Genomic DNA, 59640 nt, shown 5'->3' on the forward strand with positions numbered 1-59640 from the left:
TTAGTGATTACTCTAGTTTTTCCACTAGAATATAGTTTGTTGTTTTAGTGAACTTTGTTTCTCACAATTGAATACCGATATGCAACGGTAAACTTTGTTACTCACAGTTGCATTTCTAGTATATCATTGTGCATCATCAAAACTTTGTATAATATTAAGTCAATGAACTTATGAAAGACTTACGGAATTGCTGGGAGAAATACATGTACACGTACACGATCATATGTAAAAAATTAGCAAACTTTAACATGTATTCAAGTGATCTGAAATTTTGGCTAATAGAGCACCAGAGCAATAATAATTGGCAAAAACCAGGAAGGTAAATGTCACTGAGGCCTATAAATAAGAGTACTGTACAGCATATTACACTAATAACTTCACAACTACCTATATACAGCTTCACAACTTCAAAATTATGTCCAATGGCCCCCTCATTAATCGACTAATATACATCAACTTAATGAAGTATGAACCACCAACTCGAGAAGTTCAAATACATCACCCCTCAACCTGGTAGCACCTTTGACAGTGGAATGCATGCTACTGTATAACCCAGACATAAAGAACAGATTCAGTTATGGGTTACAAATGGAACCAGTCTCTTGTAATCCCTTCTCCTCCCTAGGGCACAGCTATCAAGAACCCGCCCAAGAATAAGCCGGGTGTTGTGCAAAGCCAGTTCTCTAGGTGAAACTCCAGTTTCCGTTGAGCTCCCTTGTGCTGGTGTTGAGCTTGCTCCATACGGTGAAGTCAAACCAAACTGTAGCGGCCCACTACGAGCCTTAAATGACGTCTGAGGAGCTAGCATCTTATCATCGCTGCCGCCAATCCCATTCTCAAACGACCCAGGTTCATGAGGGTGAGAACCTGGCAATGAGCTACAGCTTTGCAAAAGAGCCTCCAACACACTAAGTGCCTCCCAGCACAATGTGCTCTCCACCAACTGGGACACAATTGCATACATGTGTGGGCTTTGGGCAGCATCCATTGGTGTATGCTGGAGCAATGCCTTGAGCATGAGCAATATCACACGCTGATACTCAACAGGCCCTTTCTCTAGTAGCCGTAATAAGTGCCCAAAAGCCAAAGCTGAATGCTTTGGGAACCACTCATTGCATAATAGTGGCGAGACACAAGCAAGGAGGTTGTTGATGCTTTTGATCTCACCACGAGAGTAAATCATAAATACAGTTCCTAATTCGTCTAATGATTTTGCTCTACACCAAACAGAGATGTTAGCCGCAACAGAGCAAGCTTTCTGGTACTGCTGTTGGAGAGGTGAAGCAGGCCCCATCACTGGATCCTTGCTAAGCTGCAAGCAGAGCCAGGGAAGTAAGCCTGTTATGTGCATCAAAAGTCGTGTCTCTGCATTTCCAAATATTGAGTCGCATGAGTGAACAGTGATCCGTGAGAGAACTTCAATGGAAACGCCATGACTCACTGTTGACATAAGTCCTTTAAGAACAAGAGGTTGCACCCCTTCAAATGTTGGCAGATTTCCTCCAGACGGGGACTGCTCATAACCCATCCTGGATTCCATGCGTTGGAAGTCCCCTATGTCATTACTGGTATCAAGCTCATCCCTAGGCATGCTTGAAAGGAGCACATTTTCTGTTGTTCTGTCTCGGAATGATAGCCGGTCAATCACACGTGAAAAGAGCTCAAGGACTTGGCAGTAGACATGAACAAAATCTGTGTGCATCATAGCCACACACCCCCAAAACAGTTGGGGATAAAGTATCACTTTTTCTGGCTCCATATTCTCCACCATCACTTGCAATGTCAACAGAATTTCCATTATGAAACCCAAAACTGGAGGTACTGGATTTCCTAGGCATCTATGAAGGCACCGGAGAAGCAACACACATGTATCACTTGTTACACTAGGCCGCAATGCACGGTAAATCTGATGCGAGCGGCAGGCAAGGTGTCTCGACGTGCACTCCATGGCCCATTTCAGCGCCTCAGCACCCCAAGTTTCTCGAAGATCTCCTTGGAAGAAGATAGCATCAACCATGCTCTGAACTAGTGCAGATAATAGTGCTGCACTTGGAAGTTCAGATCTCACAACTGTGGGGTCTTCATTTTCCCACATCATGCTTCCTCGCTTTGACTGGACATATTTGATCAGGCTCACAACCTGCTGCTTGTTCTCTCCATCACAATTATCAACTTCATACAATTCCAAGTGCCTTCCTGCAAGGGAGTATAGAAGATTAACAAGGAGATGTTGACAGTGTTCGAGCACAATGTCCTCTGAACTATCCATCGAAACAAATATGACATGAAAAAGCAGAGGCAAGTGCTCCCGAAAATCTTCATCATTTTCATATGCGATTTCTGCAAGTAAAATCAATGCTATATCTGCATGAGTAAGTGAATGTTGCTGATGCCCCTGCAAGGCTGACTGCAGTTCTTTAGCACTGATGCCATGTGAGGCAACCCCAGAGTGCAACCCATCTTCACCTGAGTTTGGAGTATCAATAAGGTAGTCTCCACTGTCACGGGACACATGGCGACTTCGTAGGCTTCCGGTTGAACTTCTCACCCCCATTAAAGGCCCCGACATATTTACCAATGCTGGAAGGAGCTGGCCTGATCTGCCTGCATTTGCAGGAACAATGTTCAACTCAGGAGGCATTGGACCTATAGGGCCTGAGATACTTCGGCCTGTCACACCTGATGTCCGCCAGCTGAGGCTTCCACTAGTATTCCTTAACGGACCATCAAGAGAACCCCGCACAAGTAACGGTGACATGTGCGACTGGATGTCCACAAGAGATGCAATTTGGGGCACCGCAGGCCCTTGAGAGAATTCCAAGACAAAGTTTCCACCAGCATCACTCTTATTTGCAGTTGGCCCAATCAGATCTATGCTATCCTCCAGCATCCGCTGAGCCAACTGGTAGACCAAGTGATCAATTGTACGCTGAGGACATACCCGTGCTAAATATAAACTTACTCGCTTTGCAACAGAGAAATATGTCGCAAATGCACCACTAATTTCAGCAGATGCATTTGAATCACAGTCCTCTATCCCTTTAGTGATTAAGAAATCCAAAACAGGGCTAATGTTCCTCGGTTTGCTAGCAATAGTGCTCCAAAGTTTCTCAATTTCATCAGGGAAGTGATCACCATGCCGCCAGGTAACGTAGTAAAGGCTTTTCAGTAATCTTTCACTCCAACCTGAGTCCTTAAGTTTCCAGAAATTTAGATTCTCAATCCAAGGAGCCATGCAAGTTAATACCTGATGTTGTGCAATTATATCAACAGCATCAAGTTGCCTTTGCATAATCTCCTCACAAAGGAGCTGGCTCAACTCAGGATGATCTTTGGCTAGTTTGCATGATAGCTTGTATTGGAATTGTTGGTACGAATCAGGAAGGTTACCCACAACAGCCGCCCGATAATTTCCTGAGCCCTCGAGGCCATCCTCAGCCCACTCACGAACAGAAAGTGTCTCAAGCATCTGAAGTGCATCATCTCGGATTTGTCTTGATGGATCCACCACCTTGTAGAGAATCAGGCTCAAAAGTCTCTGAATTTCACATTTTGGTATCTCTTGGCGCATGTAAACTTCAGCCAGCACACTGAAGTAACCATCAGCTATGGCAGCATCGGAGTAATAGCACTGAAACAAACATATCAATTTGATTATAAGACCGAAAAAGAAATAAAATAATGAAATAGACCCGCAGATTAACACAGTATGGCAACCTTACTAAGAGCTATCGCAGATACAAACCCCTTTTTCAATAAATTTGAACTACTAACTGAAGACAAGAGAGTCGGAATATGAACTTAATTAGAACAAATGGTCCATGCAATATAGTGAATAAACCAGATAATTACTTTGACAATTTCACTGAAAGCATTCTCAGGTCCGGGTTTAAGAAGTCTAAACACACACTGGGAATGTAAATCCTTCATCTAAAAATATGATGAATATACCAATGAACAAACAGCCCATCAATTCATTATGTAGTCCAGGACGATGAAGATTGTAATAGAAGGAAATGATCCAGTATAAAATAGTAGACTAATTTGCCTTCATCGGTGCAGGACCTACTCTGCATGCATTAGTTGCAGTTACTAAATTCAGTGTTAACATATCTAAAATATAGCAAAGTACATACATAATGATCAGAGGAGGCTCATACCTGATCAATACAAGCAGGAAACAGGTCCAAGTTTGTCTGTAATAAATTCTTCAGAGCCAGTTTTGCTAAAGATATGCGATGATGGCCACCCCTATGCCTATCACGGCCAGCAGTTCCACGGCCACCTTCTCCTGTGTACTTTGAATAAGATGGAGTTCTAGGATCAGCCGGTGAGTATCCAAATGGAGCCCTAGGTGCAGGCTCAATGAACAAACTATTGATCCAAGATATAACCCGGCCACTCATCTTTCTTGCATTATCATCAAAGCAAGGCCCATATAAGAGTGAAGCCATAGCATTCATGGAGGCCCACTGGATTGCCTCCACTTGTTCACTGAGTTCTTTATCAAATGATATTTTGTCCACGGAATCTTTTGACCGAGCATGCTGAGAGGACTTGTAACGTTCTACTTCACGCCGGTAATCACTAACACCGTCTTGACCATAATTGGTGCCTGTTTCATCACACCAGGAGAGAAGATGATCAAATAACTTTTTTCTAGTCCTAACATCAAATTTCTCCGACTTTGACTCGACAAATTCAGGTGCTAGTGATCTTAGAACAGAAGCAAGTGCATAGCGGAGTGGCTGCATATCTTGGAAATTTTCAGAAGGAGCTGTCAAGATCTGTCTGGTTGTCTCATCAATGAACTTCAGATAATGCAGTCGGAACACTGGTTTACGGGCCAACATGCCAGGCCAAATATTCTCAGCAACAGCACGAAATATATTTGCAATATGGACACGAAGCTCTTCACGGCGTGACTTTTGAATCTGAAGTGAAGAGATTTGCATACTCTGGGTCAGCCATTGCACCAGAAAAAGAAATATATTAATAATGAAGCACTCCAAGCAACAGTTAAAGCAATAAATGAGGACATTACACATACTAGATGCTCTATCATATAATTGGGCAAAGAAACCTCTCCAAACATGAAACCACTCAAAAACGATGTACGGATGAAAAAAACACTTGGAAAAGGATAAACTGAATAATTACATTCACCATCTTCCTATGTCATCAATGACTCAACGTAATTTTTAATTCAGGAAAATCCGATTTAGATACTATGAATTGTGACTCGACCAATCAAATGGGCATTAGTAACAGCTGAGTCCTCTTTGAACCACAGGAGATACTGCCCGGGCACGACAGAGATAGAACTTATGGATCAAGAATGTGGATGATTATTTTGGAGGTTGGGAACATGATTTCGTCACAATATGTAAAGTACGCATATTGATGTACTTTCCAAGAGGACCGGGACTAAACATAGTCTTAGATGACCAAACATTATACTTAATTCTAGCATATTCCCAAAATACATCTATCTTTGGACGAGACATAAGAAGTTCAACCATACAGTACCTTCCACTTTGGTTTTGCTTCCGTCTCTGAAGACAGCTCATCCATGAAATTTGCAAGCTCCGTAAACATGATTTCACATGATTCAAGATGTGAATGGCCAAGAGTCATTGTGGCTGCATGCTAAATAAATAAGGGTGAAATTTAGTCCCCAACAGTAAAAAAAATACAACAGCAGGGATAGTAGTAGTGGTAGGTTTAACAGGACTCATTTACAAGGCCTGGACTTGGAAGAAGATGATGAATAATATGTCATGATTAACAAATCCAGTAGACCATTGACATTTAGCACATTTTATTTAACAAAAGTAGTAATGTCTAGAATACAACCTACCTTCCCTGTCCTTGAAGATCCAATACTTTTACTTATAAATAGAAACATAGTGGTGTAACTCGATGCATGATAAACTATCAGGAAACTCAGAATATTAAATTCCTTCAACAAGTACTCACAATCTGCGCCTCTGATCCTGATTTCAGAGATGGGAAAATTAGATGGTAAAGATCCTTGGTGGCAGCTATACTACCAGCCTCTCTACCAATTGGGGGACATGAACATACGAACATTGCGTACATGAGCCACTGATCCAATTTGCTGTCAGCATCTTGTGACTGATGAGCCTTTCCACCCAACTCAACAGGTGTTATATGAGCCAGACGTTGCATAACCTCTGCCCTGAAAATATAGATTATGTCATGAAAATTCCAGGACTTTGAATCTTGAATTAGATCAATTTGGAGACATCATTAGAAAGATGAAAAAGATAGGAGCAAGTGAACAGTATAAACATAATTTTGTTTTCAGCACAAAATAATCTTTTTTTACTAGATAAGATCTATATAGAAAAAATCAACTTAAAAGTCTATAGATTTGTAAAGATGAAGAATTAACATGTAGCTGTGGGGGTGGAACACACAATATTGAATTCACCACAGGCAATTTCAAAATTCAGCCTTTCTTAAATTATGAGTAGTTCAGACTAATGATTACTTGACTGAGAAAATGTTGGAAGAGTCATGTCTAAACATAAATAAATGTAAGATAAGTAGGCTTACTTTGCTTCATGGACAGATCTTGGGCAAAGTTCGGCAGCATATTTGACAAGCTCACTAAGACACCGAGTCCACCTGTTCTTATCAGGGCTCTCAAATATTATAGATTGAAGTGTCACATCAGGAGGAATTGCATCAGATTCACGTCTCAAATCGAATGGACGACCAGAATCCCAATAGCAGCTCTGGACGATGTCATCCTGAATCGATAACAAAATTCACAGACAAAAGTTATATTATACACAATAACAAAACTGCACCTAAAATAAAAATGGTGCAAAATGTTTGATATAGGAAACAATTAAAGAGAGAAAGATCTCATACCCCATGCTCTTCCAAGACATCGATTATAAATATTGGTTCAGCTTCATATTTTAGACTGTGATCAGGCTGTGCACATAAAGTGAGGTATCGTATATCATTTCTTAGAGCACGAACACAACGCAATAATTCAAGTGCAGTATGTCTAATCTGGCTATCCACAGAACTAAGGAAGATAAGTCCAACAGCATCTATCTCTGATGCACGGAATTCATTTAAGTCTCCGGATAGGCGGAAAGTAGGTTTTCGAATTCCTAGATTTTCCCGCATCACCTGTTTTGCATCTTCAGTATCACATTCCAGCCTATCATCAATTAGACAAGCTCTCCAGCAACGCATGAGTTCCAATAGACGACCAAGTGATGTTTGAATGAGAAGAGGGAACTCATCAGGAAGTCGAAGGATGAAGTTTGCCATCCCTCTTGCCACTGCAAACCGACGGTGGGGAAGGCATCTGACAATCCGGTTCAATACCTGCGCTGCCTCCTCACGAACACCAGGATCAATGCTTATCCCATGTTGAGGTATAATCTCAGTAATTTTATCACTTCGTCCAACTTCTTCTATTAGATATGGTATACATTTCAGCACAGACCGGAAGAGATATCCTTGAGACTTTTCCCTGGTTACAGAATCTGGAAACCAAAATATTCATTCATTATTGTTATTGCAGAAATAAGAGCATTAACTCAAAGTTGGGAATATTCTACAGTACACAATGTATATGATACCCTTATTTACACATTTGACAACAAATTTGTCATCATTGTGGTATATAGAGTGATTATTTGGGTAATTTTAGGTTTGTTAGTTGTAATAAATCACATAGGACATTTATAAAGTCTATGTTGGCAATATGGTAAATTAGTTTAATCATTTGTATGTATATATATACAGGCCGTTTTAGGTGCGCACGGCCATGCGAACGTCCCGATTTCGGCGACAGCAGGTCGCAACGGCGCAGCGGACCAACACAGCCGCACTACCCACCTCCCAGTGATCCCGTCTGTGCCGGCCGGAGCTCCATCGGCGAGCCACGTCAGTTGAAATCTGCAAAAATCAAGTTTCTGGGCAGATTCCAGCGATTTCGCGATTCCGGCCGCTGTGAGTCGCCGATGGAGCTCCGACCGGCACAGACGGGACCGCCGGGAGGTGGGGAGTACAGCTGTCGTGGTCCGCCCCGCCATTGCGGCTTGCCGTCGCCGGAATCGGCGAATCCGTACCTTACGTAAGGTTAGAACGTCCGCACCTAAAAAATCCTCATATATATATATATATATATATATATAACATATGTTGTAACTTTGTTGTCAATGTTTTAATTTAGTTTAGATAAATTGTAATTTTCGTTCAATTAGTTTAGTTGTAAACTAAGGGTACAGTATAGTAGTATACATCAATGTATGGTAAACAACCCCAATAAGTTGCAATGGATATTTGATAGTTAAGGATCTTATATTGGCTGGTGGAATGGTTGAGAACATTTGCACAATGATAAAAGTTTGTCTGCCTAATAAGGTAACAAAGAAAAATTACTGACAAGGCTGTCAGCATAGGCAGATAGAGATAGAAGAGAGAAGAGCGAGTCATTTAGTAGATCAAAACCAGACTGATCCAACCAGTATTACATGTTCAACCTCCAGCATCTTAATTAAAATAATAATAAAAATAAACTTCTTAATCATAATCCTGGACTATAAAGACAAATAATATTTTTTGAGAATTTATTTGGATATCAATCAAAATGAGGAAAACTAAAGAGAAAGAAGAGTGTTGTAATTAAATTTCCAAAATATTGTTACCTCCTTTTGCAATTTTTAAGTGAGTGAAGGAATAAAAAAAATCAATTAGCAGTGTTGATTGACACTATGCAAGGTTTAATACAACCTCCCAACAGATATCATCATATAAAAACATTGTCCCTACATTATTCTCTTGTTTTGGTTTAATAATTGACATATATTTAAGAAATATATTCTACCTACATTATTTTCTTCACTTGGTTTTACAATTGATATATATATATATATATAACATATATATATAAATATAACAAGGAAAATACCTGTGGTAGTCTTTGGAGATGTGAGAAGAGCCTGACTATAGGTACGATGGCAAGTCCTTAAGATGGACTCAATTGCAGTCTTCACTTTGGGGATATAGTGGCCAATATCATGACCTGGTGATGCAAGCAGAATTAATGAAGAGCCATTGGAAAATAATATGTTCCCAAGCACCTAAGCATGGCGTTTAAGTTAAAATGATTTATAAAAATTAAATGTTATAATATATTTTCTAATTAAATATTTCTGGCATATGAAAGAACCTATGAATATTTCCAGACCAACATGCGGGCTTGTAGGTGACATGACTATATTCTGTAAAGCACGAAGACCAATGACCTTGGCTTCACTAGGACTGTCTTGCTTCAGCAATTCCAGTATCATATGATTCATGGCAAAATCAAGGTTATGACCCGCTATTGTCACACAAAACTCCACAAGTTTATCGTGTTGGACATCCTGAGTAAGCATGCCTTTCCTCAAAACTGTTAAGAGCTGAGAGGTTATACTGTCCAAGCAGTCCCATATACGATTAGGGGCCTGGTTTGCTGCATGGACACTAAGGTAAAACCTCAAAACTCGGTGAAGACAGTCTAGTGCCATGAAACGATGGGTCTTGTCCTGAATGATCAAACCACAGGATGTTATACATCTTGAATCCAAATGGAAAGCCATAAGAATATGGTTTACCCCCTTCAATAAACCGACATTATAAGGCTACATAACCTGATGAAATAATGTATTAACTAGATACAAAGCTTTATACACCAAATTTCGTTTCTTGTACTTACTCTAAGAAGCTTGTAGAGTTGTTCCATGTGAGAGCTTAAGTTGTTCTGAAAAATTTGGGGGTCACCAAGACAGAGGAGAAGAGTCACAAGAGGATATCCAACCTGACACCACGAGAAATTGTTCGTATCAAAAATGAAAACTTCAATACTGCAAGGGCAGGGAGGGAGTAGAAGGTCTAAGATTTATTAGAAAATACATACTAAACAACAGTGAGAGAGGGAGGATAACAACTAATATGACCTTGTAAAAGGAAATAAATCAAACCTCAAACCTCGTATTACCAAAAATAATAATAACAAGAATCCTCGTAAAAATAAAAGATGAACCCTTCTCAATAAAACAAACTGGTAATAAAGGAATCACAATTCTTATAAATATCCTACCAAATATATCCGAGGCAATAGGAAAAGCATAAAGGGATATATTTTCTTCATGATAAGTGAAAGTAGTATGATTATTAATATTTACATTTTAAATGTCAGAAAACTGTCACATCACTTACAGATATATGTTTGCTCTGTTTATCCATCCAATGCATGAGTTGTCCTCTAATGCGCCCAACAGCTTCAAACCAGAGTGTAAGTGCAGGCTCTACACCTGAAGGTGGCCACTGGTTTTTTCCACCTTCTGCCAAAGGTGCTAGGATATTTGATAGCATGTTACACAAAGCATGGTGAAGTTCACTTTTGCGTTTATGGGGTGCACGATTAAGGGGATTTGCTTTTGCCACAAAGGATGCAGATGCATTCAGTCCACCCTCAGTTTTGACCTGACAATTACTGAATTGTTATAGAAATGTCTAAAACTCATATTTCCATGATGAAGGTTATTTTCTACATACCCCTAACTTTAAGTAGCGCATTCCATTGATGATACTAAGTGTTTCGCTCCGGGCAACACTAGTGTCAATGCGACGAATACTGAGTTCCATGAAAAACCGCTCAGTGACAGAACTAAACCTGTTAACCATAACAGCAGAATATACATTAACTCAACTCAGACAGCTTGATTATATTACAAGGTAAACCTAAGATGGGATGTACACTAGAGTAGGCAAATCATTCTCAAGATAGACCCAACTTCATCAAGGATAGGTAATAATAGCATTAATGTGGGGAAAACGAAAAGAGGTATTAAAGAGACAGAACAATACAATTTGATTCAGAACCACCTTTTTAATGACCTATCTGAATTTTGTTTTTATATATATATATTTTTTTTTTGGGTTGGGGGGGGATTAATATTTTTATTTCAATAACTTGATAATCCAATCACCTGATGCGAGATAAGGCACCTAATAGCTGAGCAACTAAGTCCAGAAGAAGTCCTCGCAGATCAACCAATGAGGGATATTCAACCTGGCTGACAACCCTGCAATGAGAGTAGATAAAGAAAATATACTTATGTATGCTAATCAATGTAAATTATACATATGAAGTGGTCTGTTTTTATGTAAGTAAATATGACTAGCACAAGTCGGCACACATAGATTACCACAAACATTAGAATTCTTAATTACCTGTCAGCATTAATCAGCCAGTCAAACACAAAATTTTCAAGCCCAGACCAAAGTTTCTCTGCAACAAGCACAAGAACAAAAACCAAATTTACTTTACTAGATAACGAAACATCATAAGCCTCAGCGTGAAGTATCACATCATGGAATCAAACTAACCAGTAAGTCCCTCCTGCGGACAGCACTCAACAAAGCGAATGCATGCTGAACAAAATATACACTCGACTGCAAGCTGAGGTTCACATAAACAATGCTTGGAATTCATTACAACATACACAGAGAGACATAGATATACAATGAGATCAATACTAGAACTCATACAAACCTTCCTTTGGAATGTAGACGCATCATTCGCGCCTTTGGGGGATTCACTGCAACAATAAAAAAAAAAGGAATGATTAACTCAGATCAACAATGCCAGTATCCAATAAATACAAAACGCATCAAGCATGGATTCTGGAGCTAAATGACTAACATATCTCCTAGAAAAAGGGGAAAAGCCCACCTTTCTCTCCATCGTAAAAGAGCTTCTAGAAGAGGTATGGGTGTATGCCGCGCTACCATAGCCAACGAGTCCAGCACTTGGTCATACGCCGGGTCAGAAGCTCTGAGGAGCAGCCCATCCTGTATACATTTCCCACACAAACCATATCGAAAAATGAGCACTAGAATGCATGTATTGATGTAACTGCTGAGCCACAACCACTGCGCGGTTGGGGCAATGAGAGTGAAAACAAGTAGCACAGAGATCTGTGTGTATTGAAATTGGGGGTAATGAAAGCAGAGAAACAAGACCTGAGCTTGGGAGGTCTCGATACGACGCCGTGCGAGAGGAAGGAAGCGCTGGAGGAGGGCGTCGACGATGAGCTTCGCGGCGCCTCCGGCCTTCATTTTGGTGGCTCTCTTAGCTCGGCCTCGCTGGCATCCGAAACCCTAGAAAAGAAGGGGATGGGAATTCGGGGGATTAGGGATTTTGGGTGGGCGTGGTTTTGGAGTGGAATGTGAAATTGGATCGGTACACAGAGCTGCAACAAGAAGAAGAAGAAGAAGAAGAAGCATGTTTGGGATTTTTGGTACTTTTTGCAATAACAGACTGTTCTTCTCTGTTTCATTATTTCGCACGTGTGAAGCACATCTCTGTTTCGGCTTTAATATTTTTTTTCTTCTCTTATTTGAGCTTAAAATGTAAAAAGTAAATTAAAATGGAAATAATGCCAACTCAATTCTTCAAAGAGAAAATACAGGTAGTTGATTGATGTCTGGTTTGACTATTTGAATTATGCCGATAATAATGACTCGTGTTCTTCAAGAGCATTAAAACTCTTACCTTTCTTACACTTTGATGTTGGTTGTTTTGGCTCCAACATCTTTCATTATAATAACTATAATGGATATTGATGGTGAAAGTATCAGGCAAATTTGATTGTTTTGCTCCTAGGGGTGGATTTCGGTCCATTCGGTTTGGTTTTGGACTTGAACCGGAAACTGAACTGAATTTGAATCTCGATTCGGTTAGATTCGGTTCACGATTTTTTTATTTTTGAAAAAAAAATTGGCATATTGAATGTTTTGGGGTTTTCTCCCTTTTTTTACTTATTTGAAAAAATTATAAATATGAATATATAACTATAATACGACTGAAAAAATAAGGGCTTAAATTTAATTTTATAGGCAACATACAACTCTCAATCTTTTATGTATACAACATCTTGAAATTTTATAGATGTATATATATATATATAACTATGTATATAAATATATTTATATATGTATATTTATATATATGCATATATATTCTTATATATATATATGTTAAAAACATATATTCTTATATTATATTGAGGTGGATTTAGTAATTACACATCTGTTTATATATATATATATGTATATATGCATATAAAAGAATATGTATGTTTGTTTTAGCAAATTTATTTAAAACATACGTATATGGGCCTACATATATATACATAGATGATTATATATACATATATACCACTGCAAAAGAGAAACATATAATTATATACGATATAAAACCTAAAATCACATTAATCAAATCAAATATTCGGTAAGATAAACATAAAACGACATCATTTTGTGAATAATTCGGTTCGGTTTCTTATGTGCCCAAACTGAAAACCAAACCAAATTGATTCGGTTTGGTTTTCTAAATTGTGGTTTCGATTTGTGTTCGGTTCAATTTTTTTAGCTTTGGGTCAGTTTTCTAAATTTCAGTTTGGTTTGTATTCGGTTCTTTTTTTTTTTTTAACTTCGGTTCGGTTTTCAGTTTTCAGTTTGAAAGTGCCACCCCTATTTGCTCCAACATCTTTCCTCATAAAGTCATAACTATAATGAATAGTGATGATGAAAGTATCATGTGTTCACGACTATCACCAAAATTTCAAGGAAAGATATAAAGAAAATCTTGCCGTTGTATCAACAACAAATTAGTGATCGTTCTTCCACTCAAACACGGCTACCTATTCAGCGTCAGAGTCTCTTGCCCTGAAAGCCCACAGTATTGTCACTAATCCTTCATGATTCATCACATTCATCACTAAAGAACAATCTCCAAAGAAACAAAAGAGTAAGAAATGGCACCCCAACTATAACAGAACATTATGTTCACTTCAAAGCTCACTTCATTCATTCTGTTACCAAAAATAACAGAGTTCAATGTCAGAAACAACTTAATACAACACACATGCGAGAGCGCAAAGAATTACAATGCCCTCTCCTTACACAAGGCAAAGTTGCAAACACACCATTTTACATTAGCCCAAGTGTCTTTTTTATTTATTCAACCCTCTTAGAAAACCCTGGTTTTCCTGTCTAGTAAAGTTCATATGATCCCGCCAGACGATGGTTTCACTAAAACATGAGAACAACCTGTCATCGAAGATCATTCGCGAGGTGATGGAGTCTTGGCATTCTTGAACAAGGCATAGGCATCGCTATATATCGCCACCACATTTGAGAATACAGCAAGGACAATCATAACAATACTCAAGATCTTATCCTTCTGAGTTGCTATGTTGTGTCGATCCCTGAAACACGAAGGATAAGAAAACTCAATGTTAATTTGAAATAATAGTAATATGAGTTTCAAATATGTTCACACAAAAGAAGCAGCCACTACAAAGCTAATATATTCCATATTCTCTCATGCTAACAATGATAAAAGCTGCTAATTGTTTTATGAATGATGTTCATAGTTCTAAGCTATAAATGGTTTCTTTTCTCAAAATATCAGGCATCAATTATTGGGGAAAGCTAAATGAACAATAAACATATAATTCCTAAGTAAATTGAAACTTGAAGTATAAAGATCATTCTTGGGATCAAGTCAAAAACTCACTTGAGAGTAATTGCAGCAGGGAAGATGAAACCAATGCAAACTGCAGCAGTTGCTCCAGTGAACTGGAAAGCGTCCCAGATGCTGGGTATAAAGTTTGCACCCAAGAAGATAATACCAATCAGCCCAACTGTGACCAGTGCAAATCTCATGTTGCTGAGAACCAAAGGCCTGGAAGAGGGAAAGAGGAGGCCATCCAAGTTGAGCCGCAACGGGAAGAAGACGACAGGAAATACAAGCATAAGGTGGGCAGCATAACTGACTCGAACAGCATCATTAAGGAAGGTACCGTAAGGAATGCCAAGGTCAGCATCAAAGTTGGCAAGCACATCATCAAGAGTTCCATCCCCAAATAGGAGGAACCCAAAAAGGCTTGTCATTATGTATACGGATGAGCACAGAGCAAGTGACGTTTGCACAACCCCTCTAATCTGTGTGGAGTCTTCAAGTTCATTGTCAATGCTATGAACTGCAGATGAATGATTCATGAGGATCATTACTCAATATATAGACACTTGAAATCAAAAGGTGAAAAACACATAAATTATGACATCTCCTAGACCCATTTTCTCATAGTTCTCCAAGTCGCGTACAATTTAGCTTAATCATCATGTGCATATTACCCCCACGATGTTTCAATTTTGACTATCAACATCTGCTCCTATGGGAAATACGTGCCAGTATCATTAAAGATCAAGATGTGGAATCAGTTTGACATTCTGAAAATATGAACTCAGTTTCTATAATGGTTTTAAGTGGCAATCAATCAAACCAGCACCAGATAAATAATTATGTTCAAGTAAACAGGTTTCATACCATTGTAGTGACAGATGTAAGCAGTAACTAGAACAGGCACTACAGTGAAGCATTTGATGAATGATGAAACATCACTAACATCGGGCAGCAACCTGGGCATCCCAATACTTCCATCAATCAACTTGATAACTGTGATTCCAACAGTAATAACAAGAAACACAACTGCTAGGCCAACGGATAAGGCAGATGTGAAGCTCAATGAATCTGCAAAATAAGAAATCCAACACATCCAAATTCCAGATGAGAAAAGAAAAAAAATTACTTTCACCAGAAAATAGGCAGAAATTCAATAAACTGAAAATTTACATAGTACCTTACAGCTCCAATATCAAAAGCTACAGTAAGGAACATGAATCGGAAGGGCAAAAATTTCCAATCTCTAACGAAATGACAACACACTGCCTATATTCTGATGTCAAACCACATATCATAATAACTAAGACTCACCAATTCGTTTAAAGCTTGCCAATGGAGCAAATATTCCAAGTGTTGTTACAAGAAGAACAATGCCACGCCCGGTCCACCAATGTACTCCAAACCATCCTTCAAGCACACCCGCATGGTGGCCTTCACTAGAAGATGTTCCGGAGAGCACGTCACCTTCACATAAGCAGTACAAGATTGTTACACGACTTCAGAGCTTTTACAGACCATTATAAGCTAAGTTAACACAAATCCACAAGTCAAATACCAAATGAAAACTCTGTAACAGAGTAAATACAATACAATGATTACTATAAGTAACAGAGAGTAGAATTCATACCGATAATAATCATGTACACAATGAGCACGCCAAGATTGTTGATCAGCACAGCTACCTGCAACAATATTTTCCCATATTTTCCAAAGGCATCCCCCATCAGGCCTCCATAGGAAGAGGACTTTCCAGCTCGGCTGAACCTCAGTATCAGCTCAATTGAAGCCTCAGTCAAGAAGGCCATAAGTATGATCATAGTAATCCCAAGACCAAGACCCAACACTTTCATGGTTGCAGGCAAAGCCATGATTCCAGCACCAACAATTGTGGTTGATAAGTTGAAAACAGCCCCAGTAAATGAAGCTCCATTAAACTCATCAAACCCACCATCTTCCCCACATTTGGGCAGCAAAGGAGCATTTTCATCAACAATTGCTTTGTTCTTTCTTGACTTCCTCTCCTTCTTCGGTGCAATAGTCCCAATTGTCATCTTTTCAAATCTCAAAACTTTTCACAACAATGGTCCCAAAGCTAATAAAAATGTGATCCCCCCAACACTCAAATGATCAGGACTTCCAGATGCAAATGCTAACAACAACAGATATCATACAATTCCAGCTATGAATATAAAGGTTGAAACTTTTCCACAGAAACTAAGAAACAATATATCACAGTTCCAAATCAGCTACCAATTAACTATGAAACATACAAATACAAAGCCTTTTTGGGTAGAAATTAAAACCCAGAAGCCAAAGTATGACAATTTGATTGAAAATCGAATTGAATCTTCAATATAAATAGGGGAGAAATCCCAAGAGAGCAAACTTTGAGAACCCAATTTCTCCCCCTATGCAATAAACAAAGCACCCAAAACCAAAAACCAATCAGAACCCAAAATTGAGAAGCCAATAATTCAGCAGACCCAGTAAGCAAAGAAACGTGTCTTCCCAAAGCTTTGATTTTTATAAGAGCCAGAAAATTTCAAAGAAAGAGAAAAACACACGGAAGAAAGGGTGATGATACTAATTATCAATAATGGGGGAGCCGACAAATTTAGACTACAAATTTTTCTTTGGATTTATTGTGGATTTGTATATGGAAAATTGTAAACCCTCAATCCCTAAGGTTCTTTGTATTCTAGAGTAAAAAATGAAACATGTATAGACGACGACCAATGGTGTCAACGTCAAAAAAGGGTGCTGCATCTCAAACTACAGTAGTACTTATCTCCTGGAAACCGTAATAACGTCATAAATCAGTCAAGTAACTGCTCCCATTTTCACTCATTTGTGAATACAATCTTAGGTGAATGAAAGTGTTTCTAAATTCTTGGAAATTTATTCGGAGAAAACTCTTAGATTGTGTGGTTGTAACATCACTTACCTTCAAACGCAAGAAAAGAAAATGCTAATTTTTTTTTCTTTTGTTGGTAAAAGTATGACCATGTGAATGATGAAAATGCTACTTCTTTTTCCTCATTCCTCAGCCAATGAGGATTGAAATGTTTCATTTCCTAGTCTGAAACTATACTTGTTACTAGAAGAATCGAAGCTACTGTTATTGAGTTTATATACATTCATGATGCTCAAAATAAACTGAAACCAGAACTTCAAACATATCTGTATTTGGTTCTTCTTTAACATTAGAATTCTATTACTAATTCCTGTGTGAAACAGAACATTGGTCTGATATTAAAGACCGGACATCATCAAGGACAAGACCCCAGAAGATTCTCGATCTCAAATCCTATTCCATAGGCATAAGCTGCTCCCTTAGGACAAGGACAATTCAATTATGGATGAATTCTCCAGCAATTCAATGTCGGCTACTACGTACTTGGCTCCCAATAACCCACCTTTAGTCAATTTCCGATACAAGAAGTGAATTATAGAGTAAGATAATGATGACATTGCTAATAGTAAAAGCTTGAGTTTCACTGTGATAATGAAATGGAGAAAATGACTAATGGGTTGGCTAAGTGATTATAAAACATTAAACACAAGGCTGTGGTTGCAACAACTATCTTAATTTGCTGATGCAGCAAGTAGAAGGACCTTAATCAAGCAGCTAATTGAGTGTCATCAATCTGATTGTGGACAACATTAATATTTGGTACAAGATTAAAAAACTTCAATGCTAGTTTATTAATCTAATGACCCCTAAATGAATCTAGATCACATGTTTTATATTTAGCTTTTGGTTATGACATGACTTATGAGTCACACGTTTCTCTCTCCGTCCACATTGCATTACGAGAGTGATGATGTCCCAAAGCATTATGATGAATTAGTAATACACTAAAATGCGGTGGCGCGACAATTAAAAGAAAGATATGAAGTCGTCAGAGTAAAAATTTCTTTAGATTAGCACGATTCACATATTAGTGTGCGTAAAGAAGTTTAAAACATGTGAGAGACTTTTTAATAACCACACGGTTTTTCCTATTTTTCCATTTTCTATTGTGTTAACATATAATTTATATATACTAAAATAGAATGAAATAGAGATTAGAGAGCGGCTCTCACGGCAGAGAATAGTGTTTGTCCCATGTCCGGCGGCGAGCCATATCACCGTCATCGGACGGGATTTTGTTGGCCTTGTGTGGATCTAATGTGTGCTATCTACTTGATTGAGATTGAATCAAGATCGTGTGTGGGGGCTGTAAGAGAAAGGAGAAGCGATTCGGTCGAGATTTGGTTTGCGCTTCGCATGTTAAATCATCGGGAGGTGATTGGGTGGCTAGTGCGAGGGTGGTTCAGTGGTGATGAGCCCGTGGTGACACTAATCGGGTCGAATCATTTTCAATTCGATACGGGCAGTGTTATCTAGGTTCGATCGAAGGAGAAGTGGATTTGTTGGGGGCGATGCTTGTTGCTGGAGCGACAGAGGTGGTGTGACTTTGATGGTGACTGAAGGGGTGATCTTCCCACGGCAGTTGTCGGGAGGCTAGTTCAAGGCTGGTTGATGGCTCTTTCTCACTCTCTCTCTCCAAATAAGATTTGGGCTTCGGTTCACCTATTAGGCCAACCCTAGTAAGTTGGTTATTTATGTTTGTTTTTTATTTTTGTTTAATAACTGTGTTTTTGCATGTAATAAGCCCACATTTAGGGCGAGTAGGGCTTTGTGTCTATGTGTGCACTCAATGTGTCTTGTCTACTCTAGGTATGAGGTGAGTTCCTTGCTTCGTTAAATTGTCGTTGCCACCTAGTGGCAAGGCGAGACTAAGTGTTATTGGATTTATTTTCCAACGGTAGCATAGTTAGAGAGCTGTTTTATTAGACATTATAATATGTAATTGTTGCTTCCTTGTTGATTGGATTACGAATCTAGTGATCTCTCCATCATGTTACTGTTGTTTGAAAGCAAATAGAGTCGTCATTAGTGTATTATTATTTACTAGTTAGTATTTTGTTCGGTACTTGTTTGTAAATATATTTGATATTATGTCAGGTCATTGTAATCAGGAGTTTACGTTTCACATCCCCGTTTTGTATTCGACAGTTTCATTAATGAAAATTTAGGACTGCCGCACTAGTCCTTAAATAAATAAATAAATAAACATATTATTTATATATATTGATAACATTAGCTTAGATGTTCATCAAATACTGATAGTATACAACTATATATTACTGTGTTAGTGCTTTAATAGCTAAATACAATGAAAAGATTAGCTCCACACATTACTAAAATGGCTTCTTGTACAGTAGATGGTAAACTACTTCGACCTCTTTGATCTTCTTTTCTCCAAACGAAAAATGTAAGTAATAAAAAACAGCCTCCCGCAGATTTAACTCCAAATTTATAGTATTTTAAAAAATGGGCAAATTATAAAATAGGGCCACAACCACTACATCTCCAACCTTGCCTTCTCCTCCGACAACCGCCTCGGTGAGGCGTGCTGGTGAATCCTTGAAGCGTCGAGTCGTCGACGAGAAAACTACAATGAAGGCCCATATCGAATAGTGATATGATCCGGTCAAATTAAGAGGCACAAATTGTAATTTGTGAGAAATATATGTGCAACATTTTAAGCTTTTTTATCGTCTGACTTTTTTATAATTTTAAAAACTTGCTTGAGTTTTTTTTATAAATTAGGGTGTTCAAATGAACTTTTTTTATAAGAAGTCTAAAAAAATAAAGCTTTTCCTTTAAAGTAAAATATTAATTGGGCTTTATCGGGTTGGGTGAAAGCCCCATCAAATTTCTGATGTATAGAACCGAGAACCTTCTGTTTGTTCATAGTTGGAGAACTCAGCTGGAGACGGTTTCGTGTTTCCAAGGTCCCGTCTTTTTCATCCAAACACTTGACACAACAAACCCAACCGAATCAGGTTTCGTCTTCTTCTTCCTTCTTTCTCTTTCGTAATGTCATTTCTCATATTCGGTTCTATCACTGTAAAGGTTGCATCTTTCATGTTGATTTCACCTGAAAATTGTATGAGATCCTTGCCCACTTCCTAGTTGCTTCGTTTATGATCCCAGAACAATCACTCTGATATGATTATGAATCAAAGTTTCATACTTTATAGCTCTGTTTACATCTGTCACAAACAACATAGAAGCTTTATGTTTTGGATTATCTTAATGAGAGCTTTATCACACTGTTGTTCATACAATAATTGCTTTAGGGCTCATGTTTCTGTTTTACTTTCGTAAACCGAATTGAACATGGCATGTTCTGGCTTTCTATTACTGTAGGAATAAGGCTTTGTTTCGTTTTGTAGATAATCATAAACTAGAACTGAGATTATGTTTAGTGTGTTTCATTAAATTGTGAATGTTGAGATGGATAAAGTTATGCTTGTCTTTTTTTTTTTTTAATATGTTGATGTTCAGGTCTCGGAACGATTTGAGTTTTTGCGCGGTTAAAATGGATTATGAGGGTGGTCAGGAAGCAAGTGTTTCTGGCAATGATGTTAATGTTGATGTCTCGGTGGTGGAGTTGGACAGGGTGGAGGGTGTTGAAAAGTTCTCGTCTGGTGTGGTTAAGGGGGAATTAGATGATGTGCGCGAGGTTATAGTTGGGGTTGAAAGGGATCTAGAATGTATTTCTGAAAAGTTGCTTAATTTGAGTGGTTTTACAATGCATGTGGCTAGCAAGGAGAGTGACTTTGACGCTTTTATATCTAAGGAAGAGGAGACGCCAGTTGATTCTGCTGAGAAGGCACTAGAGTTCACTTTCTTATGTGGAATTTTAGACTCTGAGGTGACTGAATTGGATAAGCTCTTGGCTATGCTTCAAATGGAGATCACGGCTTCCCAGGACCTACTATCTCCGTACGCATACTTGGGGGACACATTTGCTGTAATGGAAAAAGAGCTGCAGGATTCTGAGCAGCACTTAAAGCAGTTGCAAGAACATGTCTCTGAAATCAGGATGCAATCTCTGAAGTTCAAGAGCACCTTTCCATGCTCTGATGGAGAAGAGAATTGTAAGCTACCAGTCTCATTCTGAATGTTTCCGGTGGTAGTATTTCAATATTAGTAGCTTCTCATTCTTATTGTGTATATGGTGGTCGGGGTTGGCGGGGGTTTATAATGTAGGCTAATGCAGGTGTTATAACCACCTCTGGTGTATTAGGGATCACTAAGGTTACATTCATTTGTTCTAATGCATGCATATTATGGGGTTGCCAGGAATATTATAGTGGTAGTAGGCCAGGCAGGTTTCTCTAATCACCTTGACTACATATGTTGATAGAGTAGCGACTTTAACTACTGATTTTAGTTCATTCTAATGCTTGCATATTGACAGGGAATAGCGACAAAGGAGTGCGCCATTTTGAAGATGATATAATTTCAAGCAAAAATGTGCAAACTGCTGAACAGCAGAGACATATTTTGCAGATGTTAGAGAAATCTTTGGCTATAGAAATGAACCTTGAAAGAAAATTGACAGAATCAAAACACATTGAAGAGGATCTAAATCTGAGGTTGCTCTCTTCAGAAAGAGAGGCAAATTGCATGGAGAATGAAGCAGCAGATGTTTGGGAGAGGTGGTTAGAGGCAGATAATGCATCTGCGGTCATGACGGCTATATCAAAGGAACTGCTAGGTAGACTCCAGGCTCTCCAGCTTAAATTAAATGGTTCAGTTCATCGAGAAAGTGAGCTACAATTGAAGGTGGATGAGCTCCTTAAAGCCAAGGAAAACTCCTTGCAGAAGCTTGAAAGTAGCAATGCAAGAGTTAATGACTTCTTTCACGCACAGACGGAGAGCTTGAAAGACAGCTTGAAGGAAGCTGAAGATAAGTTAATTATTGCTAATTCTGATGCCTTTACTCTGAGCGAAAAAGTGAGTTCGCTTGAAGATGAAATCAGTGAAATGGGAAATGTTATTACAGATTTGAAAGAGAAACAATCAAAAGCTGAAGGTAGGGCTCAGAAAGCAGAAGCCCAGTGCAAATTGTTGACAGAGACTAACACTGAACTTAATGAAGAGTTTGCACTTCTTAAGACGCAATTAACAGAACCTGACATTCGGTTGCAGCATGCAGTGGCAACTGCTGAAGCTAGCCAGGAAAAACAAAACATGTTGAATTCAACTATTAGGGATATGGAAAATGTGATAAAGGATCTAAAGCAGAATGTTTTAAAAGCCGAATGTCGGGCCGATAGTGTAGAGGACAAGTGTATAATAATATCTGAAACCAATGCAGCATTAAATGAGGAAGTAAGCTTTCTGACGGGTAGATTGAAATGCATGGAGGCAACTTTGCATCAAGCTCAGGAAGCAAAAATAGCTACTGCAACTGATATTGGAGTCCGGACAAAAGTTATTACAAACTTGATTGTGCAACTTGCTTTTGAAAGAGAACGCCTTCATAAACAGGTCTTTACTATATCTTATATGAGTTATATCTTATAAAAATTCAGTTAGGGTTAAAATTTGACTATTAATTGGGAAACGTATCCTTTTTTGCTGCCTATCACACGAATGAGCAGCGTATTATTTTTTTCTTTTAGTAGTAATGTTTAGGTCAGAAATGCAAATCTCAACTTTATTATGCTTAATTGGAAGGAAATGTTACATCCAGGTGTCATCTGGTTACATTAAACCACGGGCCTTCTTATAGCTAGAGGATTGAATAACAAATCATGATATGTGCATGTGCATCCATAGTCATGTGCATATATGTTTTCATAGCATGTGTTTGTATTCATATTCATATGAAAGTATAACCTGCTTGGAGACTAAAGGTGACAGGCAGTGGGGTGGAGGTTTGCCGGGTAGGTCAGTTGTAATTAGTTTGAGTTAGCCCATGCTAGAAAATCTACAATGATAATCTGAAAACCAATAACCGGATTTTTTTTTCTAGTTGAAATGCTTACTTTACTTTTTGGTCATTGCATAACCGATGTCAGTTTGATTTAAAATTGATAAATTTAGCTAAAAAAAAAGGATGATGATTTTCTGTTGTAGCATACGTGAGGGTCAGTCAGCCTGCTTTATTATGATGTGTCTTTCTCAACTCATATTTATCTTCTGGTGCTCGGATGTGCAGATGTCTTCTTTATCAATGGAGAACAAGACTCTAAAGTTGCAAATAAACAATAGTCCATCTGTGGTAATGCAAAATGATGGAAGAGGAAATGATGAAAACTTCATGCTCTCAAAGCACGATTTTGCTGCTGGTTCAAAAGATAGTTGGGAGGAAGCTGATAAGTTGTCTGCTGTCAGTTCTAAGGTACGCTGTCACAAGCTTGGCTTCTTGTAATGTTAGCCATGTTTTCCTCTTTGATTGTTAGCTTCATTATCTTATATATAAGTTTCCTTTTGGTGAATGACACTAAGGTTTAGGTTCTCTTGATGATATGTACCATTGTACCTCTTGTTTGGTCTGAATGGTCTGATGCACTATAATACTGCATGCTTCAGAAATGTTGTTTCTATGTCATAGCATCTAATGTCATTGTTTCTGCATTTTCTGCATGTGCTGTGTACTTGTTAGATCAGTGGCGTAGCTCAGCAACTACAATAGTCACTAAAATTTGCCTCCTTGTTCGTATTTCTCAGCTGGATAGGACTCAGAAAAATGCTTCTATAGATACTGAAGTGGGACGGGCTGATACTGTGAGGAGAGTTGATGCAGGAGTTCTAAATTTTAAGCATGTACTTGTGGCGATGCTCATTGTACTGATTTCAGCTGCAGCTTGTTTCTTTACTCAACAAGACCCAATTTGATGCTCCTGCAGGTGATTTTTTTTGTTATGATTGAGCTCTGCAGTAGCTTTTCCGTCAACAAACCAGTGTTATAGAGCTCTGCAGATCTTGAGATTTGAAATGGAAAAGTGAATAGCGAGAACGAAAGGTAGAGATAATCGTTGTGCCTAGATTCCCTTCAACATTACTACACTTGTATTGTAAGATAGAATTTCATGAGATAGATGGCACAGCCGACGGTCCTGATCTTCAGAGGGATCCTTCATCTCCAGAGGTCGACGGAAGTTTTTTTTTTCTTTTTTTTCCTTCTGAATTTAGAGAATAGGAACTCGAAGTTAAAGAAATTTCAAGGGACAGGAATATAAAGAATCAGTTTTGTTTTTGGATAGAAGAATCAGTCACTTTACTAGACCATGTTAACGTAATCTGAATGGATATAGCTTTATATGATATTCTTCCTTTTTCATATTCTTGCAAGTGTTTGTGTGAGCACTAAGAAAGACTTTGAACTTTAAATGGATGTATGATCTTGAGTTTTAGAAGATCAGACAGTGGCGGCCACCCTAAATTGTTTTGAGATTGTTTGATATGCAAGGCATACGAAGCCGATGAAGAAATCTACTGTTTAACTACAATTAAACTGATCAATATCATTCGAAGTTTTGCACAGGCAATTTTTTGGGGTAGATGAGGCCAAATTCTTCTTCTGCTAACTTTCTGCCAACTAATCATGAAATGAAATTTTGTTCGAGATCAAAATGCTAGCTAGTCGTCACCCCTTCTCAAACTATGTCTAATACTTGTTTGTATTTGAATCTAATTCGTCAAAGTTTTGGCTGTGCTTGGTTATTATATCAAATTTTGTTTTGTTTTTGCGTGTTTACATCAACTGAAGTTTCGGCGATTCGTTGATACATATGGTCAATCAAACAAACACAAAAGAAACGTATGATTTCATCTAGAACAGTACGGATCGATCTAACTCATATTATATTTTGATTACGTACTTCGATTCTACCCTTTCTGCTTCGCCTTTGCATTTCTAACGCGCATTTGTATCTGCAAATTACTCGTTACATTATCCATGTATGTTGAAGTTCGAAACCGTGTACAGCAAACCCTTAATTTTGAAGTGAAATCCTTGTTTCGTTAAGATATGGCTTCTGAAAGCAAACAGAACGACTCCGATGAGAGAGCCCCCTTGTTACGAAAGACTCAACCTGAAGGTGAAGATGTCGTCAGGACTGAGAACTACTCTGGTGCATCTTATTATGGTTCTGTGTTCAATCTGACATGCACCATTGTCGGGTCAGGAATCATGAGCCTGCCTGCAACCCTCAAACTGTTGGGACTCATTCCGGGGATCGTGTTGATCATCCTAGTATCATTCATAATTGAGGCATCAGTTGAGTTGTTGTTGAGGTTCAGCAAGGAAGGGTCTGCAGTTTCCTATGGCGATGTCATGGCTCATGCATATGGATGGATTGGGAAGACTGTACTTCAGATCACCATTGTTATCTACAGCATTGGTACTCTCATTGTGTATATGATCATAATCGGTATGCCCTACTTCCTAATGCTTTTGGTCTTAATTTGTTAATTTGTGTGTATTTCAAATGAAGGCCTGGTATTGTTTGTATATTAATGCTCAAATGATGTTTTTCTCATCTAGAGGATGTGCTTTCTGGATCAACCAGCTTGCATGGAGTTCACCACACCGGCATTTTGGAAGGGTGGTTTGGAGAGCATTGGTGGACTGGCCGCGCCTTCGTTCTTGTTGCTGTAACTATCATCATATTCTTGCCATTGATGTTCGTTGAGCGCATCGGTTGGTAATTGTTCCAGTGATGTTTCAATACTACATACAAGCTAGTTAGTAATGACCGTTTTTACTGCATAATGTGGAGCTAGCTTCTTATAATTGCTTTCATATTTGGTTGCAGATTCGGCGAAATATGTCTCTCTTATATCAGTTGGATTGGCTCTTGTGTTTCTTTTTGTTGTGGTTGGTGTCACAGTTTACAAATTAGTGGATGGAAGCATAGAGAGGCCAAAAATGTTTCCAAATGTAACAGATTCGGTGTCATTCTTCAAGATCTTCACCGCTGTTCCTGTGATTGTTTTTGCATACGTTTGCCACTACAATGGTACTCAAGCATGTCCCTCTTCTCTTTCCATTGAAGTCCTTAAATGCTATATAATCTGTTCTGCTTCTTTACTTGGTTAATGGTTTTTAGGAGTTATCTAGCAAAGCATTCATGGCATTACTCAATCAGATTGCATTACATGTTACGATTATTTTCATTCCAAGGATATAAATTGATGAGTTGTTTATTTTCAGTACACGCAATACAGAATGAGCTTGAAGATTCTTCCCAAATGCAAGCTGTGGTACACAGTTCACTTTCTCTTTGTGCAGTGGTCTATGTCATGACAGGACTTTTCGGGTTCCTCCTTTTCGGTGAATCAACTATCTCCGACTTACTGTCTAACTTTGACACCGATCTTGGCATTCCCTATAGCTGGTTGTTCAATGACATTATTCGCATCAGCTACGCCGCGCATGTCATACTAGTTTTCCCCATCATATTCTTACCTCTGCGGCTCAACTTGGATGGCCTCCTGTTCCCCACTGCAAGACCTCTGAATTTAGACAAGAAGAGATTTGTGTCGGAAAGTATAGTGCTTGTGTTTGTTTCCCTTGTGGGTGCTATATTCATACCCAACATTTGGGTGGCTTTCGAGTTCTCTGGAGCAACCCTTGGAGGTTTACTTGCATTTGTGTTTCCAGCTTCCATTACTCTCAAGTGAGATCCCCTTTCGCTTGATCTCTGTTAGAATCGATCTCTCTAAGCTTTGTTTCCTTAATAGCATGACATCTTCTTCTAATTTGGTGTTTCAGGGACCCTCATTGTATAGCAACTACCAAGGACAAGATTGTGTCAGTTTCCATGATCATTCTTGCAGTATTTGCGAACCTGATGGCTATATATAGCAATCTGAGCTCTTTGTTGTCATAAAAGAAGAAAGAGCGATGAGTTGATTCATCATGTACAAACGCAGCAAAAGAAGCTCTTACATTGCCATATGGAACCATTTCTTCCTGAAGTAAATTAACCATTCTTATGTGCCTCGTATGAAGATATCAATATGATTTTGTATTTCGAGCTATTGAGCAAAGACGACAATAGTTATAAGTTACTTGCCTACTCTTTACTCAATCCAAATATAAATCCAAGCAAATTCAAGCACAAAAGATCCAAGCAGAGAACCTTGATCCATAACATAGCACATGATATATTCAGTTTAAGGATAATTTTTTATATGTTATCGTAGTACACGTGGCAATGACTAGTAGTACTATTTACTTATTATATTTCGACACGTGACAATACTTAGTAGTACTCTTTACCTATTATATTTCGACATGTAGATTTATTATACTAAAATTATAATTTAACATATTTTTATTATTTGTGAAATGACATTTATGAGTATTGATGATTTTAAACTATGATTTCGGGTTTAGAGTTTAGAGTTTAGGATTTAAAAAAAAACCTTATATAGTCTTTGACAAAATAGCTGAAATATAATTTTTCTGATTAAATCTTACATATCAAATTATAATTGGAATAGTAGACCGCTAGACATTGTCACGTAGTGCTACGTTAGCACTAAAAAATTTCTCCAGTTTAAGTCGCCCCAAATTTGTAATATACCGAGAGTTATGGAGCTTGCGCAATACTAATATAATCTTAATAACTAATAATAAAAACGTTCTAACATGATCATCCGGTACGAAATAGTCTACCACGAAATAATATTTATCAGGAAACATAATAGGATACTATAATAATAATCAGCTTTCGGGTCGGACCCGAACCCAAAACTGCAATGGCTGCGAAAGACGAGCTCGCCGAGTCTCTCAACGACCTCTTCGCCAGCGTCTCCACCATGATCCAATCCGAGCTCCAGGTTCCCTTCTCTCTCTCTCTCTCTAATCTCGATTTGAAACTCTACGATTCAATCCGAGGATACGAGAATGATGACCCTTCTCTCATCAGGGAACAACCAACCAGGTGGAGCTGTTAGAGAAGATGAATCTGAGAGTGGCCGAGGAATACAAAGGCTACGGCGACGTGGCCGCCGGTCTCAGCGTCTTCGTGGAGCAGCTCAAGTCCAAAAGCGGCAGCTTCGACGAGTATGTCAAGCAGATTGATGTCATCGACCAGCAGGTCACCGAGTTCGAAGCTACGGTTTCAGTGCTCGATCGATATGTGGCCATGTTAGAGTCCAAAGTTCAATCTGTTTACCACAGTCCGTCTTCTTCCTAGTTCCAATTATTCACAGTTGTTGTTCAGTGTCTTTGAAACTTATGTTCTGTTTCCGAGTACTATGTTCATCTTCAATCAAATATAGTGTTGTTCGATCAAACTTGAACGATGCTTGAGCTTTTCGAGCTGTATCAGATTCAATGCATCAATGGTTGACATTCTGAACTCGAGTGCTACTGTATGTATAGTGGTCAAATGAACCAGGGAGTGTTTCTGCTATAAATTACAAGTGTACAACCAGTGTGGTTCAAGTCTTCCTACAGATGAACAACACTATCTAATTTTGCCGGGTTTGTATCTGTGAGGTTAGTAGCGGCGTTTAGGGGAATGCTTGCTCCTGCTTGTTCTGTAACGGGAAGGCTGCTTCTCTTCGCAAGTTTTGCAGCATAACAGCGCATGTTTTCCCATCTGGTTGCAGGCCAATCTTTCGCATATTCGTGTAAAGCTTTTTGGCTAACTCGGTCTTGCCTTGAAAGCTCATTCCTTGACTGGTAGCATTATAAAGAGATGCATCAGGTGCAGCGTGCTGCAAAACAAATGATCATCAGTGTCAATATAAATGCAAACCAACAGCAAACTCAATAATCAATGTTCAACATTCAATAAACAAAAAACATGTAGATAGAAGTATGCATTACTAAAAAAGAGGTTTTGTGACAACTAAATATGATAGTTCTTTGTTCCATACATAAATTCTGATTCCAAAAGAAGTGGTATGATGAGATAAAATGAAACAGAAAAGCGACAGAACTGAGAAAACTCTCGAGAGAAAGAACTTACATTCAGGATTTCCTCCACTTCCTCCCAGAAAGAACCCCAAATGATGAGTAAATGTGTCTGGGGGGCACTTCTGGTGAACCATGTGCTCATACACTTGCAATGCCACTTCAGGCTTCCTTGCCATCTCACAAGCACTGATTACAAGGTTATACGACGCTGTCGAAACTGACAACTCAGAAGCTTCTAATTGCCACAAAATCTGCAGACTTATCCCATAGCCCAAGCTTTGAGCAAGACATTAAAGCCATATTGTACAAGTGTGAATTCAATCGAGACATCTGTCTTCTGTTGATGTTCTCAAACAGCTTAATAGCATCATCATGTCAATTTCCCCTGTAGAGTGCGCCGAGTAACGCCTTCCATGTGTACGGATCGGGCGAATGACCAATAGATTTCATGATGTTATATAATTTAAAAGCTAGTTCAACCTCTGCAGCCTCTCCTTGCGAATTTATCAATGCATTGAATGCAATTGTATTTGGCTTGAATCCAATGTCCAACATACTCTGAAATATGTTTAGTGCCAAATCCCACTTTCCATCCTTCGAGCAAGCACCAATCATAGCTTGCATTGTATCATCTCCTGGTTCAAACTTATTTTCAATCATCTCATTGTAAGCATCAAGAGCTAGCTCGTGCTCACCACACCGAACAAAAATGCTAACTAAGAGGCAATACGTAACCTGGGTTCCAGAAAGGCCATTCTCCTTGATCTCTCTCCACAATCTCTCAGTTTCACGCCAATTATTCACTTTACCGCAAACCGATATCACTGTGTTATAGACAATAGTATCAAAACCCTCCCTCACTCCACTCTCCCCTTCCATTTCCCTAAACATTTCAACAGCAGCGTCATAAACTCCCGCAAACCGATATCCGAAACTGCTTTGAGTATCACCCCGTCGCTAACTTCCTCCTCTTCATAAACTCAAACACTCTCAGTCCATTGTCAAGAAACCCGTTTCTCAACAGACAAGACAACAGTGAATTACAAGCATGTAAACTAGGAACAAGACCTGATAAGTCCATGGAAGTAAACAGCTCCAACGCACTCCGAAATCTATTAGTTCTACTAAGCACCAACATCCTCTTGGACAATGTCTCCTCATCCGCCTCCTCTAAAAAACTCACCCTATCTACTTTCAACAGAGCCTTCCTACTCATCACCTCCGGCCCCATAGCAGCCTCCGGTTCGATATCCGGGTGGGCCGGGTCCTTGTCATTGCCAATGGTTAAATCTCCCCATGGAGGCAATATTGGCTCAACCAAAGAAGCTTCATAACATTGTTTATCTTCTTGTGTCTCACAAACCAACCCAGGTTGGGCACTAAGCACTAAATTTGGCTTTGCTTTCATTCTAATTGTATTGGGTACCCACATGGAAACCAAGCTAAGATTATTATGCATACTTGTACATGCCCTGCTCACATCGTATAAAGACTGATGATTAGAATGCCGACACCGAAACCCAGAACTAGTTGAGATTATCATAAGTGAAGGTTTCATTAATGAACCCAGAACACAGAGATGAGAGATAAACACAAAAGCTAGGGAATTTTTACTTGCTCAGCCTTGGAAAGTGTTTTAATGATAGAACTAACCATTGACAGCATCACCCAATTTCTTGAGATGAAGAAGATGAAGCAAAAGGAAGAACATACCTTTTCTCAATCTGTATGAACAAAGAAAAATGGGAAGCATAAATAAGAGCCCTCAAAACGACGACGTATCATGTCTCTGCACAACGCACCTGTTTTCGTAATTTTCAACCAAAACTCTAAACCTTGTTTAAGACTCTACTTTCGTAAACAAGGACATTAAACACACCTACTTTCGTAATTTTCTAAGAACCGGGTTGAACCCGGAGACCCGGCCCAATAGATTTGGCCGTGGGCACCTATAAATAAAGCTCCGCGTCTATTTCGCACCTAGAGGCTAGAACCCAAATCTCCATCTGCCACTCTCTCTCTCTCTCTAACCAAAACGAACCCGAAAAACCTCCGCAACATTCTCCGATACAATGACGACGGCGATGGGTCCTCCGCCGCCGCCTCCTCAGCTCTCCGAAATCTCCACCGACTCCGAAGCCCTAGAAAACGTCCCGATGGAGACCACTCCCCATTCCTCAACTGAAATGAAGCCCCCGATGGGCCCTCCACCTCCCAAAAACCCTAGTCCTCCTCCTCCTCCCGAAAACCCTAACCCCGCGGAAGACTCCGAAACCGCGCCGCCGGAGAAATCGAAGCAGCAATCGCAAGGCCTCGCCGTCCCTTACTCGATCCCTCCGTGGAGCGGAGCTCCCTGCCACCCGTTTCAGCTCGAGGTCCTCAAAGACGGCGCCATTGTTGATCAATTCGACGTGTAAGCTTCTTCGTCTGTCTCTATGGCTCATTTGAAGTAGTGCATTTCGTTACATTACTCGTTCAATTTTTGTTAAATTTTTTTTAATTGCTGTTAAAAATTTCAGGTATGAAAAAGGAGCATACATGTTTGGCAGGGTCGACCTATGTGATTTTGTTCTGGAGCACCCCACTATCTCTCGATTTCATGCCGGTATGTTCTTTACAATCCCGAGCTTTCTGTATGTTTGTAATGGTATTGTGTGGTTGGTATAAACATATAAACATTTGTTATTGTGTACACTTAATAAATGTCCTTGGAGGTTTGGGGAAATGTAGTGGGATTTTGTGCTAAGCCGACTGTTGCTGACTTGTTTGTTTTATCGTTCGGTCTTTTGGCAGTGCTGCAGTTCAACACGAGTGGAGATGCATACCTTTATGACCTTGGCAGTACTCACGGTACATCTGTTAACAAGAAACAGGTAATTTTTCACGGAGCTGATTTCGTTTCGCGACTAGACCTTAGAACTTGAAATTTAGGTCATGAAAATCTTGTTAATTCGTTTTGTAATGCAATGGTTGACCTGGTTTCAAATGTGTAATGGAATAGTTGGCATTTATGTGAATTTTTTTTATCTTTTACGGTATTTCTAGAAGTCCCTATATACAGAGTCAGATCCCAAGAGCGTCCTTCACTAGTTAATATATTGAAAACGCAGTCATGGTTTATTTGAAGTTGTTAAGTACTTTATTATGTTAGTCAGAACCAGTAGAGAACCTTCAAGTTATAGACTCATAGTAAGTTTCCGGTCTCTAGAAGTTTTAATTTACGGTGTTTTTGATGACTGATGACCAGTTCCATGAGTTTACTGAACTTTTTTCTTTCTTCTTTTATCTGCATGATTCCTTCACATTTCTCTCTCTCTCTCTCTCTCTCTCTCTCTCTCTCTCTCGGGTAAGTACCCAGCACATTCACTTATATGCGGCATCTGGAAAATGTTGTGACTACTCTTGGTACAATATATTCTTGAAAATATATATGTTTATACCCTAGTTTTATTAAACTAACTCAATTTGTGATGCGTATCAGGTCAGCAAAAAGGTATATGTAGACTTGCATGTTGGTGATGTCATTCGTTTTGGGCAGTAAGTACCTCTTTTTCTCATTGTCTCGGCTTTATTGGTACCGTCAATGAATTGGAGTACCATCAAATTCATTTATTTACAGTAATCCTATCTTTTCCAGGTGTTATACGAGTTTTAAATTCTGAGTTCTGTCCTCTGGAGTACAATATACAGTGAAATATAGGCACTGCTATTTTCAGTACAAACTGTAGAGGAACTTATAGAGGGCTTGATTATATCTGTGACCTCTTATGATTGAGGGGGCCATTTTAGCCATAATGCATTTTGATCATAGTACTCATATAGATGGATTTAGTAATTGGATATAGTACTCATATTAATAGTATATGGGATAGGACAGCTAGAATATTAGGAGTATATGCGATAGTGGCAACAAAAGTAGAAGCAGTTGAGGAAGAGTGAAGATAATTGTCATAGACGTTTAACAAGTTTATCTCTTGATGACTTACTATTCAAAATCACATTAGAAGATTGTAATATTGTTCCATTTTCTTGTGCAGTTCATCTCGTCTATACATTTTCCAAGGACCTTCTGAGTTGATGCCACCAGTAAGATTTTGATTTAACTATTAATTGTTTAAGTTTGTGTTCATTGTGAGTTTCAAATGTGGAAGTATTCGTAAGCACCTGTCCATTCAATTTTATATTGAATTTTATGCAGAATATTGATGAGAGGTGAATAGTTTTTTTAAAATTCAATTAAAATAACCCAAGCACTTGAAATATTGAAGGACGGGATATATTTGCATTCTGTGAGATGATTTTTCTAAGAACCATTCTCTTTCTTGTCTAAGTGTTGTCACTATGATGATTGTTTTAAACCAAATATCAGTGGGATCAATTCAGGATCTTCACTTACCAAAATGTCACAAAATAGTATCTGCATGAAGTTCTGAAGCAAATCTTAACGCATGTGTGTGTGTGTGTACATATGCATAAAGTTCTCAATATTAAAAGATGAAATGATAGTGACAATAAAGAAATCAGCTAAAAATAATGGTTATTGATGATGCCATTGATGTTCCATAGAGACACTTATTGTTTGGTTAATATCTATGTAGGAAAAAGACTTGAAAGTGTTAAGAGAGTACAAGATGCATGAAGATATTCTTGATCAGCAGGCATCACTTCAACGAGCAAGACTCGAAGCTTCTCTTGCTGATGGCATCTCTTGGGGTATGGGAGAGGATGCCATCATGGAAGAAGCCGAGGTATGTCTCACATTAACAGTGCTCAATAGATAAATAAAACTCAAATGCCTTTTATATCATGCTATTTTCTTTTGAGTGCGACCTTTTTTTATCTTGGCTTTTGATGAATTGAAGAAAAAGTTTATTAAAATGTCGCTTTGGACTTCAGGATGATGGTGAGGAAGTAACTTGGCAAACATACAAAGGACAGCTTACGGAAAAGCAGATTAAAACCCGTGATAAAATAACTAAAAGAATGGAAAAGGTAATGGTTTTAACAGTTTTAGTATTATTTTTGAACGTTGGATCTTTGGATAAAGTCTTTAGGTATTAATCATATATATTATGTTAACTTGCGTATATCGTTTGGTAATTGAGAATGTGCATATCCTAAATTGATTTTGGGAGTTAGAACTTATGCACCAGCCTAGTTTAGTGTAGTGTATTGTACCATTGCTTGATATATGGGATACGCATTTCTAGATTTATTTTTAGAAAAAATAATACATCAGTGTAATGTACCTTTCATAATTTGAACGAAATAGTATATTTTTGTGTAATGGAAGAATACAAAAGTTGGTGCACTTGCAATATAATGCTTAAACAGGGACATCCTGATTATTTGAAACTGAAATGGTTTTAATGAATTAGTTGCCACTATCCATTATAGTGTGGACATATCAGCCTCGACAAAAGGAAAGTGCGAACCTAACAACATGCCAGTATCCTGATAATTATTCTTTAGTTTTCTTGTATTTCTGAAATTCTCTCCCTTTACTAGTTCTCAGCATATTGATATTGTGGTTAATGTTTTTCAGCCTCACTTGGTTACTTCCACCTTGTCTTCTGATTGCATCCAGTTCTTTTCTGTTAGAGTTATTTTGTTTCAAATATGGAAATCAAAGAACGAAACATTTCCTACATTGTTCATAAAAAATCTGTTTACACGCTCTTATGAATTCTATAATTTTTTTATCATTAATTTTCTCATGTTTTCACTATTTTGCTTGTAGATTGCTCATATGAAAAAGGAGATAGATGCTATTCGTGCTAAAGACATCTCTCAAGGGGGATTGACGCAAGGGCAACAAACTCAGATTGCTCGGAATGAACAAAGAACAGAACAGGTAAAAAAATTCCCCAGGATCTATTTGCGGCAATTTGTACTGCTTGTTTAAAATGGGAAATCTTGCATTGTAAATCCTAATATGTGAAGGCAGGATGGTAGCAACCCTTCAGGTTAACATGTTATTTTTAAATTTCTAACAGATTCTGGAAGAGCTTGAAAATTTGGAAGAGACCTTGAATGAGAGTATACGAGAAAGTTTAGGTGCACGTGTTGGGAAGCGATCTCATGGTAAGAAGAAAGGAGCAATTGAAGAAGAAGAAGAACTTTTCAGGTACTTAATTAATGAAAATTACCTATGTAAATTTACTGCACTTTTGAGTTTTGGACACACAGGTATTCACTTTCTCAAGGATTAGACTACATAAATTCTACAATTGAAGCTATTCATATTACAGTAATAATTGGACTCTGAAACTGTAATCAAAGTGCTAATTTTCATGGTTGAACTGTTAATTTAGCTTTCTAAATGCCATACATCATCTGTCACTGATATATAGTTTCAGAAAGAAAAAAATTAATAACTTTCTATTATGATTAACTGTTATTGATTTGTTTTACAGTGATGATGATGAATTTTATGACCGGACAAAGAAGCCTTCTAGCAAAAAGGCTAGTGAAAACCCATCAATTGAAACCGCTGATACTCTTCTTGATAAGAGAGATGCAATCACAAAAGAAATGGAAAACAAGAAAGAGCTGCTTTTAAATGAGGAAAACAGGCTGGCATTAGAAACTGCAGATGCTACAGATGATGGAGACGCACTGGATGCATACATGTCTGGGGTTTCATCTAAGCTAGGTGTGGAAATCTGTTCTAGTTTTCCTTGATCTGTACTACATCTGAGTTGATAATTGCTTTAGTGCTATGCTAACACTTGCTGTGATGATTTCTTTCTTTCTAGTGCTGGATAAAACTGAGCAATTGGAAAAGGAACTCTCAGATCTCCAGTCCGAATATGATAGGGTAGTCTTCCTTTTGAAGATTGCTGATCCAACAGGTGAAGCAGCCAAGAAAAGGGAAACAAAAGTGCTTCCCGAAAACCCTGAAACTTCTGCTGCTACCATCAAGAAGCAACATCCACCTAAACCAAAGAAAACCTGTCCGCCTGAAAGTTCAGGTGGCTCTATAAAGATAGGGGAAAGAACAGATGTGATTGTTGCTCCTAGCATAAAGCTGGAGTCTGGTGAGGTTCTTGATGATGCAACTGAAGAAAAAAGTGTTGTGTATACTGTTCAAAAACCCCAGTGGCTAGGAGCTGGAGTGGACAAGGTTGAGGAGAGTCATCAAGCGGCAGCAGCACCACCTATGAATCTAGAGGAGTCTGAAGTATTTGTGGACTATAAAGACAGGAAGAAGGTTTTAAACAATGAAGATAACATGGAGTCTGGGATTGAAAATGCTGCCCCCGGTTTGATTATAAGGAAACGAAAACAAGTTCCTGAATCTGAAGGTAGAGATGATTCTCATCAAGAGTCAACATCTTCCTCCACAGGAGTTGGACTCGTGGCAGAGGATGCTGTAGCATTATTGTTAAAGCACAACAAAGGCTATTATGCATCAGAAGGTGGCAATTCCTCTGAGAGCCAAGATACTTCTCAAGAGAAAAAACAGAGCAAGGGTAAGAAGCCCAAAAAGAGAGTACTTGGTCCCGAGAGACCTTCATTTCTTGATAGTGATTCTACTGAAGCATGGGTACCTCCTGAAGGTAAAGCTAATTTTATTCCATCACTTGGTACTTTGCATATATCCTGATTTCTTCTTTCAGATGGTAGATCTCGTTTAATAACTGGTTGTTATCGCCATGGTTCATGCAGGACAATCTGGAGATGGACGAACATCCTTGAACGATCGTTATGGCTACTAAATACTGGTGCAAAATTTACTGCATCCAATCAAGTTGGAAGAAACACAAGGCGGCTATCAGATCAAATGATTTTTATGTTTGTCTCCCAGGTTTAAATTGCTAGTCTAGATTATCTTTTGATAATGGAGGTACAGTTGATAACACCTTGTTGGTAAACACAACATGACCTTGTTGTTAGGCACTGATAGTATTTCTCTTCATGTTTCTTTTTTCTTTTTGGTCAGAAGTGTACAACATAGTGTAGAAAGATGAACACAGGCGCTCTCTGATTTATTACTGTAAACTCAAAAGTGGACTACCAAGAGTATTGTGGATATAATCTCATCAGTTCCAACTCGTTGGCTTACATTATGAAAATGATACATGTTGAGATACTCCATTTGGAATTTTACTCCTGTGAGGAATACGATGGATTTTCTATTGCAAGCAATTCTCATCCACCAAAAATGAGAAATTGTTGAGGGGGCATGGCTTGGAATTAAATCTTTGTTACTGTAACATCACTGGTAGGTTGTAGCAACCGCATCCCTTATAAGCACCAGAAACCTTCATTTTATATCATATATTTTCAACAAAGGTCTTTTGCAATGCTAAACTTGTACAGTTGGACCGGATAAGAATCTGTTGTCACTGGAGTTTACAGGGGAAGAAGATACATTATAAACATTAGGGCGGTATGGTTGCAGTGGGAAGCTGCAAGCCCGCTCAGGTTAATCAACCTCCTGAATCCAGCAGTCCACTGTATATTCTTCAATCTGCCGCAAGGCTTTCGATACTTCACAAGAATCTAAATCGTTGAGAAGTATAAACGTGTGGGTAGAATCTTTGTTTCGCAGATTCCTCACAGTTGCTTGTCTGATGTATCAAGCTTTGCTCACTTCTACTGAACATATGCATGGATCCAGGAACCATTCAAATGCGGCTGTACATGAAGAATGAAGTGGCGCTGGTGTGATACTGAATCTGGACTCCCTCGATTCTTCAAGCAAACTATGTGCATCATGCAGGGAGTCAATGCCAAACTTCTCATTCGACATGCTTAATTTCTTTTGAACTTTTTCACATATGTCGAGTGAACACCAGAAGTAGAATGCTAATCAAGGATCAGGTTAACTAAATTGAAGATAACTCTGCGCCTATTAGTTAAAGAAATAAGGTGACTCTAAAACGTCCCTTATATCAAAGTCACCCCGCTCGGGTAAGGGCGGAAATGTTAATGTGGGAAAGGACCGCTCGAAGCTCTCCAACAACTGGTCACATAAAGAGGAGCGAGTTAGATCAAGCACAATTGATGATAAGATTAATGAAGATATGATACCACATAATTGCAGAACCATTGGTATATGCAGTCTAGTGTTACAAGATCACATACTCTCTCCAGTATTGGAGTCTCATATAGCTCGACAAACTTTTCCCTAAGTATCATGTTCATTACATCCACATCACAAGCGTGTGTCCAATACGAGTCATGAACTCCTGTAATCAACCAAATGTTATTCAATGACTATGGTAAGTTTGTTGTTGAGACTTGAGAGAGGCAGCCAATTAATCAGCCAATTAAAAGAAAACCTGCAAAGTTTAAGCCTGCCTTTTTACAGGCAACCGCAGTCATCATCATATGAGAACCATCGAGGGAATGAACAAAATTTGGTGGGAATGCTGTCCTCTGCCTCCTAACCATGATCTGTGATAAAAAAAAATCAGTTTGAAATTTGTGTCCAGAAACATCTCAGAGTGCCTATCTTCATAACTGTTTCCTTTCATACTATTTCCATATTCGTGTGTATAATTTTACATGCATACAGTATGGCAAGCAGCAAATTTTCCTTGAAACAACAAAAGACCAGCTCAAATCAAGTTTCATGTTTTCAAGGACAATGTGAACATAAAATCTTGGTTTTTATGATAGCAATGCATAAAAAATTGGTGTCTTTAGTAATCAACAACAGGATCAGCAAAAAGTTGTAACATATTGTATAGCTAGGCAGTATTGAGTAAGTGTTTTACCCAAAGACTTTACAGTAAGTAAATACTAAAAAGTAGTTGTCATGCAATCTACTATTAAGAATTCAAAATCCAGTACAGAACAAAAAGATATCTACAACAATGTCCTCAGATGAAGCATTGAACATAGAGCCGGGAAAGTTCACATTTCCAGATCAAATTGTATAGAAGGAAAGAAACATGGTATAGCCTATGGTAATAGAGCCATACATTCATAAAATTTGATATGTGATACACAACAAAAAATATAATCCTAGGTATTTCAACTTATTTGTGATGATGAGGGAATGAACACGAGCTAGAAACCCTTAAGACAAAGCCTAAATCACCAAAGCTTTAAGTCAAAGTACCTCATCTGTTTCTCGTTGTAATGTCAAATATTGAAGGGAAGTTTTAACCTGAAACAGATTTCGCAACAGCTTGAATAACTTTAAATAACCTTTCAAATTAAATAACATGAGTAATGATAACCCTGGTTGACTCCGCTAAGTTTGCAAACTCACAAGATGCCTTCCTTTTTTTCGGTAAGGTTGCACAACTGGAAGTCCAAGTGGAGTTGTCCATTGTACTGTCTCATTTTCAGATGCAATTATCTGTCCACATATCAACTTATGGTTGTCCATTCATATTGTAAACAACATATCATAGTAGAAACATCCATTTTCTAGGAAAAAAAACAAGAAGAGCAAGGGAAAAGGAAAAGGACAATAGTCCAAATTACTTTTGCGCAATCTCCAAGCCAGCTCATGATACTTCGAGCAGCTTCAAACATCTCCCCCAAAGCAGTTAAGGTGACCTGCCAATAGTACACAAATTTTCTATTAGAGATGATATTTGAGATAAATGCATGTAGGAGAATTCCTGCAGAATACATTGACAAAAGTTGGGTCATTGCACTATGAAGAAACTTTTGTTACCTTTGCAGCATAACAAGCACAACCAAAGACTTGATCATCATCTAAAATGGCACCACGTTCCTTCAACCTCCTTTTAATTTGATCCCGAGCACCAATATAAGTGACACCATAAACTGATGTCATTACTGTCTGCTTTACCAACTTCCTATCCACCTAAACAATATCCAGCCAGCTGGTTAGACTAAGGTTATACAATAGCAGGTAGATATAAGAGCCTGAAAATTTATAAACGCAAGTAAAACACATGTAATGGCTGATTAGACAGAAAGTAATTTTCAAGTATTTTCTTTTTAGTCACATATGAACTGACGGTACTGAAGGTTGTTAAATCCACCTGATTAACTAAAATCCTTGCTTGCAATGCATCAGGATAAACTTCAGGATCCTTCTGTGCATCAGTCTTCATGATATCCAAAACCCTGCACCGCAATATGATAATTGATCATTATTAAAACTACTTAGGATGACATTATGACAGCTAACATGGGACAAGTAATACTCATTTGTTTGAAGAGGCCCAGTAAGCATTATGTGACAGATACATTTGCCTTAACAAAAACCACTTACCTAGCAGCTATTCCTGAGTAAACATCTGCAGGTTTCTCTCCTGCAACCAGATTGACAGCGGCTGCTCCCAACTGAATGAAAGATTTCATGAGAGAGAGAGAGAGAGAGAGAGAGAGAGATTCCTAGAAAGTTGATAATGGCACATTCTGATTGATATGGCACTGTCATCAGAATGCTGATAGATTGACAAATAATGGAAACAAATATAATCTACTGAACCAAGATAAAGGTGGTAATCCATTTCATGAGCAGGATGTCAGTTGCTCAATTGACCTTCATAGTCTCTACATATTGACTATCAAGTATTACTAACTTGGAAAACACTACATATAATATATCAGGGGAATGCCATTTCAGACCAAACGACAATCCTACACTGATGGGTATTACGGAATGGACTTCTTTGGGAATTTAGCAAAACGAGATTTTTTTTTTAAAACACCCTTCAGATTTAAAGGTTTGTATGATTCTGTAAACATAACTTCCAATTATATGAATGGAAAGCAAAACTCTATACAAACAGAAGTGCCAAGTGATTGGTGCATCACCAACTGTAGAATAAAACTCAATCAAAAGAAATTACCTTGTCCCTTCCAAGGGCGGCATAATGTTGTAAGCCATTGCAAGAGCCATCCTAGATAACATCATATAAAATTACAGATATGTAAGGATCCAGGTTACATATTACAAGTGATTGCATCATAGAAACAAATTTCATAACTATAAAGAGCAATGGATGTGATAAAAACAACAGTTTCCCATTTGTGAATCAGAGCAGTCACCTAACAAAAGCCCTATAGGGCCATCATAATTCATAAGAGTTGTCGAATATGCAGCAATAAACTAAAAGAAACAACACCACCTAAGATCATTAATACTGTTGTTTCCATATAGATCTGGAGGAAGGAGATATGATTTATGTTTATAAATAACAAATCCCATAAGAATTCCGGCTACCCAAAACAGTCATAGAAGTGTATATGCATGTATACTTCAGTTCAGCACAGAGAAGATCTATCCATAAAAGAAATTTAAAATGTATGCAAGACTTATATAGCTCTCTTTACAATAGGCTCTGATCACATGTATCATTTTCTGCTTTTTCCAGTTTTTTTTTTAATTACAACTTTAGAAAACTTAGAACGGGTGGAACCCTAGATCTCCTTTAACAGAAGTCATGACCACTAAGTTTAAGTGTTTAACTATTGAATTACTTGCATTCTTGCAATAGTTTGTCAACTTAGCGACTAAAATACATTATCTATCAGAATTCAATGACACCAAGATCTCCCTGTATCGATTTGTAAGTACCTGATGTACAGGAATATGTGAGATAAATGTCTCTGGAGAAGAGCTTCGTAAAGCTTCAGTGAGGTCAATGCACACAGCCAGGCACTGAAATGGATCTTCTGCCTTCAACCACCATCGCTTTCCTTCTAGTGGTCTGTCCACTGAATCATATATATCATCCAAATGATTCTCAGTAAATGATAGTCGACCCTCAAGGGATAATTTGTCCACACCACCAGCATATAGATTTGCTATCTGTATCTTCAGCCAACGTAAGCCTGACTTTCCAAGAGGGCGTCCCTGTGCAAATTCTAAAATACCCCGACAAAGATCTGAACCGAGATGGTTTAAGTATGGGTGCAAAGGATAGGCACGGCCCCGAAAGTCAAGATTGTGTGGAAAGTAAAATCTTTCTTCATCCTGCATTTTCCGTGCTACCTGTTTGCCAGGTTAATTAGTTGATTTCAAGAGTGATATCGTTAGTGACTTTAGAGGAAGCATAATAGATCTTACAGTTAGTTTAAGTTCTATGTCACAACGCTGTGAATGTCTCTCCTTGTTCTCTTTCCTCACAGAGTTCAGTCTCCACTTCCACTTCTTAAGCAATGTTTCATCTTCAGTATCTGGTTTCACTGGTAAAGGAACCTGAGATATACAGTTTAGATCAATTTCAGTAAACCATACTAGCTTGAGAAAGTACATCAATACATATTAAGTCATAATAAATGGTGTCAGCGCCAGCAAAAAGTTCAAAACATTATGACTACAGCATTTTTTTTTTGAAAGGATGACTACAACTAAAGAGGGAAAAATAATGACTGATGCACAAACTCACATCACTTCGGTCCACCAAATCAGCAAGACGACCTCCAGATGTCCATATTCTATCTACAACATGAAGTACCTTCTTATTAATCCTCCATGCGGTATCCCCAAGCGTGTCCAGGGCCTGGCAAGTGAGCACATGATATTTTCTTAAATTCTGGAATCAACACTCTTCATATGGTTTAGATTTATAAAGGTTTTATAGGATTGTAAATAATACGAACCTTAAAAACTGGTTCCAGTTGTTCCCTGGGGGTCCTTTTAAGTGCTATACGCTGCTGTTTAGCTCCATGAATGCGCATGATGTATGACGGTAAGAAGAAGTGCCCTCCTTTGTCATAACTGTGAGAAAAAAAATCCCAAAATAGAGATAAAACGAGCTGTACTTAGCCACAAAAAGAAGAATAAAACATATATATTTATCAAGCAAACAATGGGAAAGAAAATCTCTGATGCCATTTTTATTGTTGGTTCTGATTGGAGCAAAATATTATATGAAACAGTAATTTAAATTCCCATTACCACATTGTACAACTTTATTCTAAGGTTAAGGAACAGAAAGATTAGGATCAGTAAAGGAAAAGGATTTCAGCTCAATATCTGTCATTTTTAAGATAAAGAAACTTTGTACCTGAAGGTGAATGAAAATTCTCTAGGGACAGGGTATTGATTAGTTTAGTGAGTGAAAAATACAACCTGACAGGCCTCTACAACTGCTATTGGAAAATTTGGGTAAGATAAAGCTGCCCTTGATTTGTAGTTTTCTCTTCTTCTTTTTTTCTTTTTTTTTAACTTTAAAATTGTATCTGCTGATCCTAACAAGAGGAGGGAGTAAATTAACCTATGTAGCACCGACACTTCTAAGGCCGGAGTGTTGGACTGTCGGAGTGTCCGACACTTCCCGACACTCCCCGACACACCACGTGGCGTGTCAATAATATTGACTTTTCCGACACTTCTCCGGTACTTTGATCGACACGCCACATCATAATTTTAGATTAAAAAAACATAAAAACAAAACAGAATTAACCCAAGTTTATTTCAGTCCCATCGTTTTCCCTTTATTCTTTCCTTAGATTTATTTCTTTTGAATTGTTATGCAATGGAATGAACTTGAATCTTTTATGCATTATTTCATGTGTTATATATTTTTTGCATTAATAAATATATTAAATTATATATAAATTGCCGTGTCGGAATCTAGGTTTTTTAGATTTGGCGTGTCGCGCCGTGTCGGTGTCGCGGTATCGGTGTCGGTACTACATAGAAATTAACAATTCCAAAGTACCATCTTATCCATTATTGAGTTTTTAATTACAGAGCCTATAATATGAGCATGTAAAAGACAAAAAAAAAAAGTCAACAAGTCAAGCAACACAAATCTGAAACTACCATACCCTGTCCAATCGAGCGGGGGTACCAACATGGGCATATAAGGAATCACAATGTGCCTTGCCTGTATAAATAGTTGCAACTGTTATTAGATCATGAAGAAGAAGAAGAAGAAGAAGAAGAAGAAAAATTCCCTGCAAAGACTACTATGTACAGATGTGCTGTGTTCTATTGGCAGATAAAATTGTGAAATGTCATAGAAGCGCTTAGTTAGCACCACCTGCCAGGGAGCATATATACAATGCTGTACAGACTATATTATTACCTACAGATCACTTTTACTAATCCGAAACTAATTTTTTGCCATCTTTTAAACCTAAATACATAATATAAGTGATAACAGCAACTTCACCTTTTTTATACCAAAATAAAATACGTACGGATGTTACTTACACTTCTCTCAAGGCCTTTGAGAACAAGAGGATCACATTCAATAATACCATATCTTTTGCTAGTAGCTTTCCTGCAGAGAGAAAATTCTGCATCACTAAAACTAATATGGGAGAGGAGATAATCATATAGACTTATTAATTAGATAGGCAAATAAATACTTTGCATCGTTGCCCATAGTCCTAAACGTGTGTACAAATGCAGGTTGTATATCAAATGAACCATCCCCTAACTGATCAGCAGGAGGTTGTATAAAAGCTGTTTGGGTCAGCAATTCAATCAAACGACTGCCAACCTGAGAAGTACACAAGGAAAAAAACACCGTCTTAATGCAAATAAAATCTAGAATGATGACATTCCAGGAGTAAACAAAAAACACATACAAACCTTGGCCCTTATTTCCTGGCTCCAGGGTTTCGAATCATCATGTCCACTGACTATGTGCCTCACTGCTAGCAATTTTTGTTTTTTCATCAAATTCGTGACCTTTTTATTTAGCTTCTCATTTTCCATGATTACAGCATCAGACTCTCCGGATTCTCCAGATTCCTGATCTTTACCAACCTTTTTCTTTTTCGTCTTCTCCAAAAAGTTGTGTATTCTAACCTGATGCATTGAAGTATCATTACATGATTTACATCAGTGCTCATATTAGGCGAGATAAATGAAATGACACTGTAAAGGTAAGAGAACCAAAACTTAGGAGCACTGTTTTAGTTACTGACTTACTGAAGCTAGAGAGCAACACAAAAACAAATATCGGCGTATCAAGATCATTACAACACTACTCCAAATTCTATAACCACGACTAACTTATTACGGCTAAATTAGCTGAAATGTTAAACATCAATAGTAAATGACACTAATAACAACGAGACTGACCAGAAACATTAACTATGTAACAGTTCACACACCTCTTGCTCTATGGCTTCACCAATGGCGCAAGCAGCAGCTACAAGCCTGCAACTACCATGCTCGCCGGTCATAAGCAACCCCATCAACTTATGCATTGTAATAACCGACATCATATCCGCCGGTAACTTAACCATATATGGACCATAAGCCGTGTGATTCTTCCCTTCGAGGCACAAGTCCTGCTCCTTTGTAATGGCATTACAAAATGGCTCAAACCAACCAAGGAACAAAGACTTCATATAAGGCAAATTGGGTGCCAGCTTCTGCTCACACATATCCATCAAAAGCTCCCTGTACTCCTTGGCCGCCGCCTCCCACGCTTCAGTCTCAATCTTTATCTGCCTCCTCTTAAGCATCAAGTACTTGCCTTCCTCCATTCCTCTCTCCCTAGCTTTCCAGCACCGCCTAGTATGCTGTGCCTGCCTCCTATCCTCCTTCTTCATCTCCTTCAATATCACCTGAAGCTCATCAACAACATAAACCTCCTCCTCAACATCAGTAGATGATGCATCAGTGGAGGACGAAACCGAAACCGCCTCAGCTACACTAGCATACCCTTTGGGGCAAAACTCACTGACCCCAAAATCAACTCGGTTCAACGAACCAAAACATGGCTTGTGGATATGATCATTTCTGCAAGAACCCACCAAAGCGGAGCAGGAACTGACCAAAATGGGCTTCAATTTTTGATCAAAATTCGATCTTTGATAAAACCCAAGAAGGGGTTTAAGGGGGAGGTTCTGGGTTCTTGAGGTGAGGCTTCTCAAGAGAGTGGCTGACATCATTGATGGGTTTTGAGGGGAGATACTAGGGCTTCGAAAAGCAAAGGGCTTGGTGGTGAGATATGAAGGTGGAGGGGTTTGGGTGATGGGCATCAAATAAAGATTGGATTTTTAAGGAGATGGATTGGTGAAGGTTGAATTACCTCGAAGCAAAGGGTTGACAGAGGCAATGGAATTCATAGAGAAGAAGAAGAAGAAGAAGAAGAAGAAGAAGAGGGCGGCTTAAACCCTTAAACCTTGTTAAACCCTGTTTCTGTTTCTGGCCTTGAGCTTGTGAATTGTGATTTTTGCACTGCCCTTGTGTCCAGGCCCCCGGGGGTGTTTCTGCAGATTTTCTAATACTTAAAGACCATATTAGTAAATTCACGTAAGTCTTTAATCCGACTGAGGTACTAAAACTCATCTGACTCGTGTTTGGAACGAAAATTAGAACCTGTTATTCAATCACTTGCGAGAGAGAACTGATTCATTTCCATGTGTATACTAATTACCAAGACTGTTATTAGAGACTGTTTGCAAGAGAGAACTGATTCGTTTCCATGTGTATACTAATAATCAAACTTTGCTTCGGAAGGAGGTCTAATTACCAAGAAGGTCCAAATACGATTTACATTACATCGAAAAGTTGGAATCGAAAGGTTACAACTTAAATGGTAAGTTGAGTGAACGAACTGTTATTGAAATATGAAAGTAACCTTAACATTACCCCCATTCAACGTAACCTTGTGACACTTCCTGGTTTAGCTTCTATCAGACCATCACTCTGGACGTTAACATGTCAGGAACAAGAGATATGAGCAAGGGTTAGATTTATTAAGTTGGAAATGGAAATTTAAGTTGAGTGGATACATACTTGTTTGGTCTACTAGCTTTCCTATTTTCTCTCTCTAAGTATGAGAAACAATGACATTTCTACTATCACTCAAACAACCCCATTAACCAATCAAATAAATAGAAGACGGGTAAAATACAGATTCAAACTGTGAACACATTTTCATCCCTCATACACTGGTCGCCGTGGGCCTAAAACAATCGATATTGCAGAAGCCAACTGATCTGAACATCTCCCCGAATCTGCCAATAAAAGTCATTTTCAGAGTCAGTAAAAAACAGAGCTGTATGCGGTTCATGATTGTATTCACAAACAGGAAGAGTGCATACACGCAAGAAAGAAATGAACAAAAGCACTCATTTATATTTTACCGGTCAATGCTATTCCTTGCTTTCTCCGGCTGATCCACACTATTACTTGACTTTTCAGGATGATCCATAATCTTTTTCGTTCTCTCTCTCTTATCAGTACTAGCCCTTGACTTTTCTCTGCAGTCTGTGCTTACCCTAGGGTTTTCTCTATGGTCAGTACTTGATCTGGAAATCTCTTTATGATCTGGGTTGGAGCAAGATTTCTCCCTGATGTCAGTGCTTCCCCGGGGCTTTTCTGGTTGATCCATAATTGGTGCAAATCCCTTTTTAAGACGTGGATACTTCTCAACGGCCGACACAAACTTCTTCAGATGCTTGATGTACTGCGGATAGAGCTCCAAGTCACAATGGTTCCCTCCTTTTATCCACAATGGCTCGTACTTCTCCTTACATTGTTCCCAAAGTTGCTTGCCATGTGACCAATCCACAACATCATCAGCTGTCCCCTGCAAGCAAGAAGCAACCACAGGACCAAACAGCCTGAAATATTAAGATTGCTTCTACAGAGAAACTCCCTGTACGGAAGCATAACAATAATACAACCATATTCTGCTACACAGCCTAATGAAAAATGACATCTAATATATAGTAAATCGATCACACATACTCAAAACTGGGAAAAGAGAAAAAGAACAGATATGCACATTTATACTAAAAGACCTAGATACTATAAATTATAAAAACATCTCATTCATCTTGTAAGATATTTAAATTTGTATAGAATGATTTCAATCTTCGTGGAAAACAAGTAAACCTAGTAAAGACAAACTGTGATTTCCCTGACTACTAAACATTACAAATAGGATATGATGCAATATCACCCTAAACACCTATATATAGCTGCACATCATAGCAAAATTTGAAAATGTTTAGGCCTTTGGCTACAGGTCTTTACATATAACACGTAGCTATTTGCCTATTAATTTCATTAAGTTTAGTACCTCAACAAAATAAGATTTGTCCAGGTAAAACAGGAATTTCCTTCTATGAGATAGTAATCATGATAAAGAAAACAAGATACTGAAGCCCCTTTACTGTGTTACGTGTGTGATTCACAAAGTTTATTCAGATCATAGTGTATCCAGGTTCATGAAATGAGGAAAGCAAAGGAAAAGATGTCAACATGGTCACAAAACATTGCAGTCTTATATAATTATCAGTAAAGTCTTAGCAAGTCGAATGAAGTACTGGTGCATCAGAGCTCGAGTTGAGGAATCGACAGAACCAATATCTCCAAGCCCATTAATATCTTACTACATCTAGATTCATAAAGATCTCAGAAACGAAATGGATAAAGTTTAAAGGAAAGAAGTTACTCACATGGATAACCAACACAGGACAATTGACCAATGGTATTTTGTCGATATTCTGCATCATGAGCAGACAAAAACCATCAGGAGAAAACCATTGATATATGAACACTTCTGCAACATGGAAGAGCATACATCTGAGCAACTAGCAAAGACTAAATACCTTGTAAATGTCAAACCAGTATGATCGCTTCACCGGATACATGACTCGGAGTCCAGACATGATCGGGCTGTGAAGAACCACCGCCCTCAATTTTGGTAAACGAGTAGCCAGATCCAAAGTAGGCCCACTGCCAACTGATTGCCCGTATAAAATTACATCCTCCTCCTTTGAACCATACTTCTCTACAAGACACCTATACGCAGCTTCTATGTCTGCATAAGTGTTCTGCTCACTTGGCTGTTCACAAAGTAGAAACTATTAATCTCACCGACCAAATATAGCAAAAAAACTCCTTCATTTCTATCTCATCCTGAATTTGCTTCCTAAAATAGAAGACCACAGTAATTTCCCAATATAGAAAGCGGTGATATAAATCAACTCATGACTCATGACCAATCCAGTGTCTAAATCCCTGAAGCTTCATTTTCTTCTGATGGGAACTTTCTTCTTATATTAAATCATCTAAAATTGTCATTATTACTAAGACAACCAAAATCAACACAACTGAAATTATAAGTCCAAATCTCTCACCTTCCCAGTAGATTGTCCATACCCAGAATAATCATACCTGCCAAAATTACTCAATTACCATAAAGTTCCAAACTTTCTTCAATTATCAAAATCCACAAATACAGTAAATCAGTAATGAAGTGAAACAAATCAGAATAAGCAGTTGACTGACCCTAACAAGTTGACCCTAAGGTGAAGACTGAGCTCGCTGAAGAGCTCATACATCTGGCCCAGATCAGCCGCGTTGCCGTGCGAGTGCAGCACCGTGAGCTTGGCCGCCGGGTTCTTGAAGTAAACGGCGACGACGTCGTTCCCTCTCTTCGTCCTCAGCTTCAACACGTCCACGTTCGCCCTCGCCGGCACCCCCGTCATCCTCAGCTTCCCGCCCTCCTCCTCCTCCTCCACCCCGTACGACGGCGGCTGCGGCGGGAAGAACGCGAACTTCGCCGCCATCGATGACGTCACCGCCCCCATGGATTTTGACTCGAAACACACAAAAAAATTGACCAAAATTACCGGTGAATAAATTAATTGAATCGGATCATAGAGTAAGCTCAATTAAACCAAACTGAGCTGTGATTTGAGATTCGAAATTGGAAAATATACAGAGAGAGAGAGAGAGAATTTAGGGTTTGTGATTTTGGGGGAAGAAAAATAAAGGAGGAGGCTCTTTTTTCTGGTTTATTTTTCCGGCGTGGAAATGACGAGAGGGCACCACGTGGTATGTGATTTAACAAGGGGGCTTAATTAGGGTGACGGTGATGTGAGGGGGAGAGCGAGGTGAAAGCAGGACACGTGGCGGAGCAGGGGGAATGTGGTCCATTGGATCTTAAGGTTGATGATTTGATTAAGGATGAGGGATTAGGATAATAATGGGGGATAAAGATTTTTTTGTTGTTTTGGGGTTGTAACGGCTGGAAATGGAGGGTAGCGTGGTGGGCAGCTCCGTCGTAGTAGACAAGAGAGAGAGGTGTTGTTTTTTGGGTGTTTTGTGGTGGTGCTTGTTTGGACACATGCTTGTGTTTATGGTTTTTGGTCAAATTTTGGGACCTCAATTTTGGGTTGCTGTTGGTGTCATGCCCAACACTTTGAGATTAACTTGGTCATCGACTTGTTTTGGGTAATAATTGAGTTTTTGTGTTGGCCATTATTTGTTGCTATGATTATTGCTAGAGACCAAATGTTGCTCACACTTAGTATTTGGTAGAAAAATTAGAAAGTTCTGGATATGGTTATTGTTGTGTCAACCTTTTTTTTTGGTCAACTTTGTTGTGTCAACTTGGCTGATAAATAATTTGACGTGTAATTTAGGCATTACTAACTATTCAATTACCACAGTATCAGTGAATAATCTGTTTATAGGTGAACAATCAAACTACTTTACTTGGTTTATAAGTGCGTACATTTAAAAAATTACTACTTTGATTGTTAATTTAAGCTCCCTAAACTCAAGCAACCTCCTAATTGTAGGGTGCGGACATTCAACACAAAGTAGTCTTAAGCTCAACTAGTACACAAACTAGCTTAAGCTCAACTAGTAAGGTATGCTGAAACTGGCTAGTGGAAGCTAGAAAATAGTTTATCCAAACTTACATCCGCTCCCCCCCCCCCCCCAAACACATCTCTGGCCAGATCTAAAGAGGGGGAGGCTCCAATGCTCGAATCTCCTTTCCCTTGTCTTGTTTTAGTGACAAAGCCTCTCAAATCTCTTCATCTCTCTCATCCATCCCTATCCTCCCCATCCTTGTTTTCATTCTCTCATTATATGTTCTCCATTCCGTATTCCCCTAAATTTTCAATTTTTACCCTATATTAGGTCTCTTTTCAGATCAACTATATTTCTTTGTATGTCACAGCACGCTTTTATTAGCTGCACTGGCTCTGCTCGGCTTTCTCCCTCCATTCTTCTTCTTTTGTTTTGTTTGGCCGTGGTGAATGAGTTTGTCTCTCTTCATCCGGTCAATGGTAAAAATGAATTATCACTTATCTTATCGGGTCTAATTACCGTTGCCGGGGATGTCATTCCATACCTCATATTTATTTTTCTTTTACTTTGGTTACGATGCCACCAAGCATCTTTTTTCTTGGTGGTCGCATGGTTGTGACAAAAGACCCTTTTATGGGCTATGAAGTTTGATCTATGGGGATCTCATGTGCTCTTAGTGTTCTGTTTAGTTAGATTCTCCAGATGGCAATAAATCTGATGATCACTCTATCGAGTGTTTCAATTAGTGTCAGCGGCGACATGGCGACCTCAGTCTTTGCCCTCCTACAAGAGGTTGCTGTTTGGTTTATGTTTGGGGTTGTTTGTTGGTTCATGTATTTCCTTTCTTGTTTCCTTTCATGTGTTTGGTGTTGCTGTAATCGTGGCCCAGTTTTGGGTTTGTACTAATTGTGTTTATTAATGAAGTTCAGGTTAAACTGCCAAAAAAAACTTACATTAAACTGGTTTACGATTAGGATGAAGGCCGGTAACAATTATATTCTGGTATCCCCATTAAGGCTGTTTCTACTTTGAATGATTGATTGTGATGGAGACATAGTATCAAGCACAAAACGCTTTTATTTCACATCAAACTTTTATTCGAACATATATGCGATAATGTTAGATCATGCACACCATTCATATGTTGACTAACAATCAATGATCATCATAGACGATCATGCCGACACCGATATGGGTGATATTTCTGTTAGTATATGAATCTAGGATGGTGGTCCTCTTCCTCACTAATCAATATATCAACATGGATGCAACTCGATCAAATTGACTCCGGCAAATCACCAAAGAAAAAGAAAAAGAATCCGGCAAATCACAACAAAATCTTATATCTTTGAACCTCTTTGAACTAAGTATATTGACCAAGTTTCGGCAACAACGAACAATCTCACTTCTCCTATATACATGATAACCAAAATGATACAAACCCAAGTAATTTTTCTCAGTTCTCCTTATAGTAATGCTGTCTTGTTCATTGACTGCTATATTGAGCTGTTAGTGATCAAACTCCCTCCTAGTCTGAATTGAACCCAAATCTTATCCTACAATTGGCCAATAATATTGAATGTTTAATGATGAGCTATAGCTTCTGCAACAGCTCGATGATATAAAACGACAACAATGGCGCGGGATGTGGTGATGGTCAGATCTGACCACCTAGCTGACTAGCTCAACGATAAATTATATATGATTGAGATATTGACCAGCTGAAGAACACTAATTATATAGCCATTAGTCTTATCTTTCCGGTGTTCTGCAACAAACAGGATAGCCATAGGTTTTTAGTAAACACATGGGCTAAGCATCAAGGTTGATTTGGATGAGTTAAGCGCCAAGTGGACGAAGTTTCCAAAGGCGTTAAGGTTGGTAACCAAATGAAAACCGCATGCAGTTCAATCCTGTATGACATTGATATGCATGTCAACGATTTGAGATACAATTGTGGTGATAGTTGATATAATCAGTAGAGCACAGTGAATGGAAATTGCATGAAATATAGTCCTTTCAGTTGCACAGATATTGTATGCCGAACACGATTAAATTGGGGTTGGTTGGTTGTCCTCATACCAATCCAAATTTATGTACTTGTATGACTAAGATGTCTTGGTTCAAGAAAATTCGATAGATTAATTATCGCATGATGCTTATTACTGTAGTCTCAAACTACTCATGTGTTATATAAGATATGAGATATTGTAAGCAACTAAATATAATGAAAGCGAGATTGGATGACTTTTGGGCATTAGTATGTATTTATATGTAATAGTGCAATACCAAGAAATTTTAAGCCTTTTATCACCGTTTATAGCCTGATTTTTTAAAGGCGATTTTATTATGATGTTGATTTGAAGAGAAGAATGAGTACATACATTGTGAATTGTGAATTAAGTTTAATTGTATATCAAAAAATTAAATACCATAAGAATCTATGCACCGAGTATATTAACCTATAAAGTATGTTTTGGTAATTTCACCATTAGGTGATTAGGAAATTACATGTTCCTAATCTAAATCAAAATGTATATAATCACATTAATAAAAAATGATATCACATTTATGCAAGTAGAAAAACGCAATGTGGTACCACAACCTCATCAGGTAGATGAAAGCTTATACTCCAGAAACTTGGTGGAGCCCAACAATCTATATACAAGACCAAATTGGCCTGTGGTAAAATTTACGCATCGGGTCATACTTCCCTATTCTCCACATTACACTCTCACACCTAAGTCATCAAATCTCCACCGTTCATATCACATACTGCAGAAAAATGCAAGTCCCACACATTGATTCGTCTGACGTGGCGGCATCTGATAAGATGAGTATAAGTGTATAACAGCTTGTGCAAATTTGAGTCTGCACCAGATTGAAACCGCAGATAGATTTGCCATGGATGATTTTGTCCATCATGTCAAATAGTGACAAAAGTAAATCAAAACCCCAAAATGTTAAAAGAACCAGTCTTTGAAGCTGGACATAGGTTTTCTCTCATTTCTATGTCAAATCTCAAATATTCTTCTTCTGTGCTTCAACAAAGCTTAAAGCAAACCCAGAAAGAAGGTACTTCAATCCAAAAAGGGGACCACAGGGCAGTGAAGGGCTTCAATTTCTTCTGGTAATTGATTAAAAATCCTATCTTTTACCTTGTGCCAATCTTACAGAAGGTTATGAATTTTGTTTGGATCTGACTGAAAGATTAGAGGTTTATGCTTTGTTGGAATATCTACACTGTAATGCTGGTGTTTATGGTATGATTGTTGAAGTTATCACTATATGAATTATGGGTTTTTTATCTGATGCTGGAAAGGTTCAATCTTTTGGGTTGGGAAGCATGGATTGAGAGTTTGGAAATTGGGGATTAGGGTAGAATCATTGAAGTGATATTGGGTTGTTTAGGTTTTTGAGAACCATGGATGGTGCTGGGGAAGCTTCTGTTTCTGGGTCTGCAGTGTCTAGTGTGAAACCTATGCGAAATGGGTTTTCTGGTGAAGATGATAGGTGCCCCAAGCAAGTGTCGCCTATTAGAGGCAGTGGGTCAAGGAATACAAGCCCTTTGGGTTGTGTAAGGTCAAGAAACACTAGCCCTTCTAGGCAAAAGGTGGTTAAGACAAAGCCGAGGGGATTAGATGAGGAAACAGCTGCCACATTTGGTAAAGCAGTGCACCCTGATGTTCAAATGGAGGATAATATTTGGGCAATGCTGCCTGAGGATCTGTTGAATGAGATATTAGCTAGGGTTCCACCGTTTATGATATTCAGGCTCCGATGTGTTTGTAAAAGATGGAACGCCATTCTACAAGATAAAAGCTTCATTAAGTTCCACTCGCAAGTGCCGTCTCATGGGCCCTGTCTTCTCACGTTTTGGAAGAATTCTCAAACTCCGCAATGCTCAGTGTTCAGCTTGCCACTGAAAACATGGTACAGGATTCCATTCACATTTTTACCGCAGTGGGCGTTCTGGTTAGTTGGCTCTTCTGCTGGTCTAGTTTGCTTCTCAGGGCTTGATGGCTTAGTTTTTAAAACCTTAGTGTGCAACCCTCTAACACAAACTTGGAGAACTCTGCCTAGTATGCATTATAATCAGCAAAGGCAGCTGATAATGGTTGTTGATAGGAAGGATCGATCATTTAAAGTTATAGCCACTAGTGATATCTATGGTGACAAATCCTTGCCCACTGAAGTGTATGATTCGAAACTCAATATTTGGTCAATTCACCAGATAATGCCTGCAGTTAATCTATGCTCTTCAAAGATGGCATATTGTGACTCAAGATTGTATTTGGAAACTCTTTCTCCACTTGGTCTGATGATGTATCGGCTGGACACAGGTTACTGGGAACATATTCCAGCTAAGTTCCCTCGATCATTACTGGATGGTTATTTGGTTGCTGGCACCCAGAAGCGTCTGTTTCTAGTTGGAAGAATCGGTCTCTATAGTACTCTTCAGAGTATGAGAATTTGGGAATTGGATCATACGAAATTTATGTGGGTGGAGATCAGCAGGATGCCGCCAAAGTACTTTCGGTCTTTGTTAAGGTTATCAGCTGAGAGATTTGAGTGCTCCGGACAGGATAACTTAATCTGCTTCACATCTTGGAACCAAGGGAAGGGCCTTCTTTATGACGTGGATAAGAAGATGTGGTCTTGGATTGCAGGCTGTGCTCTTCAGTCATACAACAGCCAGGTTTGTTTTTATGAGCCAAGATTTGATGCTTCCATCTACTAAAGCTGAAAGTACTGCTTTGCAGTTCTTAAATCAATCAAGGAAATTGACGAGGGGATATCTTCTCTAGTCAGCATCTCTCTCTTGATTCATTCTTGGCTAATCATTTTACTGCGGCTCTATTGCAATGACAATGCGGATGCATTTCCGACTACATTTTTGTCGATGACATTTCATTGGATGCAAATTGCGAGCTTATAACCCCAATCAAGGGATCCTTGACGTCGAATGACTGAACAAGGTTTTAGTTGGAGACTGAGGCTTTAAAAAGTGAACATGGGCCAGGCGAAGAATTGTAAGATGGCAATTTTTCCAACTCTTGTACACTTTATAAAATCTCTATCATATCCAACTTGTAATAAATCTTCAATCTTCGTGGTGCCTTGCTCATTCCATTTAGTCATTTACTATCTGATAACCTTTTCGCATGGTTTGTGCTTTTGTTCCAAGTTCATATCAGCAATCATCATTCTAGATATCTGTAAATTTATGCTGGTTTTTATTTTCTTTTAGTTTTGCCTAGTTTAGACTTACCAGTCATGGAGTTATCTTTTAAGATCAAATAGTGAACTAAAGTGGTAGGAACCGTACCTGGTCTAGACGGCTGGTTAGTTCATCATACTGACAAAGTCGCAATGGAACTATGAGCTTGTTCAAATAGTAAGACTTACCAGTCTTGGAGTTATCCTTTTTTATCAAATAGTGAACTGAAGTGGTAGAGCCTTACCTAGTCTAGTTAGTTTTCCATCAATCCATCATACTGACCAAGTTGCAATGGAACTATGCGGTTGTTCATGTTCGGTTTTGTTCCTTGTAGTGGAATGAGGATTAGTGTAGGTGAGCTGAAAGAGATGGGTGTTTCACAAATTATTGAATCATAGTTGTAGGTGATCGTGTTCGTGTTGGTCAAGTGGTCATGTACTTATGATGCATGGGCTCCGACTAGCACCTTGTTGGTGCATTAACTTACAATATGGTACGTCCTTTGCAGAGTCAAGTTTCTTCACCATTTTATAGTTCTTACAATAGTTGATCACCAAACACAGCCTGCACTCACCTGCAGCCCTGCAGGTCATCATAATGCAACCGAGAGTTACATAATTGTCTACAATCATCTCAAAGAATAAAACAGTAAAACAAGATGACTCCTTTGCTGCTCTCAACTTGCATCAAGCGTTGTTGCAATGTTGCTTATGGATGGTTTTTCCGTAATCCCCCGTAACACATATCATGATGCAAATGATGTGTAATAGCATGTATTAGTTGTTCACAATGTTCTAAATATCTTCGATATATCCCCGATATTAAGAAAACAATACGATAAGTTGCTTATCGGTCTATTACATCGGTCAACCCGAAAAATCAAGTCAAATGGCGATATATCTGTTTGCACCTAAATTTAGCAACCCCCATGAGTTTCTAAATTGAATTGAAGCTCAGCCAAATTCAGAAACGCTTGCTCATTTGGCTGGAGTTGAGAGTAACAAGAGGAAAGGGTCAGGACGGCCGAGTTCCGAGTTAAGTCCAGCCAAGATGCTACATTAATTGCTAACGACCCATGATTATTTGGATAATTCAAATGGATGCAACCGACAAATAAAATTGGGCCGGGATGTAGTTTACATTTAGCTATCTTACGGCCGGAGCCCAAAGATAGGCATGGCTGAGTGAGTTTAGGAAGGAATTTACATAAGAAAAGCTCTCAATTTGCTCACACGATCCAGCCATCTCGGAAGTGAGCCAAGTCAAAGAGTGCCACACAAGGAAAGCCTTCAATTCGTTGTAAAGAGTCCAGCCATTTCGAAAATCAGCCGAGTCTCAACATTCATGTTCGAAACAACCTATAAGGAAGTTGGCATTCGTTGCCATCACGGGATATGTATAGCTAGGGTTCGACCTGTATATATAGCACCTTGTAGATCGTTGTAAAAGGTCCAGCACCAACTAAACTAATCAATTTACAACTCTTCAAACAACTTATCTCTTTACATTTCATAGGTAATTTTACTTCCGCTCTAGTTCTATTAGTCTTTACTATTCTTGTTCTTTATTTTCTTGCACCTAAGAGTACTTTGTTAATCTAGATTCACACCATCGATCCATTGATCTCCTTCGGCCAGTCCGAATTGGATCAATGCAATTTTCCATTCACACCCATATCACATCACAACGCACTGACAACTGAATCCGCTTCAACTTCGTATTCACAGTGATCTGCGAGTACCTTCATCCAATTGATCTCTCGCCTATCACCAGTATATTCGAGTTCAATCAACAAGTAGGCGTCTTTGAAGATCCCGGCTATTGATTTGGCCGGAGTCCGAACAAAGGTTTCCAAACCCAACGGCCGAGAGCATTCATTCCTAGGCCGACAGTCGCCTGAAGAAGTCAGATCCAACGCATACACATAATCAAACCCTCGCTTGGTCGTCCGGCCGCGAGTTGGCACGCCCACAGACAAGAAGGACGATTGTTTTTGAGTCCCTCGGCCCGTCCTCGGTTTTACCCGATATATCGGTGTTTTTTTTAAACCACATTGTTTTGAAAAAATAATTTAAAGAAAATAAAAGATTCGTCGATAGCATTCGATGATAAGAGAGTTTATGATGAATGATTACCTCTATTTTTATTAATTAATACTACTTATGTATTTTATTTGTCAAAATAATCAAATATTTTTTGTTTATAAAGTTTATTTGATACATTTTAAAATATAAGTTTTAATTTCTCAAGTTTATAAATATATTTTAAAGTATATGTTTATAAATATATTAAACTTAATTAAAAATTTGTAAAAACGATAAATCCGATATATCTATGTTATATTTTTATTTTACAAAAAACCGATACGATGTCGATAACCGCTATTTAGACCATTGGTTGTTCATATGCCTCCATTTGAAGAGAAATGATGCACTAAATCTCGCATTCTCCATCAAATTATTCAGTATCATAAATTCGTAATACCATATCATCCAACTCATGGATGCTTCTAGCTAGTCACATTATTACAAAACTACACGCAACTCATAGAACCTTTACAAATGAAAATTTCATCATCAAAGTTCCACATATGCAAGCATGGAAGTCCTAAAACCATTACAAATGAATATTCACTATTAAAGTCCCACAGCAGAAGCCCTTTACTGTGTAACACTTTCCCTTTTCTTAGGTCTCAGGAGTCAGGACAACTGTTAAGAGATAAAGCTTTCTTTGACTCTATAAAGCTTCACACAGTAGTACAATTTTCTTAGACTAATACATGAGTCATGAGGGGGATGAATGGGATGATGCCCCCGCCATTATTTACTCCATTCCAAGTGGGAGGTCGATCGTAATTAGCATAGAGATTCATTCTGGTTTGTGCTCAGATATTAGCTAGATTAACTCGGATAACTATCAATTAGCTTAATCACAACTAAACCAATTATCAGACAGAGAATATTGGTACTCGGAGCCGACTATCACCGAGCCCACGTGTCGGGTTCTCTATAGCTTAGTTATTATTTCACATCCAGTTTTTCAGTTTTTTTTTTTCCATGGGTATCTATGGTGCTGCTGTAGTAATATAACTCTTTTTCAGCCTAGTTTCTAAGCATTAAAACTTCAGCTAAACCAAGAAAATGTACAGAAACTATAGATGAACTAATTGATACAGTCATTACTCATTAGAACAGCTGGACTACTGAAAAGAATTCCCCCTTAGATGAAGTTTTTGATCTAAAAACTTAGCATTGCAGGGCTGTATATGAACTTAACCTAGCTAGCTAGCTAGAATGGTGCTGATTAGTTAGTGTTGTTGAGCCAATATCTGGATTGCAATGCCGGCCATGTCGAACCGACTTGGTTAGAAATCACGTAGTTGCTCGATCGCTGTTCTCAAGAAGAAGTCACTAGCATGGAGTTGGAGCGCACGCCCTCGTGTTCTAAAAATTTGACGTGCTCAACCCCAAGTTGTTTACTGCAAGTGTTCTGTTCATATATAAACATATACATTTGCATTGTTAAAGGTGAAATATTTTTGAGCAATTCTATGCGAAATCACTTGTCAATGTTTCTCCTG

The 59640-nt window shown here is 38.5% G+C and overlaps 10 protein-coding genes across 11 annotated transcripts; 5 read left to right on the forward strand and 5 right to left on the reverse strand.

Moving 5' to 3' along the window:
- Positions 1 to 413: 413 nt before the first annotated feature.
- LOC126797981 (uncharacterized) lies at positions 414 to 12272 on the reverse strand. 2 transcript variants are annotated; one of them, XM_050524782.1, is made up of 17 exons: positions 12067 to 12272; positions 11777 to 11895; positions 11597 to 11642; positions 11431 to 11503; positions 11275 to 11332; positions 11031 to 11126; positions 10597 to 10714; positions 10258 to 10524; positions 9755 to 9856; positions 9227 to 9584; positions 8966 to 9079; positions 6904 to 7535; positions 6583 to 6779; positions 5980 to 6202; positions 5530 to 5649; positions 4161 to 4934; positions 414 to 3631 (listed from the first exon to the last, which is right to left on the reverse strand). In XM_050524782.1, exons 1-17 carry the CDS (start codon positions 12160 to 12162, stop codon positions 572 to 574), a joined length of 6453 nt encoding a protein of 2150 aa, XP_050380739.1. In that variant the 5' UTR covers positions 12163 to 12272; the 3' UTR covers positions 414 to 571. The 2 variants fall into 2 exon arrangements, with proteins under 2 accessions (XP_050380739.1, XP_050380738.1); XM_050524781.1 differs by having other exon boundaries at positions 4161 to 4958.
- A 1591-nt stretch (positions 12273 to 13863) lies between these two features.
- LOC126799124 (amino acid transporter AVT6A-like) lies at positions 13864 to 17253 on the reverse strand. The gene is made up of 5 exons (XM_050526248.1): positions 16203 to 17253; positions 15887 to 16039; positions 15440 to 15643; positions 14627 to 15092; positions 13864 to 14315 (listed from the first exon to the last, which is right to left on the reverse strand). The coding sequence occupies exons 1-5, from the start codon at positions 16624 to 16626 to the stop codon at positions 14171 to 14173; spliced, it is 1392 nt and encodes a 463-aa protein (XP_050382205.1). The 5' UTR covers positions 16627 to 17253; the 3' UTR covers positions 13864 to 14170.
- A 3105-nt stretch (positions 17254 to 20358) lies between these two features.
- LOC126798649 (WPP domain-interacting tail-anchored protein 1) lies at positions 20359 to 24744 on the forward strand. The gene is made up of 5 exons (XM_050525659.1): positions 20359 to 20470; positions 20976 to 21571; positions 21895 to 22970; positions 23644 to 23826; positions 24156 to 24744. Exons 2-5 carry the CDS (start codon positions 21010 to 21012, stop codon positions 24321 to 24323), a joined length of 1989 nt encoding a protein of 662 aa, XP_050381616.1. The 5' UTR covers positions 20359 to 20470; positions 20976 to 21009; the 3' UTR covers positions 24324 to 24744.
- Positions 24745 to 25458: 714 nt separating this feature from the next.
- LOC126799988 (amino acid transporter AVT6B-like) lies at positions 25459 to 27322 on the forward strand. Its single transcript, XM_050527252.1, has 5 exons — positions 25459 to 25861; positions 25975 to 26130; positions 26246 to 26449; positions 26644 to 27109; positions 27205 to 27322. Exons 1-5 carry the CDS (start codon positions 25459 to 25461, stop codon positions 27320 to 27322), a joined length of 1347 nt encoding a protein of 448 aa, XP_050383209.1.
- An 819-nt stretch (positions 27323 to 28141) lies between these two features.
- LOC126799487 (biogenesis of lysosome-related organelles complex 1 subunit 2) lies at positions 28142 to 28801 on the forward strand. Its single transcript, XM_050526695.1, has 2 exons — positions 28142 to 28277; positions 28367 to 28801. Exons 1-2 carry the CDS (start codon positions 28197 to 28199, stop codon positions 28634 to 28636), a joined length of 351 nt encoding a protein of 116 aa, XP_050382652.1. The 5' UTR covers positions 28142 to 28196; the 3' UTR covers positions 28637 to 28801.
- Positions 28802 to 28942: 141 nt separating this feature from the next.
- LOC126797363 (pentatricopeptide repeat-containing protein At3g29290) lies at positions 28943 to 31370 on the reverse strand. Its single transcript, XM_050524004.1, is given in 9 exon segments — positions 28943 to 29003; positions 29005 to 29162; positions 29417 to 29459; positions 29461 to 29622; positions 29624 to 30282; positions 30285 to 30313; positions 30316 to 30977; positions 31078 to 31088; positions 31359 to 31370. Coding segments are annotated over 9 exon segments (1797 nt in total).
- A 14-nt stretch (positions 31371 to 31384) lies between these two features.
- Positions 31385 to 37413, forward strand: LOC126797437 (uncharacterized). Its single transcript, XM_050524068.1, has 12 exons — positions 31385 to 31777; positions 31884 to 31969; positions 32158 to 32237; positions 32846 to 32901; positions 33402 to 33450; positions 33963 to 34112; positions 34261 to 34356; positions 35105 to 35218; positions 35361 to 35491; positions 35781 to 36019; positions 36123 to 36926; positions 37036 to 37413. The coding sequence occupies exons 1-12, from the start codon at positions 31437 to 31439 to the stop codon at positions 37083 to 37085; spliced, it is 2196 nt and encodes a 731-aa protein (XP_050380025.1). The 5' UTR covers positions 31385 to 31436; the 3' UTR covers positions 37086 to 37413.
- A 278-nt stretch (positions 37414 to 37691) lies between these two features.
- On the reverse strand, positions 37692 to 46370 carry LOC126797436 (DNA-directed RNA polymerase 2, chloroplastic/mitochondrial). Its single transcript, XM_050524067.1, has 19 exons — positions 45385 to 46370; positions 44858 to 45076; positions 44632 to 44765; positions 44474 to 44543; positions 44086 to 44144; positions 42913 to 43030; positions 42699 to 42812; positions 42377 to 42508; positions 41885 to 42301; positions 41157 to 41207; positions 40574 to 40644; positions 40341 to 40425; positions 40007 to 40159; positions 39811 to 39885; positions 39593 to 39682; positions 39440 to 39487; positions 38655 to 38769; positions 38458 to 38561; positions 37692 to 38335 (listed from the first exon to the last, which is right to left on the reverse strand). Exons 1-19 carry the CDS (start codon positions 46258 to 46260, stop codon positions 38225 to 38227), a joined length of 3042 nt encoding a protein of 1013 aa, XP_050380024.1. The 5' UTR covers positions 46261 to 46370; the 3' UTR covers positions 37692 to 38224.
- Positions 46371 to 46959: 589 nt separating this feature from the next.
- LOC126801002 (uncharacterized) lies at positions 46960 to 50005 on the reverse strand. The gene is made up of 6 exons (XM_050528439.1): positions 49526 to 50005; positions 49375 to 49411; positions 48844 to 49080; positions 48691 to 48738; positions 47371 to 47816; positions 46960 to 47241 (listed from the first exon to the last, which is right to left on the reverse strand). Exons 1-6 carry the CDS (start codon positions 49825 to 49827, stop codon positions 47169 to 47171), a joined length of 1143 nt encoding a protein of 380 aa, XP_050384396.1. The 5' UTR covers positions 49828 to 50005; the 3' UTR covers positions 46960 to 47168.
- A 3837-nt stretch (positions 50006 to 53842) lies between these two features.
- Positions 53843 to 56032, forward strand: LOC126799167 (F-box/kelch-repeat protein At5g15710). Its single transcript, XM_050526301.1, has one exon. The coding sequence runs from the start codon at positions 54264 to 54266 to the stop codon at positions 55578 to 55580; it is 1317 nt and encodes a 438-aa protein (XP_050382258.1). The 5' UTR covers positions 53843 to 54263; the 3' UTR covers positions 55581 to 56032.
- Positions 56033 to 59640: the final 3608 nt, after the last annotated feature.

This window comes from Argentina anserina, chromosome 6 (genome assembly GCF_933775445.1).
Source record: "Argentina anserina chromosome 6, drPotAnse1.1, whole genome shotgun sequence".
NCBI classification, from domain to species: Eukaryota; Viridiplantae; Streptophyta; class Magnoliopsida; order Rosales; family Rosaceae; genus Argentina; species Argentina anserina.

Coding starts and splice junctions, on each gene's coding strand:
- LOC126797981 (XM_050524781.1), bottom strand. CDS start 12,162: ATGAAGGCCGGAGGCGCCGCGAAGCTCATCGTCGACGCCCTCCTCCAG. Junction 11,896..12,066: donor TCGAGACCTCCCAAGCTCAG/GTCTTGTTTCTC, acceptor AAATGTATACAG/GATGGGCTGCTCCTCAGAGC. Junction 11,127..11,274: donor TGGCTGATTAATGCTGACAG/GTAATTAAGAAT, acceptor CTCTCATTGCAG/GGTTGTCAGCCAGGTTGAAT.
- LOC126799124 (XM_050526248.1), bottom strand. CDS start 16,626: ATGACAATTGGGACTATTGCACCGAAGAAGGAGAGGAAGTCAAGAAAG. Junction 15,644..15,886: donor GGCAAGCTTTAAACGAATTG/GTGAGTCTTAGT, acceptor CTTATTTTGCAG/ATTCATTGAGCTTCACATCT. Junction 15,093..15,439: donor TTACATCTGTCACTACAATG/GTATGAAACCTG, acceptor ATTCATCTGCAG/TTCATAGCATTGACAATGAA.
- LOC126798649 (XM_050525659.1), top strand. CDS start 21,010: ATGGATTATGAGGGTGGTCAGGAAGCAAGTGTTTCTGGCAATGATGTT. Junction 21,572..21,894: donor CTCTGATGGAGAAGAGAATT/GTAAGCTACCAG, acceptor GCATATTGACAG/GGAATAGCGACAAAGGAGTG. Junction 22,971..23,643: donor GAGAACGCCTTCATAAACAG/GTCTTTACTATA, acceptor TCGGATGTGCAG/ATGTCTTCTTTATCAATGGA.
- LOC126799988 (XM_050527252.1), top strand. CDS start 25,459: ATGGCTTCTGAAAGCAAACAGAACGACTCCGATGAGAGAGCCCCCTTG. Junction 25,862..25,974: donor TGTGTATATGATCATAATCG/GTATGCCCTACT, acceptor TTTCTCATCTAG/AGGATGTGCTTTCTGGATCA. Junction 26,450..26,643: donor ATACGTTTGCCACTACAATG/GTACTCAAGCAT, acceptor GTTTATTTTCAG/TACACGCAATACAGAATGAG.
- LOC126799487 (XM_050526695.1), top strand. CDS start 28,197: ATGGCTGCGAAAGACGAGCTCGCCGAGTCTCTCAACGACCTCTTCGCC. Junction 28,278..28,366: donor TGATCCAATCCGAGCTCCAG/GTTCCCTTCTCT, acceptor TTCTCTCATCAG/GGAACAACCAACCAGGTGGA.
- LOC126797437 (XM_050524068.1), top strand. CDS start 31,437: ATGACGACGGCGATGGGTCCTCCGCCGCCGCCTCCTCAGCTCTCCGAA. Junction 33,451..33,962: donor CTTCTGAGTTGATGCCACCA/GTAAGATTTTGA, acceptor ATATCTATGTAG/GAAAAAGACTTGAAAGTGTT. Junction 35,219..35,360: donor ATGAACAAAGAACAGAACAG/GTAAAAAAATTC, acceptor AATTTCTAACAG/ATTCTGGAAGAGCTTGAAAA.
- LOC126797436 (XM_050524067.1), bottom strand. CDS start 46,260: ATGCCCATCACCCAAACCCCTCCACCTTCATATCTCACCACCAAGCCC. Junction 44,766..44,857: donor GCCAGGAAATAAGGGCCAAG/GTTTGTATGTGT, acceptor TGTACTTCTCAG/GTTGGCAGTCGTTTGATTGA. Junction 43,031..44,085: donor CCCCCGCTCGATTGGACAGG/GTATGGTAGTTT, acceptor TTTTTCTCACAG/TTATGACAAAGGAGGGCACT.
- LOC126801002 (XM_050528439.1), bottom strand. CDS start 49,827: ATGGGGGCGGTGACGTCATCGATGGCGGCGAAGTTCGCGTTCTTCCCG. Junction 49,081..49,374: donor ATGGACAATCTACTGGGAAG/GTGAGAGATTTG, acceptor CTTTGTGAACAG/CCAAGTGAGCAGAACACTTA. Junction 47,817..48,690: donor GTCCTGTGTTGGTTATCCAT/GTGAGTAACTTC, acceptor TCTTGCTTGCAG/GGGACAGCTGATGATGTTGT.
- LOC126799167 (XM_050526301.1), top strand. CDS start 54,264: ATGGATGGTGCTGGGGAAGCTTCTGTTTCTGGGTCTGCAGTGTCTAGT.